At 35.3% G+C, this 72,089-nt stretch overlaps 1 protein-coding gene across 1 annotated transcript; it reads right to left on the minus strand.

The window, feature by feature from the left end:
- Positions 1 to 3,251: 3,251 nt before the first annotated feature.
- LOC120279084 (diacylglycerol kinase 4-like) lies at positions 3,252 to 46,940 on the minus strand. The gene is made up of 12 exons (XM_039285940.1): positions 46,516 to 46,940; positions 40,516 to 40,638; positions 40,080 to 40,217; positions 39,910 to 39,995; positions 39,315 to 39,402; positions 33,848 to 33,923; positions 8,603 to 8,685; positions 6,645 to 6,715; positions 5,631 to 5,708; positions 5,285 to 5,372; positions 4,022 to 4,138; positions 3,252 to 3,749 (listed from the first exon to the last, which is right to left on the minus strand). Exons 1-12 carry the CDS (start codon positions 46,801 to 46,803, stop codon positions 3,582 to 3,584), a joined length of 1,404 nt encoding a protein of 467 aa, XP_039141874.1. The 5' UTR covers positions 46,804 to 46,940; the 3' UTR covers positions 3,252 to 3,581.
- Positions 46,941 to 72,089: the final 25,149 nt, after the last annotated feature.

The following is a 72,089-nucleotide window of genomic DNA, read 5'->3' on the forward strand; positions in this document are numbered from 1 at the left end:
GAGGGTTGTTCTCTTTATCATTAGAGATTGTAACTCATTTTTTTCGCTATAATGAAATTTTTTTATTTATCTGTGATTTTTATCATAATTTATTTTAGGGGTTTTTCACATAAATTCTGTGTCCATCTTTATTGTTATTATTTTTAAGTACTTTTGCTGTGATTCTACTCTACCCAGTTCCATAATTTTACAACAGGTTAGAAGGGCTTTGTGAATCCCGGTACTAAGCAAATGGCCTTAATTAAGATTAGACGATAAATCATGACTTATAGCCGCCAATGACTTTAATTAAAACTAGATGACGAATCAACACATAAGCCAAGTGGAGCCCAAGTAAAGTACAATAATTCATCAGACTGAACCATTAGTTTATAGTGGCTAATCGAAGTCCAAAAACCCTCAATGCATTGGAAAGTAAGAGTTGGGTTTAGAATTATAAATGAATTATTTTTTTTATTTTTTGGTAGGTGCCCAAAATTTCATATTCATAGGGCCCCTCATGATAAGGAAGTGGACAACACCACTCCGGGTTTTGTTATTTCCACAAACCAGACACTTGGTGAGCTTGACAACTAATGTCACTTTAACAGACCAATTAAACTAAGGATGTTCTTGGATGGACATAGGGAGGGAAACAATAATATATATTTGGTTTGGGAGAGTGTGAGGTAGTGTTTGCACTATAGATCCTCACAAAGTCATATAAAATACTAAAATAGTGACCTTCTGTGAAGAGTCCTAGATGGGAGCTCAGCAACTTTCAAAAGCCAGCTAAAATCTTCGTTAAGGGCAAAGCTCAAGCTAATAATGGGAATTAGCTTTTTTAAGGCCATGGATTATACTAAATGTTGATCATCAGGGATGATGGAGCAGTAGAAATTTGTATTCCTGCTTAGAAAAATCTCAGCCATGTATAAAATAAAATTGTAACCAAGTTACGCTTTAAGATGTGAAATCTTTCGATAAATGATATCAAATTGATGGTTGAAGCACAAGGCCCACACCATGTTTCAGATGCAAATATAGAACAAATCCAAAAGTAATGATGACATGACGGGCATATATTAAAGTTCTTTGATAATAGAAAACAAAGGTGAAAAATGTTGTAATGTAGACCAAACCAGCTACTTTGACGGAGACATACAACTTATATTTGTAGGTAGGGATGTCAATTTGTACCCTACTAACCTAGTGGGTATATCTTCTATGACCGGATACGGATACAGATAAGAGTATTATCTGTTATTTTTTGAGAGGGTACAGGTCGGGTAAGGGTATACCCCTACTTTACCCGTACCCTTACCCGTTGAAGAGAGTACAGTTTTACCCGTACTCGTACGCTTACCCTCATATATATATATATATATATATATAATTTTTTATTAAGCTAAACATTTACTCACAATTTACTCAAAATACATTTCATTATGGTTAATTTGAAAATAATACTTTAAATTTTCTCATAATATATTATTTTAAATTTTATTTAATTTTAATATTTATATTTGATATAGCATAATATTTTTTGGATATAAATATTAAGAATTACAATTAAATTAAAAAATTAAACATTATAAAACAAATATAAAAAATAATATTATAATAATTTATTTTATAAATTATAAAAACATCTTGAAAAATAAGATACTATTAAAAATAATGTTTTTTATATTCAAAATCTCACTAGACATCTATAAAATTTGAAACTATATAAAATATAAATAACAGATTTATGAAAAAATGTAAAACAAAAAACTAAGATAGTTAAACATTAACAAAAATAGGTAGAGTTACCATCGAGTCCTAAATAGACACCAATGAAAATCAACAAACTTGTTATTTTGTATAAATTAATTTGTTACTAAAACAGAAAGCCATCATTAATGAAATAGTAGAATACTCACAGGGAATTGCTTATTATATTAGCTTAGCTAAGGGAAGGTTCTGAGTCCCTCACCATACTAATTTGCCATTCCGAGTCTTTCACTAACGATCAAGTGGTCTATTAGAAGCCGGATCCCCAATAGAACCCTTCACAAGTAGTGAAAGATCGAATCTTGGGTAAGGACACATTTCTGAGAGTGTGAGTAGTGGTTGTATAGCGGGTGTCTCAGCGCCCATGTGTGCACAAGCTCCGTTTCCACTTACTCCGCCGAGACTTATGCACGCCTCTGCTTTTTTTAGCAGCTAGGCCACTCATCTTGGCAAAAAATACTGAAGAATAATTTTCAAACACCAGAATGAAAAATAAAATGACATATTTGATTCAACTGGTGGTGTCTGAGACCGAAACAAAGAACTCGAATATAAGGAGAATGTTGCATCAGTCCTAACAATATAAAGAGCTCGCAGCATTCCAGGCAGATAATTTAAAAATGAAATGAAGAGAATGGCAAATAACGGATGAAATAGTATCTGAATTCACAAGCACTACGATCAATGATAAAGAATTCAACAATGTACAGTATTTTGCGCATTCTTTCAGCAAGGGCAACTTTTGCTATTAGCTTTGTGTCTCATAACTTCCAAGTTCGGCCTGCAAAAACAAAACTGATATGATACGTGTAACTACAAATGCAAGAGTAACATGGCCTGGACCCAATGCAAACAGATAAAAAAAAGTAATTAGAAGACAATGATTGGCTGGTCAACTGACAAGATCTTTATTGCATGTATTTTTGTAAATACCTTCCTATACTGCACAAATTCCACACAATGTCATGTGCCCCAAATCCCACATGTTTTCATCCACCTGAAGAAAATTGCTCATCCATTTTACAGTAGAATGGGTGATACGTGTTGCATACAAGCCCACAAATTTGAGAATGACAGTCATTAACAGCATGCCAAAGATTCGAAAAGAGAATTACAAGCATTTGATGAACATGAAAGTGAAATTAATACCTTTGAGTGAAGTAGACAACTGTTACAAAGGGTTCACTAATTCAAGATACTCATGGAGGTAATTTTTGACAGGAATCCAATAATATCCAGAGAACACGAAACTTGGAAAGTGTACCCTCACACATGCTAATAGAATCACCATAACAAGCTGAGAATAGAATGAACCAACCTACCTTAAATCCAAAAACTAGGTTTGACTGGCAAACAAACAACAATTGCTACAAAAACAAACTTCTAATTCGAAAATAACTTACAAAGCAAGTCATTGTGATGAAAGGGATGTAGCTTGTGTTTGTGAATCAAAGTTTCAGTTATTGTGATGAACTCAAAGCAAGTCACTGAAAGAGCATTAAATTATGAAAACAGTTCACTAGAACTTGCAAACAAAATTAGAATATTGGACCGTTTGCTATAATTCATGATTACAACTTTAGTAAAAAAAGAATATATATTGAACATATTATGATATACATGACAGCAAACTGTATACATATAGAACAGACATGACATAAACCTAGATCAGTTGTTAGCAAGAATTGTAATCAGTCTTCACCAATAGCTGTCCTCGAAAGCGATTTAGGATTAAGGCTTAAAAAAGGCCATCAAGTTGCAAGAAATCTTGAACTAGGTTCACAATCCAACTGGAAGTTCCCTTGAACTATGTTGATGTCAGTTAGTCAGAAGAGTCGACTTCCACCAATCAGTACCGACTGAAAGGGCACCCTTTGTATATCCACAAAGGTTAAACGTTCACAATCTATAGGTTGCTTCCATGGTTCTCCATCCATTTGCATATAAGCTTGTTTTGACTCACCACCTCTGATTTCCAACCTGATTGCTGCTGCCTAGAAGATACCAGCAGATTGGAATATATTTAGATGTCTTGAGGGATTAGATAGTGCAGTTGCTAAAATGAATAATTTACAGGGTATCACTATAAAATTTAGTTGCCTTACAAACAATAGAATTAACATTAAGGCAATTAAAAAAATTCTCATCCAAAGTGTGGAGACAATTTCATGTCAAGGAAATAAGCAGAATTTTAGAAAGCATTGTATTTGTACATATCTTCATTTAAAGATTACTCAATACTACCATGTGAAAAGAACCATCCAACCTGAGCAATGTGCTTGGCAGATATTAGTTCAACCATAACAAACGAGACATGCCATCCTTGCTTGAGGCCAAAGATTTCAAGCAGGCCATCATCCACATTAGCCTCAACAAAGCCTCTCTGAGAAATACAGAAGAAAATGACTTCAGTTTCACAAAAGCATATATAATAAATACCCTTGCTAAAAGTGAATCTCAACATTATCACCCAAACATCAGAAATCTCATATTGCAGAAAAATCAAATATAGAGAAGTTACATATACTGGTTGCATGCACGTGAGCACAAACACAATGATTTATTTACTGGCATGCACATGAATAAAAGAGACATTACTAAAAGAATGGAAAATCTACAAATGTTACAGTATAGGCAAGATATACATTCTTTTTCCTCATTTTAATATTGGAAAAGTTTATAGATGACTCAGTAGCAACATACTTTAGACAAATTTCAATTTAAATCTCTGGCAAAAGATTAAACTATTACCATTCGTAACACTTTATGATTTGAGAAAATAGGAAGAGGCATATAATATACTTGTTAAGCCCTTATCATTAGATCCCCCATTCAATTTGCACATGCAATAATGGTAAAAAGTGTCAAATCTTGTACCAGAAGATTGATATAAAGTGCAAGTTAAACAAAACATGGGTAAGCATGCCTGGTTGACAAAATTTAAACTAGAATGTCAGCACAAGAATGGCAAAAAAGAATACCAGTGGTTTGATTAATATTCATCTTTGTTGTAACTTGTAAAAATGCCAAGTAAAAAATATAACTTACAAGAAGAGAACACAATCCCATTGGCTTCTACTCAAAAACAAAGTTTCAACGGTACAGTGCTCTAAATGTCCTCTTCATGCTTAGGAACCAACAATTATCTACACCTAAAGGTATTTGCTCTGAATTATTGCAACATTTGAATGCACAGAGACACTAGTTGCTACACATATGAACAACCAAGTACCAAATTGTCTATATGTGAGTTATTTGTTAACAATACTGAAGCATATTGATGGAAAACCATTTTGATAAGTTAACGTTTCAGTTAAAAATCATGGATAATATTTAATCTCCAATTTAACTTTTGAAATGAACACTAAAGTCAAACAAGAAATGCAAGTTTTGTCAGTCAACCAAAAAAAGAAGAAGAAAAATTCTGAGAAGTAAATCTTCACTATGCAAAAATATTACATATAGGATTTATGCACAAAGTGAGCTCTTATTCCTTTCAAATGAGTCCATTTGCACTAATAAGACAAACCTTTTCCAAATATTCAGGTTTAGGATTACCCCATGGATTTCGTCCACTTCCATAATTGTGAAGATTCAAAGCAACTATAGCCCTGACACTGCAGCACAAAAGATCGAAATAATAGATATCTTCCCTTGAAACTGAAGAACAAGATGAAAGTAATAAGGTACTTCAATAGAAGAAAACATTTAACTCTGTTGGGGATCCTTAAAGCTTCATGAGAAAATTCAAATTTATTGATCACTACTCAAAAAATGAATCAGCAATCTTCAGTCATGAACTAACCTTCAAAAGATACTTCAACAATAAATGGCATGCTATTTATGAATTTATAGATAATATGACAAAAACTTGCCTTTTAGGAACATGAATCTGCTCCCAATCTGGACAATTGACCTTTTTAATATGTAGGCGCAAAATGTTTTTCAGGCCCCTGCAATTCAAATTCAGTTCAGCAGACTTGCTTATGAAGTCAAGTGGTTTTTGTTCTCATCTTACAATTTCTTTTCCATTGGCAACATGTAGATATTATTAAATAACTAATAGTTGCGCAGAGGTTAATTTAGTAAATATGGATATGAATATACAAGGGTAGGTATCTCATCCCATGGGATTAAGATTTTGGGTTGAATCGTGGCCTGTCAATGTGTTTGGTTTGCATCGAACAATGATATCAAAGCTTCGTTAATTGGTTTGTTTATAACATGGATAGCTCAAAATGACATATTAGAGTAATTAATTATCCCAAGTCAGTTAACTTTGTAAATATGGATGTGAATTCAAAAGTTTGGGTCTCTCATCCTATGGCTTAAGCTTTTAAGCTGAATTGGGCCTGGAAACATGTTTTGTTTGTATCTAATAAATATTACTGAACAGGGATAATAGGCAGGTGTGAGCAACAGAAAATCAAAGTAGGTGATTGCCTATTTAATGCACAGGAGTAAACTGTTTTAGGAAGTCCCACAACTCTACAATTAACTAATTACTCATAAAGAAATGATGAACTAGAAAAACATACGCTTTCCAAACTGTTCTTTTAATAGGTAGTTCCAATCCTTGTAATTATCATTGTGCAAGGGTTTGATCTACAGTCACTTTGCATCCTTAACATCAAGCTTTGGTTTTGGCATTCAGAAAGAAGTGCATGGTTAGAGGTTTCCATTAGACTTTAACCAAGAAGCATACATATAGAGTGAATACTGAAGGATAAGAAATTAAAATAATATACTTAATTATGTAATTTCAGCTTATCTAGCAGAGAATAAGTGTACTGAAAGATCTCTTGAAATATAAATCTTGATAATATAAAAATAGGATAGCTTCTACAGCAGAAAATAAGTAGTACTGCTCAGAAGAGAGCCATGCTAACCTCAAGCTTGGATCAGCCATGCAAGGTGTAACAAACCATCCTTGGGTGCACCCATATCCCGTGTAAATAAACTGCCACAAAAAGAAATTAAGTTGCGATCTGACAGATCAACAGAAACAAATAAACAAGAAACAAAATGTTTTTGACATTTTCATTAACAAAAGAAAGTTTTGAGATCTACTATGTTAATATAAAAATAAACAATGGAAACATAACTGATGCCCTCTATCGATCATTGCAGCATTCACAGGTTGCAGTATAAAACATCCACCACATCAATGGAATAGATGACTTTAAGAGGAGTCACCAAAGACAACAGATGAAAAATGTCTCTAATTAGCAATAACATAATAATGGCAATATAATACTAAAACAGGCTTGTCAACAACTTGTCAAGAACCTCGAAATTATTAGAGATAATAATGCAAATATTTCAACATTAACTGATTTACTAAATCTTGGTATGATTATATAAGCATGAATCTCTCTTGATATTAGTTTAAGCTTTTACATTGTATCAAGCACATCAGATATGCATTTGGTTTGCATCTAACATAATCAACAGAAACAATAAGCATGAAACAAGATGTTTCCAAGACTACTACTTAAATATAAAAATAAAGAAACACAAATACATAATGGCATATATAGATCATTGCACCATTCAGCTTGCACTATAAAACACCCATTGCAAAAATGTTATAGACAGTTTCAAGAGAAGTCCCCAAATCCAACAGTGAAAAATGTCTGTAATTGGCAATAAGATAATAATAGCACTATTACAGAAAAATCAGGTATATGAACAACTTGTCAAGAACTTCAAAATTATAAGAGATAATAGTACTATGGCTCAACATCAGTTCATTAGTATATCTTGATATGATTATGTAAGCATGAGTCTCTCAATTGTAGTTTAAAATTTCAAGTTGTATCGAGCTCATCTAGTATGTTTTTGGTTTGAACCTAACAATAACCAATTTAAAACTCAACTAGGTTAGTTTCTAACTGTGGATACCACGCTAGCAATTAAAACCATGCAGTTAAATGGGAAGGAATTACCTCAACAATCTAAAGGTATAACCTAAGACAGGTGTGTATTTAGCATTTAGGTGTATGATTTTGTATTAAATAGCATGGGGTGCTAGTTCACCAAAACACACTGCCGCTATATATAAATAGCTGAACAAATCCACCTCCAGATATAAGTGAATATCACTGGAATAATAATAGATGGGCAATTCAATGTTAATAGTTTTTTTTTACTTGATTGTGTTACAGGTGTTTGTCACAGTTAAATGCAACTAAAGCATATTATTGAGCTCAATTCTACCCAAAAGTTTAAGCTAATAGGATGGGAGACTAAGGGTTGTGCATTTGAATCCATAATTAACAAATTAATCAATGTGGGAGTATTAGATAAACTAATATTCTCATAATTTGTATAAGTCTATTTTAACTCACTGTATTACAAACAAACCAATTCACCAAACTCTAATAACATGTTAAACGCAAACCAAACATATTATTCAGGCCCATTTCAATCTAAACGGTAGCATATTTCGTCTGATTTGGCGAAGATAATATGCTAGCTTCTGGATTAAATAGGGCCATGATAATATGTTCGGTCTGCGTATAACATGGCACTAGATCTTGGTGAATTGGTTTGATTGTAATGCAGCTATTTAAAATAAAACTAGCATTTATTAAGGTGGCATATTAGAGTAGCTAATTGTCTCACATCAATTAAGTTAATAAATATGGATATGAATACATAAACCTTGATCTTTACTCAATTAGCTTAAACTTTTGAATTGAATTGAGCCCAAATAATATATTTGGCTTGCACCAACAAACAAAAACAACCACTTAGCTTTCCATCTACATTTTTTAAAGGCAATTTACTGAGGAAGACATATACAATTGCTATAACAATAAAATTAAAAGAAATCAATAACAACCTTGTTGGCTATTGGACCTTGTGCAATATATGGTTTTTCATCACGCAAGTGGTGGAAACCATAAGCAACTTGTGCATCCATTCCTGCATTTAAGAAAATTGAAAACATCATGATCTCCGGTCACTAAAATATCAAAATAAAATAGATGTCAGAGATCATGTAGAGCACTAAAATGGTCTATAAATGCTTCTAGCCAACTGGATCTATCTATTTTCTTCCCTTTTAAAGAAAATGGCTTACTTATCTGAAATCATATGTAGTCACTTTCTGAGTACTTATTAAACACAGATTGCTACCAGTTAGATTATTATTAAACATGCTCTAACTAATGGTCCTTGTGAAAATTTAGGATGCATTATACTGATGCAATCGAAGCAAGGAGAACATTACACAAAATAAAATATAATATTAAAAAAAGAAAAAAGGGTCATAGTTTCAAACAAATTATTATAAAGTTGTGATAAATACTTGCCAACAAATCCTCCAACCCATCATCAAGACGTAGAAGGTGTGACAAATAGAAAACCAAGTTATTTTACCGTTCTAGCCATCGCCACCCCTCAACAAGACATGAATGAGCTTTTTGGTCCCCAAAGTTGAAAGATGTGAAATTTGATTCTACAACTATGGATTATTCATTTTGATCCCTCCATTCTTGCCCATGCGGCATTAAAATGTTTTTTATTATAAAGTTGTTTTATTTATGCTTTATTAGATTAGGATTTTGAACATAACTAAAGAACTCATACTTTTCCACCCATAATCTCAGATTCTCAAAGACACCTTATAAAAGCTAGGTGCGCCATCCATACTCTATACCACCAAAGTGTTAAGGCAATGGCTCATCATCATCATCATCATCATCATCATCATTCCTTTCACTTCCATCTCTATCCTCTTGGCACGCACTCGACTTACGCACAAGATACAATTCCAAGAGAAGAGAATCATTAAAGGCACATGACATCTTTGATGCTGTGAGGTTAGCCTGCAGGGAACTTTTGATGGCGTATGAGACCTTTTATGCAGTGAGCAGGAGCGTAGGTATAATATATTGTACGGGTCTAGTTGGTGGTGTCAACAATGTTGGGCTACTTTTGCTCAATGTCATGCGAACATTGTGTGATGTTTGGACAAAAGAGACAATCATAGGTATATGACAAGCAATTTGATGATACAATAAATATACTTTTGTTTTGGCGAACCACCAAATTTTTGACTTTTCACAAAGAAGCTTGCCATAGGCAAGCCAAAATATTCCATATTTTCTAGGACCTGTTAGAGTATTAATATATATTTAAAATATAAGGGTATTAATGTCTATTGGGCTATGTTTAGAAAATCCTAATCCTACTCTTATTTAAAAAAAAAAATTGTGCCTCAATTGTATTTTGGGGTGAACAACTATTTTTTATTTTATGGAATATTACATGCTTACCTTCAATAGTTTGTTTATTTTATATTGCATGATCATGGCATCAAAAGTTAGGTTATGAAGAAAGAGAGAGATATTGGTAGTATGATATTGTAGCAGCGGCATTACAGTGGTGGCTGCTCATTTTGGTATTGTAGCATTCTCTAGGACTTTTTTTGCCGTGGAGTTTCATGATGAAATTAAAGCAATGAATGTTCGTTTAGATGGTTTAATTGCATAAATTGGCTTTATATGAAGACCACTATTCTTGAAGGAAAAGACATGTTTAGCCTTTGATCCACTTTCACTTTTCCAGGAAGAAAAAAGCCCATCTGCTAGCACTATTGGAGGCTGGAGGCTGAAGGCCAAAGTTTATTGAGCCCATCTTGCTGTCATCTGTTGCTATTTTGCCATCATTTGTTGTATGTTGTTGATTTACTTTATTTTGGTTTGGCTACATTGTCTGTTAGTGTCTTCTAGAAGGTTGAAGTGGTAAGGTTATTAGAATTCGTTATCAAAATTATCTGGTATATTTGGGGCATGAGTAGGGTGTGACGGGAGGCTTTTGTAATTAACTTTATGGTTTTGGGAGAGTTGGGCATCTTTAAATGTCCCATTTGTCACCTATCATCATATTTTTACCATTACCCAAAATACCTCCATTGCTATCTTCATCTTTTTCCTATTCTATCTACCACTTCCTTTCATCCAATTCTATTACTGTTGTATTGAGTTCTATCATTTTTGGTATCAACGCAAGTTGACCTGATATTTGGGGATATTGGCCACCAGAATAGTGTCAACAGTGGAAAGCATGAAGGACATGTTACCCGCCATATATAACCATTTGTCTAACCTAGACACAATAGTTTCTTCTTTAAACCAGAAGGTGGATAAGATATTAAACGCCTCCATAAAAGCTTTGTTTCAGTAAGAAAGAGTGTAGTGGAGTTGAGTAGAGCCAAGACCGCAACGCCAACAGTGAGTCTAGAGACGAAGGAAACTCACTTGATGGAAGGGATGGCTACCCATGTGTCTATGTGGCATCACCAATATGACAAGAAGTTGGAAATGCCAACGTATAATAGAAAAGAAAATCCAACTTCAAGTATATTTAAAGTTGAGAGGTACTTCATGGTGAACAAGTTGACCAAGGCTGAGAAGTTAGAGGAAGCTAGGGTATATCTCCAAGGTGCGGTATTGGCTTGGTTGCAGTGGAAGGAGAACTGCCGTTCCTATCCAACTTGGGAAGAGTTGAAGAACTAATTCCTGTGGTGTATCCTACTGAAACGAAAAGGGACCCAACAACAATGATTCTTTTCTTTACGGCAAACGTCTAACGGTTGTGCCGAATAAGCATCGGAAGTGGTTAACCAAGTTGTTGGGTTTTGATTTCGAGATTAAGTAGGAATAAGGCAACAAACACTTTATACTGTTTGCCAGTTCTTTTGACTATCATAGAGGCTCAGTGCTTTGATGTGTATGAACTGATGGGTGAAGTAGATTAGGATCCAGGGTTGGTAGCAGTTACAAGGTCGTAAAGAAAGACCTTGACTCGGTGTAAATCAGGATAGCTCTTATCCAAGATTAGCTACACTATAAAAACGACTTGGTAATATTCAAAACCTTCTCTTATTACCTAAAATATTAGTTGATTTTCATGGCAGCTTGGTGATACATGATCACGTCTCTTGCTGGAGTCCAACGGCGTAAGCACCTTGGCGGGGCCTTGCTAGGTTTCTTCAGTGGTAGCGACCCAAAAAGAAAAATGTTATTTAAAGCCTAAACTGATATGGAAATTTTTTGATACGTTTTACTCTTCTCTATATAAATATCCCTATAATTGTAAACCTTAAAAATGAGTGGAAGAATTGACACTAGTGCGACCATGGATACAGGTCTTTTTGACCGAACCACGTAAAATCCCTCGCCTTTTTGTGTGTGATTGTTTTTTCTTTTTTCTTATCATTGCTTAATTCACTCCTCATTGTTTGATCCTCAACAACTGGTATCAAAGAGAGGATCTTAGACAAGTGGGAATACTGGCCGACAAAGGGAAAATAAAAATTGACAAGTACGATGGTAGTGACTTCGGGTTTTGGAAGATGCAGATCGAAGATTAGAAATATCAAAAGAAGTTGCACAAACCTTTGTTAAGGCGGAACCTGATCAGGTGAGTCAAAAAAACTGGGAATTGTTGGATCGGCAGGCTCTAGGCGTGGTCCAATTGACACTGACTAAGAACGTTGCCTACAACAAAGTTAAGGAGACGACTACCTACAGTTTGATCAAGGCGTTGTCTAATATGTACGAAAGCCATCTGCTTCAAACAAGGTATTCTTGATTCGCCAACTAGTTAACACGAAGAAGAAGGAAAGGTGCTTGTCTGGGAAGCACGGACACGGCAAAACCACTGATGTACCAGTATCGTGCCAGTGTCCGACACGAATACGCCGTGGACACGGTTGGACACCGTATCTGACACCCTCTAATACGATTGGACACCTCTCGATAGGCCTGGTACACAGCCGACCTAGGTTTTTAGAGGCAAAGCTTCGTCTAATCTTGGGCAGCAGATGTTCGGGTCGAAATCTTCGTCAGCATGAGCCTCGTAGGAGGATGAAACGGAGGTGATAGAGATGGAGAAGTGGAGAAAAGAAGAGAGGTGTTGCGCATGATGAGGGAGGCAGCAGCTGCGAGGGTTCGAGGGAGGAGCTTTATGACGCTCGTAAAGAGCGTAGATAATGAAGGTTGGAGAGGTGGAGAGAAGAGAAGCGCTGCGCGCGGAGGTGATGAGGGTTGGAGAGGTGGAGAGAAAAAGAGAGGCACAGCGGCTGCGAAGGTTCCAGAGAGGCCTTTTAAGATATAGGGTTTCTCCCCAAAGATCAATCCTAGCCGTTGATTTATATTTTTTTAAAGGAATTTTGTTTAGACTCATTTGAACTTTACTCTTTATAAATATTTATTAGAAGAAATTATAAACTGAAATATCAAATTGAAAATAACAAATTTTATAATTTATTGTAATTATTAAATATTTTTATAATTTATTGTTAATACTAGTCCATTGTCAACTATAGTTGTACATTTTTAACCCCTGACCTTTAGGCTTTGTCGGATTAATATTCATACTAACAGGAAATATAATTATTTATATTTACAATGAGTATTTTACATTGAAAAATACATATATAATATTTTTTTACTGTTGTGTCCCGCCGTACCCATGTCCTTAATTTTGAGAAATTACTGTGTCGCAGTGTCCGTGTCCCCGCATCCATGTTCATGCTACATAGGTGCTTGTGTTACGGATCATGTAAACAAATTTAATTCGATATTATCAAGATTGGTATTGGTATATATTAAATTCGATGATGAAGTACAAGCTTTGTTGTTGTTGTCCTCATTGCCTGAGAGTTGATGGGAACAGTTACAGCCGTTAGTAGTTCATCTAGGATTGCTAAGCTAACCTTTGAAGGGTTCGGGATTTGATTCATGGGGAGGATATTCGGAGGAGAAATTCTGTAGAGCTATCAGGTTCTTTCCGAAGTACAGAGAGTATAGGCAAAAAAATTGAAAAAGGGCAGAATTACTGGCGCGATAGGTCAAAGTTGAAAAAGAGTGGTCAGTTCAAAAATCGCAAGGATATAACATGCTAGAATTGCTAGAAGATTGGCCATTTTAGAAATTAGTGCATGGCTCCCTCAGCTCCTAGAAAGAAGGAAGATAAGTCTATTAATGCAGCAATTGAAGATGTAGATGATGCGTTGGTTTATTGTGTTGAGTGTCCAATTAAATCCTTCCGGTGCTTCATTCCATGCTTCTCCTTGTAAGGATATGATGCTCAATTTTAGGAGTGGAAATTTCGGTAAAGTTAGTTTTGCTGATGATGAGAGTTTGGAGACTACAATCATGGGAGACATCAATTTGAAAACTTTCTTAGGTACTATTTGCACACTGAAGGACGTGAGATTTATTCCTGGTCTCAAGAAAATGCTGATCTGTCTGAAACAATTAGATGCTCATGGATATCGTGCCATCTTTGGAGACGATGAGTGGTAAATAATTAAGAAAAATTGGTAGTTGCTCGTGGTTGGGAGAAGGGGACTTTGTATATGGTTGAACTACCATCAAATGAAGCTAATGCAGTTATTAGTAGAGGTGATCCTTCAACTATGTGGCACCAAACACTCGGCCATATGAGTGAGAAGAGTATGAAGATGCTCGTCTCCAAGGGGAAAATTCCATAATTGAAGAATGTAGAAGTTGGTTTCTGTGAACCATGTGCGCTCGGGAAGCAGAAAGGGGTTACTTTTGCAAAATCTGGGAAGATACCCAAGGTTCAGAGGCTCGAGCTAGTTCATACAGATGTGTACGGGCCAACATCAATTGCTTCATTTGGGGGATTACGCTACTATGTCACCTTTATTGACTCTACTCGAAAAGATATGGATTTATTTCTTGAAGCATAAATCTGATGTGTTTACTATCTTTAAGAAGTGGAAAGCCGCCATTGAGAATGAAACAAGCTTGAAAATCAAGTGTTTGTGGTCTAATAACGGTGGTGAATACAATAGCTCCGAATTTATTGATTATTGTGCTAAGAATGGGATTAGAATGCTGGAAACTACTCCTGAGACACGTCAGCAGAATGGCGTTGCTGAAAGGATGAACAAAACTTTGAATGTAACGGTAAAGAATATGCGGCTTCATGCAAGATTGCCGAAAATGTTTTGGGCAGATTCAGTGAATGCAGTAGCTTACATCATTAATCGAGGACCCTCAATTCCTTTAGGGTTCAAGATTCCTGAGGAGGAGTGACAAGGCAAAGAAGCCATTTTTTCACTTGAAGGTATTTGGATGTGTTTCCTTTGTGTTTGTTAAAGAATCTAAACTGAGATAAGTTTGATCCAAAAGCAAGGAAGTGTGTCTTCATTGGCTATGTCTTAGATGATATAGGGGGTACCGTTTCTAGGATGAATCAAGCAGACAAGTCATCAGAAGCAGGAATGTCACATTCAATGAGCATGTAATGTACAAGGGTAGGTACGCAACTGATTCTGAGGCTGCAAGGAAACTGAATGAAAAGAAAATGTCCTCTCGGAAGATATTACAGAAAATGATCTTGTAGGGCATAGTAGCAGTTCAAGAAACAGAAATATAGACGAAGCAGTTCAAGTTATTCCAAAGATAGAATTGAGGAGATCTAGCAGAGTTTCACAACCTCCACAAAGGTGCTCTTTTTCAGCAAATTACTTACTTTTGACTGAAGATGGTGAGCCTCTATGTTATCTTGAGGCAATGCAGATGGTTGATTTAGCATAGTGGGAGTAAGCCATAAAAGAGGAGATGAGTTCTCTTGAGAAGAATGAGACTTGGTTACTGACTGAGTTACCAGTAGGGAAGAATGTTTTGTAGAAAAAGTGGGTGTATAGAATCAAGGAAGAGCATGATAGCAACAAAAGATACAATGCAAGGCTAGTGGTCAAGGGGTTTCAACCAAAAAGAGGCATTAACTACAATGAAAATTCTCTCTTGTGGTCAAGATGACTACTATCAGACTTGAACTGAGTATTGTAGCTGTAGATGACTAACATCTAGAACAGCTACATGTTAAGACTGCTTTCTTGCAGTGATCTCGAGGAAGACATCTACATGCACAATTAGAAGGTTTTCAAGTAGTTAGGAAAATAACTTGGTTTGCAAGTTGAGAAAAAGTTTATATTGTTTGCAGCAAGCACCAATACTATGGTACTTGAAGTTCGAGAGCTTTATGAGAAGAGATGGGTACAATAGATGTGCTTTGGATCATTGCTGCTATTTTAAGAAATATGATTCATTCGATATCATGCTACTGTTGTACGTTGATGACATGTTAATTACAGGGACGAACATGAATGAAATCAACTGATTGAAAAGGCAAATGTTAGAAGTGTTCAAGATGAAGAATTTGGGCGTTTTGAAGCAAATACTTGATGAGCATTAGCAGGGACAGATCTGAAGATACTCTAAAGTTATCTCAAAAAAAATATATTGTAAAAGTGTTGGAAAAGTTTAGTCTCCAAGATGCTAAGATCAAAAGTACGCCTTTGGGAAGTCACTTCAATCTAACAAAGAAACAGTCACCTTAAATGGATGAAGACAAGAACGGTATGGAAAAACCCCATATGCATCTGTAGTTGGTAGAATTACGTACGCAATGATATGCATGAGGCTAGACATTGTTCATGCAGTGGGAGTTGTTAGTAGATTTATGTTTAATCCAGGGAGAAAGCAAGTAGTTAAGTGGCTATTACGCAGCTTGAAAGGTACTTCCACAATTGCATTATGTTTCAGAAGAAGAGATGCTATCTTGGAAGGATTTTCTGATGCAAATTTGGGTGGTTGTTTGGATACAAGGAAAAGTGATAAACTCCTAAATGTATGTATTTTATACATATTTGTTGTGCATTATTTGTGTATTTTTTTGATGAATCGATGCCCTTTTATGGTTTAATTGGTTTCTTTCGTGTTACAGGTATAAAAGAAGCCTAGGTAAGCTCGACAACGCGATTCAAGAAGAAATCAACACCAAAAACAGCATTTAAGAGCCCCGGGAACATCGGCAAAATGATTGAGGACCTCACAGCCCGTTTGCTGACCGTAAGCCACCCCGAGATTAGTTTTTAAAGGAGTTTTAGGGCATCTTTTGAGAGGGGGAAGGTCTTGTTTTGGAGCTCATCACCACCATTCTTGATTCAAGATAGAAGAAGAGAAGAGAGGGCATCTCCGAGGTAGAAATCGACCGGGAGATCGTGATTTGGCAAGATCTACTCCTAAGGCATATTTTTCGAAAGTTGAAGACAACAAGGGAAGCCACTCCTTGAGTGGCATCAGTGGAAGCCTTTCTACGGGGGATCCCAAGCGTTATTCAGCCTCTTACCTTTGAGGGACTTCGATATTGCTTTTTTTAGTTGTTTTCATGAATTTTATCTTGTATATTGCTAGTATGAACAACTAAACCCCGAGGTCACTGGGTGTATGCGAACCTTGGGGGTGAACTTGTGTAGATTGGATGCTATGACTTGTTTTATTGTATTTGCTGTGTATGTGACCCATGCTTGGTGTACTATCATGCTTGGTGTACTTTAAGGAATTGGTATGCATGAGAACTCTGTATCGATTTCTAGGTTACACTAGGTTGCGTGACCATCGTCCTTGTATTGAATACGCCTAGCTTAGAAGGGATACATGTGCGAATACGCCGTGATCATCGGGTGTTTTGTACCCCTCCAATATTAGGGTTGTACTGAGTTTGTGTTTCGACCCTAATTTGAGAAATCCCTTACCCTTATTGCAATCGTAGCAGAATTTGGTCCGAAGACATTCCGTATCAATTCTCGTACCGGATTAGGGGTCAATTGCCGTGACTATCAGGTTGACCTATCTTAGGATTTTCTCGGTCTAAAGTACCATTTGCATGATAGTTATAGCATCCTTTCACACTTTAGTAGCCCCAAGGGGAATCTCATCCGTGACCACTTCTCCTTCTTGATTCCTACCCGTGATTTTCCTTCACTGTAGACATCGAAGTAGAGTTTTTCTTATTGCTTTGTAGTTTTAACACATCACTCAAATTTGTAGGTTAAACAACACGCTAAAAGGAAGTAAGAGTAGCTTCTCGGGCCCTGGGAATACGACCCCCTCGTGCTCACGCTAGGAGTATTACTTCACGATCCGTGCACTTGCAGGATCGAACAACCAAAAAGCAAGGAAAAGCACTACCGAAATATTTTCACTGTGGAAAACACAACAGTTAATTGGATATATCGGCGTTAAAAGAGTGTTGCTCTTTCGACGACAGAAGAAAAATATAGGCCATCTCGAAAGTTGGTAAGGAGATGATTTGGTTGAAGAATCTTCTTAAGGAGTTTAGAAAGAAACAAATAGACAATGTTCTTTATAATGACAGTCAGAGTGTTATTCATCTTGCTAAGAATCTTGTGTTTCATGCTACGAAAAAACACATACAACTAAGGTATCATTTTATTAGAGAATTAATCAGTGTTGGCATCTTGTCCTTGATGAAGATCCCGGGCTCAAATAATCTTGCAAATATATTGACCACGGTGGTTACTATAAAAAAGTTGAAGCTTTGTAAAGCTTCAACTGGCATTCATAGTTGATTGACGAGAAGGCGTCGCACTAGTTTAAGTTACTGTTGTAGATTTTGGTCTACATGTGTGTGAGTGCAGTTGATGTGATTAGCCTTTAAGTGGGAGATTGTTGAGTATGTGGAGTCTGATCTATACCCTGAAGATGCATGATAGTGTCTCTTACGGGAATCCAAGGGCACAAGCATCTCTGCAGGGCTTTGCTGGGTTTTTTTTCAGCGGCAGCGACCCTGAAAGGAAAATGTTATTCAAGGCCCACTATGATATGGAAATTTTTTGACTCGTTTTACTCTTCTCTCTATAAATATCCTTGTAATTGCAAACCCTAAGAATGAGTGGGAAAATTGACACTAGTTTGGCCGTGGCCGTAGGCCTTTTTAACCGAACCACGTAAAATCCCTCGTCCTTGTGTGTGATTGTTTTCATTTTTTCTTGTCAATGCTTAGATCCACTCCTCATTGTTCGATCCTCAACAGGATGGTAGAAATGCAAGGGCATTCAGGTTTCCTTGATATAAAAGGGTAATTGCTAACTCTTCCGGGAAGGCATGAAAAAAGATGTAAAGGAATTTGTTGAGAATTGTGATGTGTGCCAACAAAACAAGAGTTTGCCTTTATTTTATGTTGGCATGTTACAACCCACCTTTATATTGAAGTAGGTACCAGATGACGTGTCGATGAACTTCATTGAGGAGTCATTTAAATCAATTGGGATTAATGTTATTTTGGGTGTGGTGGGCAGGTTTAACAAGTATGCTAATTTTGTCGCATTAAAACACCCTTTTTCTTTAAACTATCGGGATTGTTGAAATTTTCATGCAAAATGTTATCAAGCTTTGTGGATTTTCTAGATCCATTATTTTAAATGGAGACCTGATTTTTATGAGTAATTTTTGGACTAAATTATTCTAGTTGTAGCAGACAAAATAGCGCAACAATAGTGTTTACCATCCTCGGACCTATGGCTAGATTGAAGTTGCTAATAGATTTCTTGAGAACTATCTACGTTGCATTGCGCATACCTAGCTAAAGACTTGTAATCATTGATTACCATGGTATGTATACTGGTATAAAACAACCTTCCGTACCTCTGCTAAGCTCATTGTCTTCAAGATGGTGTATGAGCGAGATGAACCTTATTGAAATATCCTAGTTCCGGAACCTTTAATTTAGCGATGGAGTAGCTAAAAGCTAGAAACATGATGGTTAGGAAAATAAAAAAGCAGTTAGGGTTTGGCTCAGATGCATATGAAAAAAATATATGGACCAAAGCACTACCATGATATGAGTTTTTAGGTAGGGAATTTGGCACATGCAAATGCATCCGTATTTAAGCTTGCCCTTGGCTAAGAAAGTGAATGGCAAACTATCTCCTCATTATTTTGGTTCCTATCTTATTGTTAAAAAGATCAGTTCCAAGGCATACAAACTTGAACTCCAAGGTTACACTCTTTTTTAACCTATACAGTGTAATTAAAAGCGCTAGGTGCTCTTAAGGCTCTAAGACTTTTTATTACCCGAGGTGAGAAGCGTAATGAAAACCGCTCGCCCAAGCGAAGTGAAGCGCTAATATTGGATGATGAATCCGACATTCCCATATACGATCTATAATCTCATATAATTCCTTGAGAATCCATCTGTAGATTGTAGATTGGAATGACAACTTCATCATCCATTACATGCAGCTGGTCACTTTTGAAATCCTGAAATTTTTAATTATAAACCATCTATAGAGTTTGATGAAGTTACCAATGGGTTGTAAAAGACCATTCAAAGATTAGTTCGAGACCTTACTTTGCAAGATAAGATTATGAATAAACTGTCAGTATACCAAACAACAAAGGGTCAATTCAGACATCCAATGGCCATTAAAACAAGGAGTTCATAATCTCCATTAAATAATTTATAAATCTTTTATGTTGTTGTGGATTCCATAAAGTTGAATAGGTTTAACAATAAATTTTTTTTTCAATTTTGTAGCTGAATGGTGGAGTTTATTTGGAAATTCAACCCCTAATTTGCAATAACTAGCCATCCAAATTTTAACTTAACTTGTAGCGCAGTAGGTTGTGAACACAACTCGAGCGTATTTGAACAAGTGAGTTCCTTATTTTTAAGAGTTTTACTTTTTACATCTATTTGTTAATTGTTAAGAGTTTTTACGTCAACTATGTAAGCTTACTTTATGCTTTTAACTTCTTTTTGACAGATTATTACCGAAAGGCAAAATAGACAAGAGCATAAAAAATTGCATGGTCTAGTCTATATCAGATACAATTAGAATCTTAAAGCTTGTTTTGAGATGTGAAATCTTATTGATCTCATCTTTATAAATGGCATTGATGATTGTAACGAATGGCTAGTTGGAGAAATGAGCGCTAATGTTGACAATTTGGCTTCACAAGATGCTGAAAATGAGTTGGTTTTTAAAGATGATGATTTGACATGAGGTGAAGTACCTAAAGTAGATAGGGTTAGAGGGAAATGGAAACTAGGTCACAAGCAACAAGAGTAAGCTCAAGTGCTAAAGCTTCAACTTTTAGACCAATGATTATAAATGAGGAATCTGAGAAGGAGCTTGAGAGTTATAAATATATTGATGGAGTTAAAGCTAACTTAAATGATGAGGATGATGATATTGTAAAATTAGATGACTTATGAAGGTAGAATTTGCACTTTAAAAGCTTGAGTAGTTCTAAGAAGTGTTTTACTTGACTTTGTGTTTTGCTTACCTCGACTTTAATTATTATATTTTATTATGTTTATATATTTTACTGATACAGTTTAGATCTATATATATTTAATTTATTTATTAGCTGGCGCTTCACTTCAATCGAGCAAGCGCCTTTCGTGGCACCTCTCACCTCGGCAATAAAAAAATCTTAATGCCTTAAGAGCGCCTAATGCTTTTAATTACACTGCAAGAGTGGTGCATAGCCAATGCAAAAATCATCACATAGATCAATAATGTTTATTGTTACCCACGATATTAGTTTTCAATTATCAAAATTTTCTACTACTAAAGCTACATAAGATTTTCTACCAAATTTATATATATATGATAATTATGCTAGGGAATATAAATTACAAAGACAAATACGAGCTGTTTGCCAAACTAACTCTTTTATTCAAGAGTTTTATACAAAATTATGTTGTGGGATCAATTATCACTTATTAAGTCTATTAAGTTGCAATCAAATTCAACTTTTCTCAAATATAGAGAAAAATAATGTTTGACATAATTGTTGGTGGTGTTGAGAGAAGATTTTGAGTTTGTTAAGGGTTCTCTCTTACGTCGCACACCCTTGCCTATTGTTGATATAGCTATAAGCACATTAATTGCAAAAGAGACTCATTTTAATTCTATATCTCTTATGTTTGCTATTAGTAAACCTAGAAATCTTACATTGTTGTCACTAACATAAGCTCTATTCAACTTATAACAAAATCTATGTCTAAACTCACTTTAGATGAGTGTAGCTATTGCCATGATAAAAGGTATTGGAAAAACTCTTGCCACAACTTGCAGGGTATGGTCTTACTCAGGGTCATGGTTGGTCCCAAGGGCGTGGATATGTTCCACATTTGTCTGACATTCTATTCTTTGTCAACCACAATGACGTAGGAGATGTGCACAAGGATTTTTTGCTAATGCCTTGCATAAAATTTCTGTTGATGGGTATGATCTCCTAGTTTAGTTAATTTTTCTACCACTTAGTTGATTGATTCGAATGTTACCAATCATATGACTCTTTTCGATCTACCTTGGTCCACTTACTCTTCTTTTATTGATAATGCTAGATCATTTTATATTGTTGATGGCTTTGTTATGCCACTTTAAGGGATTAGTAGTTGTAGTTTATCTCACCTCACTCTTGATCATATTCTGCATGTTCCCAAACTCATATTGATTACTACGTGTATTGTGCAAGATCCACAGATAGGTTTGGACATTAGGACACGTTGTAGAGTTTTTGGCTTGTATAAGTTAGATCACCTTCACATCACACATTTGGTTGCTCCTTCTAAAGCATCTTAACCTTTATATTCTTTTGAGTTAAACTCACAGTCCACATTGTTTTTATTTGAGCATTCTCAATTAGGATATGCTTTTAAGTCTAGATTGGAGAATTTGGTTTCCACAAAAAGTAAATAAATAAATAAAATTTAACTATAATTTAAATTATAGTGGATGCAAAATTATTCAAACTCTCTACTTTACCTTTTAAAAATAGTCAAACTATTTCCTCTTTTGCATTTGGTTTAGTTCATTTAGACATTGGGGACCTGTATCTATGCGACCAAAGGAAGTGTGCGCTATTATGAGTAATTTGTTGATGATTAGACATGTTACATGGGGACTTACTTAATGCAAAAGCAATCTAAATTTACAATATTTATATTTTTTTTGTCGCAATTGTACACACCCGCTTTGGAAATTGATTAAATATTGTCACTCTAGATTCTAGAGCATAGTCTTTGTAAAGGTGTATATATTTTCGTTCTAATGCCTATGTTCTACAATTTCGTTTTGTTCAGGGGATCTAAGGCCAAGAAGTTTGGTAAGTCATAAAATTACCAAAATGTAAGCATCATCATGTTATGGAAACTATTAGATCATTGTTATCTTCTATCAATGTTCCATCTATAATCTGGGGTAAAGCTCTTAATACTACAATGTATCTTATCAACAACAATATTCCTTCTACACTTCTAGTTTTTCTTCTCATTCATTGTATGGTTTCCCACCCAATTATTCTTTTCTGTGTTTTTGGGTGCACTTATTTTGTTTTGATATCTACTCATGAATGCACAAAGTTATTTGCTAAGTCATGTATGTATGTTTCTTGGTTATTTTGTTCATAAAAAAGGGTATCGGTGTTTTGATCCAACTACTAATTGATTATATGTTACTTAGCATGTAGTATTGATGAGAATAATTTGCACTCAATTATATAGACTTTCTTTAACTCTTGAACAATGAAATGTGAATTATTTTGAACCAATTTTTACTCATAATCTTATTGTTATTGCATTGTAGGAAAGAAAGAAAATGATTTGAAAGAAGTACAAATTAAAAGCACAAAATTGGAGAAAAGAGAAGCAAGTTTCATAAAAGGATGAACAAGCAAAAAAAAGAAAGTCTAGTGCCTAGCTAGCGCCTCTGTGCTACAACATTAAGAGGTGTAAAACAGAAAGTATAGCGCCTGGGAGTTAACACTCTTTGGCGCCTAGGCACCACCCCGATATTCAATTTATAAAAGAGACTAGGGTTTGAGACGAAATGAGGAAATTTTCAGAGATCTAAAGGCCGAGAACGAAGATTCGGCAAAGATTCATTGCCAAGCTTTAGTTTTTAGTTATTCATTGTTTATTTGATTATAAACTTTGTTAATATGTCGGGCTTTGCAATTATCATGTTTTAAATACCTTTTTCTAGAGCTACGATGTAGCTAGACAATGAAAACATAGATTTGTTTTTGTTTAATTTAATTGATGCTTGTTTCAAGATTATGTTAGATATTTTAATTTATGCTTAATGCTTGTGATTGCTTGATCAACAATTACATGATTGGTAATTTGATTTGAGACCGAGAGGTGATAATTGAATTAGTCTTGATTAAAATATCATACAATCATCATAGGATAGAGATATTTATGAGATTGTATGCACCATTATAAATTTCTAGAGTTTAATGAGTTCCATAGGTTGATGTTAACTTATCTAATGTAATATGCTATTGATGCTCAAGAAAGATCAATATGTAATTTAGGGAAATTTGATGGCAACATATGAAATAAACATTGATTGATTGAACTAGATGATCTAGGTGGAATTAGTCTAGATGAACTCGGAAACACTAGAATCTCCGGGCATTGATTTTTTCTCATCTATCTCTCTATATTCCTCGAATTAGATTTTTCTAAATTAAATCTTTTCAATTTCATTAATCAAGTAGAATTAGGGTTAGAGTTATTTTGGTAGTTTATAAACTCAATCCTCGCAGAACAATACTCTCTCATCATTATATTACTTGTTTACGATAATGTATATTTGTGTTATAAAAATCTCACAAGTATTTTTAGAAATTATTCCTTTCTACTCATCAATAATACTTTGTCCTCTTCTGAGTCTCATAGTTTGATTTTCATCAATCCATTCTCTAACAATAAAGCACCTATGACTCCTTCTAATTCATCAACTCCCACTAGGCGGGTTTATACTCATAGTCCTAAGACAACAATAACATGGGATGCTGAAAATGTTCCATTTTCATCCACTGAAAGTGATTATATAGTTGTATCATGTCCATTTCTATCAATTGATTTGCTTTACCTGTCTCTCACCTTATTCATGTTCAAACATCTCGTGCCCCATACCTCCTTAACAAGTATACATCATTAACCCATTTGTCTTCTATTATTCCTTAAACTATTATTCGTTTTATCATCCATATATTCCATAGCTAAACCTTCAACTTTTACCCAAACATCTTTCTCATCAAAATTAGCAAAAAATTAAGAAAAGTTAACTTAATGCTCTACATAAAACCTATACATGGGATCTTATGTAACTACCCCCAAGTAAAAATGTTATTTGTTGCAAGAGGAAATATAATAAGTGCTTGATTATACATATTTTAAAACATTATTTAAAGCACTTTGCTTGATCTTTCGATAAATTTGATTGTTTCTAGTACTTAATTTACTTCTATTCTGTACTCGAACTGCAAATTATGTGTTTAGGGCAAAAGGCACAAATTTGGAGCAATTTAGAGCTTGTTTGGAAGCAGCATTAGAGCTCGAGAAAGTTACATGACCATGTACACAACTTTTCTTAAGGAACGTGTAGACCCTGTTCCTGATTTTCACTATGCAAAACAAAGTTGAAGTGGGTAGCAAACTCGAGAGATACACGGGCCATTCTCTTCAACAAGTTCAGGAGGATAAGAAACACACCCATGTATTTTGTCAAGGGTTTTGCTTCAGATTTCTTGAGGATCAAGTACATCATCGCCTGGTACACGGCAATGTTGAGCCCGTGTTCTATCATGTTTTGCAACTATAAAAGGCAAAGTCGCATGGGTTTTGAGAGACATTTTCTTATTCTTTTTCTTAGAGATCTTTTGGGAGCTATCATTGAAGATTATTTTGACAGCATCGCTTAAGGAAAGATTGTAAGTGGTGATATTGGGAGATTATGCATTGATTGATGGTTAAGGACAGCATCTCCTTGGAGGAGATTTCAACTCGCCCTAAATGTTTTTTTAAACATGGCGTGCAGTTTGACTTAGATTTCTTCAATTCAATCATTGAAATCATCATTGTTTTGCAAACTAGATAATAGAAGAATTGTTCATACTTGTACTCATAGGTCTCGTGTGATCAACACTTTGCTCATTCTCAATGTTACTTGAGCGACTAGTGCACTTGCTAGTTCCTCACCACTAAGTAGGCGGAGCATGCATTAATATATCAGATTAAGACAGACAAATGGATGACTTGAACACTATAAAGCTTATCTTGTGGGTAAGGGCTTTTCTCAAAAGTATAACATTAACTATAAGGAGACATTTGCTCCAATGGCAAAAATGACTTCAATAAGTGTTTTGATAGCCCTTGCTTCTTCCAACCAATGTCCTCCGTTTCATATGGATGTAAAAAATACTTTCTTTAATGAAGATTTACATAAAGAGGTGTGTATGTGAGTTCCACCAGGTTTGACTCACACCAACGGACAAGTACGTCACTTTTGGAGAGCGCTTTATGGTCTTAAATAAGCACCTAATGCTTGGTTGGAGAAGTTTAGTTCAGCATTACTCTAACTTGGCTTCATTAATTCACCTTATGATTCAGCTTTATTCACTCATACATTTCTCCGTGGCAAAATTCTTTTGCTTTTGTATGTGGATGATATGATCATTATTGAAGATGACTAGGATGATGGTACCTTTATCAAGAATCACCTTGCAAAGTTATTTGAAATGAAAGATTTAGGTCCATGATATTATCTTGGCATTAAAGTTTGCCTTTACAGCTTATAGTTGTATCTTATCTCAGACTAAATACACACATGATATATTTAATAGAGCTAGTATTATTGATGAGATGGCAGTAGCTACTCCTTCTGAGTATAGTGCTAAACTCTCTCCAGATAATGGTAAACTTTCATATGATCCCACTCAACATCGAGAAGTTGTTGGCTCTTTACTGAATCTCGTAGTTACTCATTTGGATATACAGTTTTCTGTACTTATTATTAGTCCATTTAAATCTCGCCCTCATACAACTCATTAGACAGCTATTGTTCGGATTATTCAATACTTGTGAGACACATATCATTATGGATTATTATTTCCTTCATCTTCATCTTTGGTTTTACATGCCTTTTGTGATGCACATTAAGCTGGAGATATCGCAAATCATCTTTTCACTCCAGCTGCTGTGTTTTATAGGAGATTCTTTAGTCTCTTTGAAAAGTAAGAAACAAAAAGTTGTTGTTTTCCATCAAAGCAAAGTATCGATCTATAGTGTTTACCACAGTGGAGTTTATTTGCTTCGTTCGCTTTTAGATGCTTTGGGATTTTCACAATTAATCCCTATGCCTCTTCCTTGTGATAATAAAAGAACTGTCTCATTGCACACAATTCATTTTTTTCATAAATGGACAAAGCATATAGAAATTAATTGTCATTTTGTGCACCAACATTATCTATAAGGCACTATTACCCTTTTATACATTCATTATTTAAGTAGATTGCTGCTATGTTCACAGAGACTCACATATTGGTCCGTTTTCAGTTTCCTTTAGACAAATACTTGATGTTTACTTTTCCTATATCAACAATATAAGGAGCGATGTAAGAGTAATAATATATGTTTAATGTATAAGGGAATAAAATTTTGAAAACACTAATCTTACTCTTAGTTAAAAAAGACTTTGTCTCGATTGTGTTTTGGGGTGAAAGACTATTCTTTTGATTGGAAATATTACATTATTTCCTTCAATAGTTTGTTAGCTTGTTTTAAATCGCATCTACAAGCCCAAACAAAAAAGATTGCATATAACTAAGAAATAAATAACCATAAGCTAAAAAGAAATTTATTCATTAATTAATTCATCAAATTAGTTTATCTTCTTTATTATATAGGGATTACAAGGGATAACTCTTACTTAAACTCAATGTAACAAAAATCACCAACAATATGCTTCTTTCTCCTAGTTTGTAGGCAACTCAGATTCATCAAACCCCCAGCTATTTCCAACTCACTGACACTAAAAACACCCTACTAAGACTTTGAATCTCAACATTGATATAAACCAAGGTTCACATCTTTTAACTCATCTTAGACATTTCTAACCTAATTGGAGTTGTTAAGCCACGTTTTGCACAATGCATGTAATCAATGCATCAATTTGGCCCATTAAAACCTCATTTAACCTTAAATTGCTTCCAAACCATGAATATATGTGCTTAACATCATTTTGACTCATCTTATACGTTTCTAACTCACTTGTGGTGTCAACGCATGATTTCCCATGCTGAACACAATTGGACTCATGTTAGTCTCTTTAATCACATGGATCTTCATGGTCCATTCTTCCTTTATATTTAAATTCTTTTATGCTTTTTTTTCCTCTTAGTTTGCCTCTTTTGATCATGAAGTCCTCAAAAATGTAAAATACAATCATTATTGGCCCACATAACCTTCCTTGACTGAATCATTGGTGGTGCCAAAACCAACTTCATTTCCTTATATTTCTTGTGGCCTCACTTGCTTGACTCACTATTCTTCCATGCTCCCTTTAAGATTTCATACTTTCAATCATGTCTATTGTTAGGGTTATGTTATAATTTATATTTGGTTAATGAGCCATATTGGGCCCATACCACAAAACCCTAATATTTCTCTATATATACCCTTGTACTCTTTAATTAATGAATGATACAAACTATTTTTCCTATCTTCACATGGTATCAGAGCACTGGGTTACACCCTAGCCGCCACCCAAAACCCTAGCCGCCGCCACCTCTACCACCAACCGCCGCTTATCTCTTGCCGTTCTCGTTGGTCTATGGGCATCTAATGATGTTCCTCAGCCCTCACCAGTGATGCCCTTGTCTCGTTGCTGAAGGATTTGTCTCTTCCTCGTCATGTCTTCGTCTAATAATTCTTTAGTTAAGAATCTTCATTGTACCTCGCCAAAGTTAAATGGGAGGAAACTATATTTTGGGCACAGAGTTTTGAGCAGTTCCTTATAGCTCATAAGAAATCGTCGTACCTCACAGCAGATCCGCCAGACTCTAAGGATGCTAAGTATGTTGATTGGCTTGCTGAGGATGCTGCAGTTCGCTCATGGTTGACTAGTAGTATGGAGCCGGATATTGCCCGAAGTGTGGTGATGTTGACTACTGCAAAGGTAATCTGGGAGATGTGCAGATTGACATATAGAAATGAAAATAATATCTCTTGTGTTTTTGAGTTATATGAGCAAATGTTTATAGCCCGTCAAGGCGATCGTACTGCCCTTCAGTACTTCACTCACATCCGTAGCCTGTTGGATGAGCTAGATATTTACCAGCCAATAGTTCTTGATCTGGCCACCCTTCGTCGTTACCAGAATAAAGTTGTAGTCATCACATATCTTTCCAGGCTCCCTTTTAAGGTGCAAAACAAGGTGAAGGGCTCTATTCTGAGTCCTGAAAGAATGCTTGATCTTGCTGCTGTTTATGCTCGCATGCTTCGCCTGTCTTCTACATCCACATCTCCATCGCCCGTTATATCCTCTGATCAGTCCATTTTCCTAGCTTCTCGTAGGCGTGGTGGTAAGGGCTCCTCTCGTGGTGGTCAAGGAGCTGGTCGTGGTGATTCTCAGAGTAGATTTGTGTGTACCTTTTGTCAATAGACAGGCCACACACCGAGGATCATTGTTGGGATAAGCATGGTCGCCCGGCAGTGGCCAATGCTAGTACCGAGGTGGTTGATCCGTCAGCCACTTCCGGTGTTGAACAGTTTGTCACTATCTCTCAGGCTGACTTTGCACGGTTACAGCAGCTACAGGGCACAGCGCCTCACGCCATAGTCTCTTCTACTGTTTTCTCAGGTAATGCCTTTCTTTACTTCTAGGGACAGTTCCTAGATTATTGACTATGGGGCCTCCTCTCATATGACAGGTACAAAACCTTTTTTTTCAAAATCTTTAGCCATCTGTTTTTCGTTCTGTGGCAATTGCCGTTGGACAATCGTGCTGAAAGAAAATGGGGTTATTCATCAAACCACCTGTCCACACACTTCTTAACAAAATAGGGTTGCTGAAAGAAAGCATCGTCACATCTTGGATATTGTGCACACTCTTTTGGTAGAGCGTAATGTTCCTATGTATTTGTAGTCTGATGTTATCTTAATTGCAATCTATCTTATTAATCGTATGCCTTCTGCACCTCTAGGGAGAGAGGTTCCTCTATGTCGTCTTCTACCTGATACCGAGTTGTTTCACTTGTCCCCTCGTGTTTTTTGTTGTGTTGGTTTTGCTTAGGATTTAACTCCTGGTTTGGACAAGTTGCGCCCGTGTGCGCTTAAATGTGTCTTTGTTGGATATTCCCGCACCCAACGTGAATACCGGTTGTTTCACCCGACTCGTCGAAGTATTGTGTCTATGGATGTCACGTTTTTTGAATCTTAATCATTTTTTTCTGACTCAATTTCTCACCATATGTTGACTACGTCATCTGATATTGTTCTCCACATCCCTGTTTTGGTCACTACACCGTGCCTATACCTAGTGTGACGCCTCCTCCAATGGATACAGATGATGGCCGTTTTGGACAGGTTTATCATCGCCGCCAACGTGTACCACCGCCAGCTCCGCCTCCTCCGGTCCTCTCCCCGGACCATGCAGATCTATCTCTTGATCTTCCCATTGCCTTAAGCAAAGGTATTCGTTCTTGTACTAAACATCCCATCTCACTTTTTGCTTCTTATGATAATCTTCACCCGTCCTTTGCTCTTTCCTTGTCTGCTGAGTCAATTCCTAGGAACTACCAGGATGCGTGTTTGCTTCCACAATGGCAGACGGCAATGGATGAGGAAATGGAAGCCTTGAGATCTCGTGGTACATGGAAGCTTGTGCCTCGCCCTGCTGATGCCACCATTGTCACTTGTCTATGGGTCTTCTCTATCAAGCACAAAGCGGATTGTACAGTTGATCACTACAAAACCCAGTTGGTGGCCCGTGGTTTTACTCAGACTTATGGTGTCGATTATGCTAGGACTTTTTCACCGGTTGCTCGTCTGGATTCCCTTCGCATTCTACTGTCGGTAGCTATGAATCTTAATTGAGACAGTGTTTATGAAGCAACCTCTAGGGTATGTTGCTCAGGGGGAGAATCTTGTCTGCCAGCTCAAGAAAGCGATCTATGGTCTGAAACAAAGCCCTCGTGCATGGTTTGAAAATTTTAGTGTAATTGCAATTGCAGATGGTTTTCAAAGGTGTAATGTGGATCACTCTGTGTTCTATAAGAACACTTCATCTGGTTGTGTTGTACTTGCAGTATATGACGATGACATCTTGTTGACAGGTAGCGATCGTCAGGGTATTAAGAGAACTAAGGAGCATTTAATGAAGCATGATCTGGGACGACCCAGATACTACCTTGATATTGAGTTTGCATATGCCAATGGAAAGATGACACTCTCACAGCGGAAGCATGTGTTGGACTTACTTGAGGAGACTGGTTTATTGGGTTGTAAACCAGAGAGTACACCTATTGAGCCGTCACCACCCTTCTGAGAAACATCTTCCCCATTTCTCAAAGATCCTGGTCAATATAGACGTCTGATTGGCAAGCTCATTTATCTAACAGTTACTCATCCTGATATATGTTACGCAGTTGGACTCCTGAGTCAATTTATGCATAAGCCATGAGAAGTTCACCGGCAGGGTGCTCTGAGGGTTCTTGCATATGTTAAAGAAGCTCCCGGCAAAGGTCTTCTATACAAGAATTATGGTCACCTGGACATTGCAGCCTATTCTAACTCGGGTTATGCTGGCGATAGAGGAGACAGAAAGTCTACGTCGAGCTTCTGTACGTATGTCGGTGGAAAGTTGGTTACTTGACGAAGCTAGAAACAGAATATGGTTTCGAGATCGAGTGCAGAAGCAGAGTACAGATCAACGGCACAAACAGCTTGTGAGATGGTTTGGGTGCAATCTTTTTTACCTGAGTTGGGATTCCCTGTCACAATACCTATGCAGATGTTGTGTGATAACCAGGCCGCCATCTTCATTGCTAATAATCCAACATTTCATGAGCGTACCAAGCATGTGGAGGGTAATTGTCACTATGTTCGTGATATGGTACCGAAGGGAGTCATCTGTACGCCATATACCAAGTCGTCTGAGCAACTGGCGGATATCTTCACCAAGAGTTTAAATGTTAAAGTCTTTAGTAATCTATGTAATAAGCTGGGCATGCTCGATATATATGCTCCAACTTGAGGGGGAGTGTTAGAGTTATGTTATAGTTTATATTTGGTTAATGGGCCATATTGGGCCCATACCACAAAACCCTAATATTTCTCTATATATACCCTTGTACTCTTTTATTAATGAATGATACAAACTATTTTTCCTATCTTCACATCTATCATGGTCGAGATCAATGGTAATGATTCAAATAAACCAATGACCCAACATAAAGCTAGTAATTAAATTACTGTTAAAGAGTGTCCATTGGGCCTCAACCACCATCTTTGACCTTCCTTCTCATTCCTTGTTGCCTTTTCATAGATATATCCTTCTTGGCATGGTTGGTCCTCAACACAATGGTCCTTAACATTATAGTACTATGCACATTGAATGCTATAAGGTCCTTCATCCATAACACTAACATAAATGGCTTGTCCACATAGTAAAATATCTTTTGTGGAAAAACAATAATTGAATGCCACATAGGTGCACTTGCCATGGCTTGTAAGTAGGCAGATCACCCATTAATAGAATTCCTACAATGTGGCTTGAAACATTGGATAAAGGGACCAAACTAAAATAATCAATGATTAGTTGGAGAACCAAGTTGAACATCTATTAACTTGAGGTTCTAAAATGGACATGCATTTCTATTTAATGAATAAATGGTGGCTTTAACACTATCTTACATAATTAATGGGGTTTTTTGCACTTGCCTCCGAGAATTTACTGCATGTAAATCCCAAGTTCTTTGTATTTGCAATAATTGCAAAAAATCTTCATGGACATAAAGTACTTCCAAAGAGCTCAGGAATATTAAAAACAAATCTCGTAACTTGATTTTTAATTTTTCCCAGATGCCCTCTTCTGCCTCTTTCATCTTGTGTAAGGTGACTAAAGAAACACCCATGTAATTCCATTAAATTGTGGTCCAAACCAATCCACCATTACAAACATGCTTGAAGTCATGCTAATAAGAATAAATAGAGATTACCTACCTTATAAATTGGAAATTTATCAAGAAATCAAGAAAACTCATGGAAAAACACTTATACTAAATAAAATTAGAAAATCAAGCCGTTCTCTCACAAATAGTATCCAAGTGAGTTTTATCCCCCTTAGTTTCCATGCTTCATGCCCATGGTACTTGCAATGTGAGAAAAGGTTAAAGTGATCTTTCACATGTCATGTTAAAAGTTAACTCTAGTTTCATTATGATCCAAAAGGCATTTGGTGCATCTGATAAAAGTTTTGGGAGTCATATTTAATCATAAAAAAGACAGGAAGTAATGTGAAGCCGGTCAACTCGTGACAAACCCCGTAACAAAGCTAGCTCGAATTGTTTACTCGTGCTAGCTTGGGAAGGAATCCTCGACCCATTGCTTATGTCAAGCAAGAACCTCGATATGTGAAGACACTACGAATAGTTGAGAAAAACTGTTTGTTAAGTCGATGGTTGAGTGTCACGGAAACTCCGATAAGCTCTAATAGTTTGCACATAACCAAAAGAGAATTCAAAAAGAATCTCACAATTTTCTGGTAGAAAGGTGATATGATATTTCAGCCGAAAAAGTTTCTTAAATAAAGGAGTCAATCAATTTTGGCAACTAACAAAATCTCTAAATTAATGCCAAAATTCTTAAATTATTCAAACCAAGTATGGAAAATACTAATTTCTTGGCATGCAAGCATTAGAATCTCCAAATTAAGCCAAACTAAATAAAGAATAAAATAACAATTATTTTGTTAAAGTTGATTCTCTAGTTAAGCTAAAAATGGCTAGTAATCTTTAATTTTGATTTGTGCCTTTTATGTTGCATCCTTGAAGATTTCTTTCACAAAATTAAATTTGAATGATAGATTTCCCATCATGTGACGCACCTTCATCACCTTCAATGGGCCTCCACAGATTAGCTTAGGCCCAAACTTCTCCAATCAGCCCATTTAAAACCTCCTTGAATTGCTTACTTCATGAACAAGTGACCGGACCAATAGGAACTTGAATAGGAGTTTTGCTAGTCATGTCTTCATTAGTAAATAATATGCTAATATGGAAGATTCGAGGAGGTATATTGAAATTACCTTTAAACTAATTAGTGCTCAATGTAAAACAGATAAAATGACGCAAATAATAAGCTTTGCTACTACAACTAGCTAATAAAAGAGAACTAATAAATCAAAATAAAGCTGAATGGCCAAAACCCTAACCTATGCTAAAATAGTTGTAGAAGACTCCTTCAAAGCGAGAAAACCATTCAGGCAACTCTTCCTTAGCATCCCTGTCCTGCATTAATATTAGTGCAAGCGTGCATTATAATTGAGCATTGGAACACAAATTCTCCATTTAGATTAAAGGAAAAAAGAAAGATTCTACATATTTTAGAAGACAGTCAATGCAACCACTAAAATTTTACTTTTAATGTTGACAAGCACATATACATATAATCAAACCTGAAAAATAAAAAATACACAACGATTTGGATGTTCATTGTTGGAAGATCTTAACAAAGAGATTTAGTTAAAAAATTAGCTCCATGAAATTAGCTAAATCACAACCATGATTTACTAAATCAGATGAAATTAGCTCCTAGAAATTAGCTTAATCGCATCCGTGCTGTTAATGTACAGATCATGGTTTCTTAATTTAGACTCAATATTGTACTATATATTGATGTACATGCGTAGTGTAAAAGTTAATACAAACTACTTTTTATTATCTCCATTTTCTGGATGGTATCACAGAGATCCCGGACAGCCCAAAACCCTAGAAAACTTCTTCTAGCTCTCATGTCTACTATGTCGGAGATCTCATAAACCTCCAATTGCCTTACTCAAACTACTAAAATCACTAGTTCTGAATCCCACTCCATTCAAATCACATCTATACGTCTGAATGGAGACAACATTCTTCGCTGGTCCCAGTCAATAAGGATGTATATCAGAGGAAAGGGGAAAATAGGGTATTTAACTAGAGATAAGAAAAAGCCTGCACCTGATGATCCTATGTATGCAACCTGGGATGCAGAGAATTCCATGATAATGACATGGTTAGTTAACTCTATGGAGGAGGAGATAAGTACTAATTACATGTGTTATGAGTCATGACACTGCTAAAGACTTATGGAATAATGTAAGCCAAACATACTCTGATTTTGGAAATCAATCCCAAGTCTATGAAATCACCTCGAAACTGGGAGAGGTACATCAAGGTGAAAATAGTGTCACTAAGTACTTTAATACCTTTAAGAGTCTCTGGCAATATCTAGATATATTCAATTACTATGAATGGAAATGTCCTGAGGATTGTAATCTTTATAGAAAGACAGTTGAGAATAACATAATTTTTAAGTTCTTAGCTGGTCTGAATGTTGACTTTGATGAGGTCGGGGGAAGAATTATTGGCAGACAACCTCTTCCCTCTATTGCAAAGGTGTTTGCTGAGGTCCGTCCTGAAGAAAGCAAGCGTCAAGTAATTCTTGGTAAGAAATCTCAGCCTCCTACTATTGAAAATTCAGCACTGATTGTTGGTGTTGGAAGGCATGGAAAGAAACTTGAAGACAAAGAATAATGGAAGTGTGTGGTGTGATTATTGTAATAAAGCACGTCACACCCGGGAAACCTATTGGAAACTCCATGGCAAACCAGCAAATTGGAAGGGGTCACATTAAGGTAAATACTCAAGAATTCCTTCTGCTCATGAGGTTGATAACAATCCATTCAGCCAGGAGCAGATTAACTACATTCAAAAACTGTTGAAGCCTAAGTCAGCATCATCTAGTGCCTCTAATGCATCTGTTGCACAAGCAGGTAATGATCCTAGTGTTTTTTCTCGGTCTTTCCCTATTAAGTCCACTCCCTTGGATCATAGATTCAGGAGCTTTTGATCACATGACTAGTTTGTCTCATTTATTTTACTCATATATTCCTTGTTCTGGTGATGACAAAGTTCGTATAGCAGATGGATCTTTTTCTGCTATTGCTGGTAAAGGTTCTACACATCTCTCTCCTAAAGTTTGTCTTAAGTCTATCCTACATGTACTTAAACTTACGTGCAATCTTCTATCTGTAAGCAAGCTAGCTCTAGATTCTAACTACACAGTCATATTCTTTCTCACTGTGTATTTCAGGAACAAAACTCGGGGAAGATGATGGCAGTGCTAAACTTAGGGATGGGCTCTACTATTTTGTTGATGAGGAATCCGAGAATAAAATGGCTTATAGCTACAGTAGTGTCAATTCTACCTCAGTTAAAGATCAGGTCTTACTCTGGCATAATAGGTTAGGTCACCCTAGTTTCATTTATCTTAAAATGTTGTTACCTCAGTCGTTTAAAGATGTCGATTGTTCAAAGGTTATTTGTGAAAACTGCATTCTTTCTAAAAGCCATAAAAGCAATTACTCTTTGAAGTCCTATAAGCCTTCTAAACCTTTTATTTAATACACAGTGATGTTTGGGGACCCTCACAGATAAAAACTAAAAATGGAAAAAAATGGTTTGTAACCTTTATTGATGATCACACTAGCCCGTGTTGGGTGTTCCAAATGAATGAAAAATCAGAAGTTGCTCACATATTTCAAAACTTCTATAACATGATTAAAACACAATTTCAAACTAAAATCTACATTCTACACTCTGATAATGGAACTGAGTATATGAATGAGATCTTAGGCAGTTTTTTAAAAAAGAAAGGGATCACTCACCAAACAACATGTGTTAACACTCCACAACAAAATGGAATTGCGGAGAGAAAAAATAGACACTTAATGGAAGTCGCCAGAGCCTTAATGTTCTCTATGAATATGCCTAAATATTTATGGAGTGAGTCTGTTCTAACTCTTGCATATCTAATTAATAGAATGCCTAGCAGAGTGTTAAACTATAACTCCCCACTAAATGTGTTTCGTAAGAGTTTTCCTAATAATAGGTTGTTCTCTGATCTTCCTCTTAAAGTTTTTGGGTGTTCTGTCTATGTTCACTCAATAGGACAATCTAAACTTGATCCTAAAGCTATCAAATATGTGTTTATTGGCTATGCTTCTAATAAAAAAGGTTACAAGTGTTATAATCCAGTAGCTAGGAAAACGGTTGTTTCTAGGGATGTCACCTTCTTAGAAAACCAGAAATATTTCCTTCAGGGGGAGAGTAAAGATATCGAGGAAGGAAATTTCTGGGATGTTATACCTAATCCTTTACCTACAATAGTAGTAGAGAGTGAACACAACCTAGAAACACTCAAAATTCAGGTAATCCATCTGCTCTTTTCGCCTATTGTTGTCAATGAAACTAAATCTAGTATTCCTATAGATAACTCTGATGAATTACCAATTGATCATTATTTGCCTATAGCCCTTAGGAAAGGTAAGAGGTCTTGTACTGCTCATCCTTTGTCTAAACACTTATCTTATGGTAAACTATCCCAAAATCATAGCTCATATGTTACTAAGGTCACTAACTTGTTCATTCCAAAGAACATTCAAAAGCTCTAGATGATCCTGACTAGCAATTGGCTGTAATAGAAGAGTTGAATGCTTTAGAGAAGAATGGGACATGAGACCTAATTAATACGACTAAGGGCCGAAAACTAGTTGGATGCAAATGGTTGTTCACAGTTAAATTTAAAGCCAATGGCAGTATTGAAAGGAGAAAGATGAGATTGGTGGCTAAAGGGTTTACTCAGACCTATGGAGTAGACTATTAAAAAACCTTCACTCTAGTAGCAAAGATAAACACAATCAGAATTTTGTTGTCTCTAGCAGTGAATCTTGACTGGCAGCTACACCAACTAGATGTGAAGAATGCTTTTCTAAATGGAGACTTAGAAGAAAAAGTGTTCATGTGTCTACCACCTGGTTTTGAAGATACCTATGGACTGAATAAAGTCTGTAAACTGAAGAAATCTCTATATGGCCTAAAACAGTCTCCTAGAGCATGGTTTGAGAGATTTGAAAAGGCTGTAAAAAAAAAGCATGGGTATCTTCAGAGTCAAGAAGACCACACCATGTTTTATAGAATATTAGAATAAGGCAAATTGACAGTGTTAATTGTGTATGCTGATGATATTATCATTACTGGTGATGATGAAGTTGAGATACAAAGACTGAAGAAGAAACTAGCTCAAGATTTTGAATAAAAGATCTTGGAACTTTGAAATATTTCTTAGGAATGGAGTTTGCTAGATCAAAAAAGGGCATCTTTGTAAATCAAAGAAAGTATATCTTAGATTTACTTGATGAAACTGGGCTATTAGGTTGTAAAGCTGTTGATACACTAGTAGAACCAAATGTGAAGCTTAGCCCAACCAATCTTGAAGATGTAATTGACAGAGATAAGTTCCAGAGACTGATTGGCAGGCTGATATCTCTGTCACACATAAGGCCAGACATTGCATTTGCAGTAAGCATGATAAGTCAGTTCATGCACTCACCAAATCAAATTCATTTTGAGGCAGCTTATAGAATCCTAAAGTACCTAAAAGGGACTCCGAGGCAGGGACTATTGTTCCAAAAGAGGAATAATCTTCAAGTGGAAGTATTTACTGATGCAGATTGGGCTGGAGAAAAAACTGACAGAAGGTCAATCTCTAGATATTATACTTTCATTGGAGGGAACCTAGTAACCTGGAGGAGTAAGAAACAAAGTGTGGTGGCAAGAAGTAGTGCAGAGGCAAAATCCAAAGCTTTAGCTCATAGCATTTGTGAGGCTATATGGATAAAAAGAGTCCTTGAAGAATTGAAGGTTCCTGTTTCTATACCTCCTATAAGTCTACTGTGACAACAAGGTTGTAATGTCAATTGCAAGCAACCCTGTTCTTCATGATAGAACCAAACATATAGAAGTAGACAAGCATTTTATTAAGGAAAAGGTTGACAGTGGACTCCTATGTGTTCCCTATATTCCTATAGCTTAGCAGGTGGCTAATATTCTGACAAAGGGGCTTCCCAGCAAGCAATTCAATGTGCTAGTAGGCAAGCTGGCTATGGAAGATATTTTCAAACCAGCTTGAGGGGGAGTGTTGGAAGAGATTTAGTTAAGAAATTAGCTCCTTGAAATTAGCTAAATCACAACCATGATTTACTGAATCAGATTAAATTAGCTCCTAGAAATTAGCTTAATCACATCATTGTTGTTAATGTACAAATCATGGTTTCTTAATTTAGACTCAATATTGTACTATATATTGACAAGCATGCATAGTGTAAAAGTTAATACAAACTACTTTTTATTATCTCCATTTTCTGGATTCAAGTATTCTATTTTCTTTTCTAGCAAGACACCAATTTATGTAAATTTATCACAAATTCTAGAGTCGTACCTACAGCAAAATGTGACACCTAAAAATTCTTCTAAGCAGACTATATCAGTATAATCTCTAGACAATGGTCAAGCACATGCACAGACACTAACAGCAAAGGAAAACCTATAATTTGACGCTTACATGTGGGTGAGTAACAGTATACATCAGTATTAGGAAAAAAAAGTCTTCTAAATTAAGAATTACAATACATCTCATACTTGTTATCTTCGTGAACCTTAGCCATAGAACTAATATTATTGTTTCATCAATAAAGAGAATGAAACCATAAAAACAAGTTTAATGCAAAGCAGAGTGTCATTGAGGATATCAGACTATTTGGGCAATTTTAATAATAAAAAAATAACCATCAAATGCCAAACCTGAATAGAAGATTGGTCCTCCAAGTGCCTAAGACAATGTGGCAATTCTATTTTTTCTCCTTCTGGCATCGATACAATGACTTGCCAACTGCATTAGAAATTTTGTAAGATTCACATTAACAAGAACATGGTTGTGGATTTTGATATCAAAAATGAAAGCTAGTAGAAAAGACAGAAAATTTAGATCTAAAATGAATGAAAAACTTAAAGTTAAGATTGTAAAGGTCTTAAATGAATGACTCTAGGGAGGCATATAGCTGTTGGGTTGAACCATTGGCATTCATCAATATCAATAAAGCTTTTCCACAACAATATGGAGAAAATTGTAAGTAGAACACTAGAATGAACTTTTGCAACTAACCCAAGTTGCTAGAAAACCTACAAAGAGGATGATAGTTGGTGTCATATCCGTAGAAAGGAAAGAGAGTTATATGATATCACACTTACCACCAAAAACAAAAGTTACTTGCTACAACATGTTGATCAGCACTAATAATTATGTTTTGAAAGAAACTTGACCTTAGAAATTCAAATGTAGCAAAAAAATTATAACTTGCTATCACAAACATGAAGGCATATATATTAGATGTCCCACCTATCAAGATGGCAAATTGGACCTGTAATAGCCCTATAAAGAGAATTCCTCACTGCAGACCTCCACCCAAAAGGAAATGAACCACCCTAGAAAATTAACAAGTAGTCTCAAGGCATAAGGTCATGCAACTATACATAACAATACTGAAGATGGCAAAAATAGATCTGTACCCAACCAAAGCTCCTAGAGAGATCATTGCCGGTTCCTAGTGGAATTATGCCTATTGGAGGAACTGGCGCTCGGTTCTTCAAATGAAGTTCTGCAAGGCTTCCTAAAATCCACCCGACTGTACCATCACCTCCAGCAACCTGGCAAATGCATTCTTAAAACAAAACCATCAAAGGGAAAGTTGACATAGTACATAAACAAAAACATAGAAAACTTGGGTAATTTGGAGAATCTTAGAATAAGCATTAGTGGCATAATAACAAATCATGAAAATACCATTCAATTGGATATATTTATTTGCAAATGAACAAAAATAAGGAATTTCAACCATAACAGGATAAAATGAAAATAAATACCTGCTCATTAGCTCAAGACATAATTCTTCACACACACAAAATAAAATCAAAAATATGTATATATTAATGCAATCCATCATACCATGATTCTCAACTTCTCCCGAGTAGTTTGTGCACAATAATCACCACGACTGGACAACTCCTCCAGGCAAGCCAAACCATATTGAACAAAGTCAGAAGGCTTGACTATTGAAAGATCATATACCTGTCATTATATATGACTAAAGAGGTGTCAATGAAAGGATAGAACCAAGTGAACAAGCAGTCTTATGTCCACAAAATGAAAACAGAACCGTAAAATTTAAGAAAGACAAAAAACACTCATAAAAAAACTTAAATAGATGCTTATTTTATCACCTGTAACGTTTTCATAGAAAACCTGGCATGTTTACAGTGGACGTATTGTGCTAATCTATCAGTACTATAATGTAAGTTCTACAAAAAATAGGAGATCTTTTGTTGGTATTCCTTTGGTATTTGACAGAAAATAGAAAATACTATTGAAATCATATGAGACTTCTAGACACTGGAGTGCACACATCTTCTATATGATCTGCTCTCAGTTACTTCATTACATAATGATCTATCATGCACATACACAAGTGCTAATGTTTTGAATTGGCATATAACCATGTGGTAATTCTATATATAGACCCACATAGTCAGATTATTGCATATAGACCTCTAACATAATCCTAATTTGCACTATATCATCAAACAATTTAACCATGGTTAGAACTTTATAATATTTTACATACAAAAATATTATTCGCTCCTAAACTCCATTTTGGCTGCTGATCACAGCCAACTTGCCTTGCACAATGGTGCCTAGGTAGGGAAGGGTGTTTTTGGAATATTTTCTTTTCTTTAATAGTAAGTGACAAAATACTAAGCCATGCATATATGTGCAATAATCTTGGTTTTGTGGGACTTCATATGTAATTGTAATAGATGCAATGGTATATATGTGCAATTCAGAACATTAGTGGAGATAAAATGCAAGCATAATCAAATTATATCCACTTTGGGGAAGATGTGCTAAGTCATTGCTGAAAGAAAATTTTCTCAAATTAGGTAATTAAAAGTCTCATCTTACAGCACATTGCTCCAATTTCAAGTAAAATAATAGTAATGACCAAACCAGTTGTGTTCTCCCTTCTCTTTCCCCACTATTCTATTGAACAATGGTACAAGTAGTCAAACACGTGGATTACATATGTGCATAGTTGTTAAAAGCGCAAGGCACACAAGGTTCAAAGTCTTGCACCGTTATGCATGTCAGGAGGGCAATGTCAAGAAGGCGCGCCCCTAGGCGCTAGGCGCTATGCAAGGGCTTAGGCACGCCTCTATAACATCTACCAATTTTGTTACATTTTCTTAGTTTTACTTTGATTTTTAATCTTGTCTACACATCTTAATGGTTGAAAATAAAAGGAGCCTACTTAAAACTAAAACATGCAATCAAAATCCACTTAAAATTAAGGCAACCACAACCAAGTAGAACACAAAGCTCAACACTTCAATTTGAGATCATCAGAAGGAAAAGATACGGCATATGCTAGTTTGAGAACCAACTTAATTCTTAGAGATGGTGATGATGAGAAAAAAAATTTCAGAGACAATTATTTAGATGAAGAATGATAAATTTGAGGAAGAAATTGACGACGTTAATGGTGATGATAATGATGATGGACTTGATGATTTTGATAATAGTCACTAGATTTTGTTATTCGAGTTAGGACTTAGGATTTGATGCATGCTTTACATCATGTTATTGCATTTTGTATTGAACATTTGAAAATTATTTTGTATGTTATTATGTATTTTTTATGACTTCTATCATATTAATCTTTAGGGCATTCTAAAAATTTAAAACATATATTATGGGAACTATTTTTTAATTTTTTTTTTAATTAGTGCGCCTAGTGTCTCTTAGGCTCGCGCCTACGCCTCGCGCCTACCTCTGACAACTATGCATGTGTTGGAAACCCATGTTTAGCCACCTATTCTATCTTAGTTTAAGCATGGCCTAACTCATCTAGATTGATGGGGTCATGCTCATAAATGTGTCATTTATGAGCATGAAAGAATCAACTCTTACACTAATAAATCTTATTATTATTTTCGGTTTCTTCTACCAATTTATTTTCTGGCTTGTTTTTGCTCTATTTTCAGTGAAAAGAAGGTATTCTACAAAATTTCTGAGAAGAAACCAATATATATTGGTAACAGAATTGGTTGATATTTGAGGCCACAAAAATAAGTTTTTCAATCGATGTTCTCCATAGAAAAGGATTGAAGTTGAAATTTGCAGCACAAAGAAGACAAACTTCATCTAATTTTATTGGTGAAATTATGGCGACATCAAATGGCAATACTTTGAATGTACTAGTGAATACTACGAGCTTTTGGAAAATAAAACTTGGGAAATAGTTGATGGACCAAGGAAAAAAGAAGCTGTATTTTGCAAGTGGGTTTACACTCTCAAATAAAAAACAGATGGGTTACTGGAGAGGTATAGAGCAAGGTTGTTATAGGCATAAGGCGCATTTAGACGCAAGGGGGTCTTGCGGCCTAAACGCAAGGCACAAGTCATAGGCGCATGCTCGATCGACACTAAGCGCATCAGTCACCACAAAAAAAAATTGAAAAATCAAAAATACTTATGCTAAAGATTAATTTGTATTAAAGTTTTAAAATGTCCTAAAGATTAATATCATTGAAACACAATCAGACATTAGAAAAAAAAAAGTCCATAATAACATGCAAAATCTTCAAATGTTTAATACAAAATGCGATAATACAATATAATTCATGCATCGAGTCCAAATCCTAACTTGTATAAGAAAATCTAGATTTTAGTGACTACCATCAAAATCATCAAGTCCATCATCATTATCATCACTACCAACAATCTATTAGGAGGTGTCACGAGCCTGCAATGTGAGGGAAACAAGCGAACAATAATGGATCGGCCCGAAGAGATGAGGTGAAGTCTTGATTCTGCTTGGTTAGTTGAGTGTTGGTCGCCCTAATTTTAAATGGCTCTGATTGTATGTGGGCCTCTCTTATTTTTAATCATCAATATGTGTGGATAAGATTAAAAGTTAAACTAAATATTTAAAAAATAACCAAATTAATTTGTTGATGTTACAAAGGCGCGCCTAGGGCCCACGCCTTGAGCCTTGCGCCTAAGCTCAAAGGCGCGCACCTTTGTAACAATGCCCGCCCAACTCCTATAAAGGCGCAGACTGTTGAGCCTTGCGCCCAAGGAGCAACAACCTTGGTATAGAGATGGTTGGTTGCTCTATACACAGACAATGGGATTGATAATTAACTTTTGCACATGTAGCTAGATGAACACAGTTAGAATTCTATTATCCATTGCAGTTCACTTTAACTGGGATTTGCAAAGTCTTGATGTTAGATATGGCTTCGTACAAAGAGATTTAAAGGAAGAAGATTTCATGGAATTGCTACACAGGCAGGACAAAGTATGTAGGCTACAAAAGGCCCACGAAATCTGTGTTATTGTGATTTAGGCTTATTATTATGTATTTGAAGTTAAAGCAAGCGGAACCCAAGCAACTATATTGTGACAAGAAGTCTATAATTAGTATAGCCATAACCCAATTCAGCATGATCACAGTAAGCATATAGCAATTGATAGGCATTTTATAAAAAGAAAAAGTTAGAGAGTGGCTTGATAAGTGCACCTTATGCCTCTTCTTCCAATCCATTAGTAGATGCATTCACAAAGTTTTGAAGAATCACACACAAACTGGTAATGGAGAATATCTACTCACCAACTTAAAAGGGAGTGTTGAAGATTGTTGAAGATTCTCCATGATTTGTCTCACTTTTATTAAGAATATTTGTTTCCATATTAGGTCCCAGATTAGAGAAATATCATATCTTTTCTTAAGTTAAAGGGATCTTACCTACTCCTAATCTCTTTCAAATAAATTATGCATATCATGGTAGAGTGAATATAATTAAGCACAATTTACTACAAGGAAAGATTTTTGTTTCAGATGTAAGGTTAATAATCATACAACATATCAATGTCCTACAAATTCCAACTTACATCTTTGAAAAGAAGATGATGATGAACCAATGAACAAGAAGAGTTCAAAGAGGAAGATCAAAGAGAGGACTTTGTATACTATGCTAGTGATCCAGTTGAATCTGATTTTGAAACCCCCCTTGCCATGGTGGTTAGATGGGTGGTTGCTGCCCCACTGATTGAAAGGAAGATTGGAGAAGAACTAAGATTTTCTTAACTTTGGTCACACATAGTAAGGAGCTACTTAAACTAGTAATGGATGAAGGAAGTTCTATGAATGTGATTTCAGCCTCTACAATATATGAAGTTAAATCTACCTGCTGAACAACATCCACAGAAAAATTGTGTTGCTTGGATTGTCAATTCAACTATTCTAGTAAGTAAACAATACCTAGTTTCCTATTCTTTTGGTTCATACAAAAAATTTATACGGTGTGATGTTGTTCCCATGAACGTGAATCATATACTACTAGGATGACCTTGGCTTTATGACCATGATGTCCATTGTGTTAAGGAAAATACCTATCACTTGATGTGTACAGACGAAAACATTACCTTGATCTCAAGAAAGCTGAAGAACACAAGCAATCAAAAGAATCAAGAGCAAGACAACAAACACAATAGCCTTGAAGACTAAAAGAGCACCAAACAACAGTGTGTTCATTAAAAAAGATCATTACAACTTACCACCAAGAAGTTCATTCATTGAAGCAAAGAGAAGGGCATTATATGCTATCGTTAATAATTCAAATGATAATTAAATAGAATAATTTTCATAATAAATAATAATTAAAGTGAAATATTTAATTCAATGGAAATAACAGTACTCAGAATATTTTATAATTAAATAATAGTTATTATTTAACCTAACATTCTTTTTCTTATTTGCTTGCATTAAGGTTATAAAAGTCATTTTTACCACATTTTCTTCTTTTACTTTTACCATTCCCAATAAATGACCATCTCATACCTTACCAACCAAACACATTCTTTATTCTCATTCCTTCTTCACTCCCCCTCATTTCTATTCATATTCAACTCCCAATTCCCAATCCGAGAACCAAACGCCCCCTTAATGACATGTGATTGTTTACATTTTCTAAGTGTAATTGCCTAGAAACCTAGGTTGATTTCCAAGCCTAAAATTTTCTAGCATCACAAATATAAGTGGCTTAAAATTGTGTTGTTGCATTGCATGTGCTTATGGTAATTATGAAATTCGACAAAAGTTGGATAAGAAAAATGTCAAATGAATATTCATCAAGTACAATGATGGAACAAAAAAAGACATTGTTCTAATGACTGCAGCTGATTATAGTTGGATAGTATATCAGTTTGATGTGAAATCTGCACTATTGAATGGAAAATTGCTTGAAGATGTGTTTATTGAACAGCTACAACAGATTTTGATTGCAAGAAAGAAAAGAAAAGAAAAGTTAATAAGCTCAAGAAAGATCTCCATGAGTTGAAAAGGCTCCTGGATAATGGTAAGCAAAATCCAGTCTTTTTTCCTTGCAAATGGCTTCAAAGGAGTTTAAATAAACCTACAATATATGTCAATCAAATGCTCATTGTATACTTATATCTTGATGACATCATATAAAAAGGTTTTTCAGTATCTCTTATCAAAGATTTCAGAGAGAAAGTATGCGTGTACTTGAGTTATCAGGTTTGGGACTCTCTCTTGTTTTCTTGGCTTAGAGATCATGGGAAAAAAAAAAGCATTTCATTCACAAGAAAAGTATGCAATTATTTTTCTAAAAAGGTTTAAAATGTCAAGTTGCAAGAACGCCTATGAATGCATATGACAAATAAATTTTTGAATATGGATGGTTTGATAGATCCAAAGCTATTCAAAAGGTTTGTTGATGGATAACGTGCTTGACACACACTTATATTATAAAAGAAACAAAATTAGATGGCCATGATAAAAGAAACAACAAACAAAACAAAGAACTCCAAATCTCAATCTTTCAAGATTCCAAACCCTAAGAGAAATGCTCAAATTAAGCTGACCTGATCCTCACCGATGAGATGCTGAAGCCGATCCTTAAGCATAGGCCCATGCCGACCACCGCTCTTCGCATTAACAAACACAACAACCGGCGCCTCCGGCAATTCTTCAACCTCCATTTCTGCCGCTGCCGCCGCAATAGCAGCACCAACCGTATCCTTTATCGCCGCCGCCTCCTTCATCGCCATTGTGATCCGCCCCGGGATAGCCACCATCCTCCTCAAGTCCTCCTTCGTTACTCTCGCTCCCGAGCTTCGAATCCAACACGGCTCCGGCGCCACGTCCTCCATCGCCTCACACCCCGCCGACCGCCAAACCCAATCCCAAAACCGGAAACAAAATCTCTGTGGTTTTCTCCGGTGTGCCGGCGGTGGCCTTCACGGGAGGCGAGGGCTGGCATTCGCGGAAACCGGGACAAAAATTTGCGGCCCTCGAATAACCACTAATTTAATCTAAAACCTTTCCATTATGCGAGTGCGATCTCGTCCGTTGGCTTATTGAATTGCGGATCTTAAGGAAGAATTTCTACAGTGTATAATTACAAGAAGCTCTACGCTTTGGAGGAATGGCCGGAAACTCGGCAATTGGAGGCCTCAAGATATTTTGAACAGTAGGACTGACCGCATGATAGATTTGCGTTATAGTCCGTTAGATGACTGATGTTGCCAATCATGACGATTAGGTGATCATGTTGGGTGGAAATTATTACGGTACCATAGTGAAATCGGCGTTAGTTTGGCGCTGTATGGTGGATCGGAATGTTCGGTGTTAAAATTGATGTCCAGCCTGGGCCCAGAATATATGCAAATATATAAATATAAATTTGAGGCTTATATGAGGCTTCCCTAAAAATACATAGGAATATTATTTGCCACTCTCTTAGGATAACCCAAAAATAAATTATCTAAAAATATGTGTAAAATATGGCGTATTTTAAAATTTTCACATAATTATGACATAATGGTTGTCGACAATAGCTTTTTTTATTTTTTTGTATTGATGCGAGAGGTTTGAGCTCGAGCCAAACGCAAGTAGAAAAGCCAATAGGCTATGCCTTGGTTTCTACATAATGGTTGTTTGAATATTTATTTTACACTAAAAAATTATGTTATAATGGGGTGTTATGGCATAAAAAAAAATTCCACTAGAAGTGAAATATTTTTCCATTATAAAAAGTCTCTCTCTTTCTCGATCCAACCACTGGTCCACTGGCAGTCCCATCGGCCTCCGGCCACCTGTCCACCGTCCGACTGGCCTCTAACGACTTATCGGCGGTTCGGCTACTGGCTGTCCACCCACCGGCCAACTGGTCTTAGTAATTTTTTTTATTTTCTTAACCAAACACTCATTCTGTAAGAATAAAATATGCCAAAATTTATGTAATAATCATTTGCACTTCCTACATAATAAAATTATGTCATATTTTTTTATTTTTGTAAATAAACATGCATTTAATTATTTAAATATTACTATCCATTTTTCAAAAAATTAGTTTATATATATTTAAAATATTTTTTAATATTTTACCCTGACTTAATATATATTTTTATCCTTATATTTATATCGAATTTCTTTTATAATACATATAATTTAATATTGGATATAAGATATTAAATGTGTTCTATTTTTAATTGGTAAATACTTACGATTGTTCATTGAAATCAATTATCTATCCTTTTATTTTTAATAAAAATGGATGAATTATTTATTAAAAATCCATTGTGTATGTAATATTTAAGAATATGCATTATAAAATATAATGAAAGGGTTCATAATTGTTGCATGTCGTTGTTAGGATTAACAGGTGAAAATCATAAATTACTATTTACCCCTCAAGAATTTCAAAACTTCCCAAACAGCCCCTGTGAGTTTTGAATACCTTAGACAGCCCTTCCTTTAGTGCTTGAGTAGACATATTTTTATATATGTTTTACATGCATTGAGCATCATTTTTACCATGGTTTATGTCTCATATTGTGTATTTGGTATTGTTTTAGTTTGTGAATGCCTTGAAGAGTAAAAAGGAAGTAAAGATAGGCTATAAAGACACAATGTTGGGAGTTCTTCTTCAATTCAAGGACCAAGACACGAGAGGAGTTCATAAACATAGAGATGTGTGCCAACTTCCAAGAAGATTCAAGTCAATTCACTAGTTGGAAGGGCACAAAGGCAGCCACATCTTCATGTTCCTTCTCTTTGTGAAGATTGCAAGACCTCTCAAAGATATGTCGATGAAGAAAAGTTTTATAGCCTACCACCTGGACGTGTGTCCGGACATGTGGCCTCAAGAGAAGAGTGTTTGGATCCCGTTTTGTGAAAAGTATTGTAGCAATTTCACTATAAATAGTACTGTAGCAAAATTACTGTTCATGTGCCCGCGTGGAAATTCCTGCGACCCATGCGTGGCGTGGAAAAATACACTGCAGGCGCGTGAGGGCACGTGACGGTAGCGGTTTTGGGCTTTAAATAGGGCCATTTGCCCTATTTTTGGAGGGACTTTTAGCGAGGGTTTTCGCGAGCACTTTGAAAGCAAGTGGCTAGGGTTTTGGATGAGGTCTTTGGCTATATTGGGGGGCGTCCATCACCAACTTTGATCGATCTTCTCTCCGTCATAGCATAGAGGGAGCCTTGGCGACCCTAGCTCGGAGAAGGATTCTTCGAGACGTTGGGCGACCCATCAAGGCCATCATCACGAATTTAAGGGGGTTTTACTTCATGGTTTTCATTGCTTTTCATTGTAATAATCATTGTTTTGTAATTTGCTCCATGGAGGGCAAAACCTTAGTAGGTTTTTGGGCATGTGAACCTTAGGATCTATGTTTTTGTAATGATTTGTTTTATGTTTCTATTCAATCCGAGTTGATTTGAGTTTTAATATTGTATTCCCATTGCTTGCTTGTTTAATTAATCCTTGTGGTTGATTGGATTCGCATGATTTGTTACTTTGATGTGAGAGAGGTCTCCATTAGAGTTAGAACTTCAAGGTTAAAGAGGGTTGAGAGGATGAGTCATGAGATAGTGGAGTGTCCCCTTTCCCTTCCGATTGAGTGTTTTCTATCTCCGTATTCCCTAAACTCTATGCAACCATATTTGGTGTGAGGCGTGAGATTGAGAGATTTCTCCGCGGGGACCTTGTAGGGGGTTAGAGATCCTTCACCTGGAATTAGGGTTGGATCTATCTTTAGGAATCGGTTTCACTCTTAGGTGTCCCTAGAGCGTATTGCGGTCATATGGGGTGTGAGGTGTTGAGATTGAGTGATTTCTCCGCCGGGACCTTGTAGGAGACTAGTACCATTGGCTTGGAGGCAAGGACCGGTTGTTCTTGGATTACCTCAACTCATTAGACTCGGTTTAGAAGCATTTAGTGAATTATGAGCTTCATGTTAGATCTTAGGGGGAGCATTGTCCGGGTACCTCATCTTTATTGATTGAGATATCCTTTACTTGTTTTTCTTGCTCGTTTGCTTGCTTATTAATTCTCTTGCAATTAGTTCATTTCATCACATCCATTGATTTTGACTAGATAACTAAGAATTGGTTAATACTAATACTTCCGTTCCCTGTGGATTCGACTACCCACTCACCGGGGTAATTATTACTTCGACACCCGTGCACTTGTGGTTTACACGCATATTCGGACGTGTCAGTTTCACTTTCTTTTTTCCCCCTGCAAGTCACTAGGACTGGCTCCATGTTATGAAATTCCATCGTTGCCCTTAAAAATGGTGGGAAAACACATCATATTAAACCTTTTTGCATACATTTTTTCATTCTTTTTGCATGTATTCATTTCTTAAACAGAGAACTTATTTTACCTCATTTTCTTAAACAAAAAACTCATTTTTTAAACAGAAACGTTGATATTTAAACAGAAAAACCAATATTTACGTGACAAACTAATCTTGAGTATAAAAACTAATTAATCTTGGCCTCTCGTACATATTTAAATATAAATAATGATATTTAAGTACTTTTTTAAATGTAAACACAATATATTAAACTAGACACATCGATAGTTAAACAAAAACAAGCAAGCATAAAGACGGTTGTTCTTTATTATATGGAGATAAGGATAGTTACATTAAAAATTTAATAAGTTTGTGAAAAAATATTTAGGTTATCATGATTATATTATAACTACAAACAAACTTATAACTACAAACAAAAGAATTTAGGTTAGCATGAAGGGTAATTCATGTACTCATTTCTTAAATAGAAGACTCATTTCTTTAAATAGAAACCTCATTTTTTTAAACAGAAACTTTATTTCTTAAACAAAAAAAAACTTATTTTTTAAACTGAAACCTCATTTTTTAAACAGAAAACTCATTTTTTTAAACAAAAACTTTGATATTTAATCAGAATAACCAATATTTACGTAACAAATTAATCCTGGGTATAAAAACCAATTAATCTTAGCCACTCGTACATATTTAAATAGAAAAATGATATTTAAGCACTTTTTTAAACGTAAACGCAATATATTAAACAGAAACATCAATAGTTAAACAAAGACAACCAAGCATAAAGACAGTCGTTCTTTATTATATGGAGATAACGATATTTACATTAAAAATTTAATAAGTTTGTGGAAAAGAATTTAGATCAGCATGATTACATTATAACTACAAACAAAAGAATTTAGGTTAGCATGAAGAGTAATGCATATACTCATTTCTTAAACAGAAAACTCATTTCTTAAACAGGAACCTCATTTCTTAAACAGAAAACTCATTTTTTCAACTGAAACCTAATTTTTTAAACAGAAAACTCATTTCTTAAACAGAAATCTCATTTTTTTTTAAACAGAAACCTCATTTTTTAAACAAAAAACTCATTTCTTAAACAGAAACATTGATATTTAAACAGAAAAACCAATATTTACATGACAAATTATTCCTGGGTATAAAAATCAATTAATCTTGGCCACTCGTACATATTTAAATAGAAAAAAAAAATGATATTTAAGCATTTTTTTAAACGTAAACGCAATATATTAAACAGAAATATGGATAGTTAAACAAAGACAACCAAGCATAAAGACGGTCGTTCTTTATTATATAGAGATAACGATATTTACATTAAAAATTTAATAAGTTTGTAGAAAAGAATTTAGATTAGCATGATTACATTATAACTACAAACAAACTTATAACTACAAATAAAAGAAGTTAGGTTAGTATAAAGAGTAATGCATGTACTCATTTTTTAAACAAAAAACTCATTTTTTTAAACGGAACCTCATATTTTAAATAGAAACTCATTGCACCCAAGGGAATTTTATAGCAATTTCCACATCAATATTTTAGTTATTTTATTGTAGAAGAGGGGATTCTTTTAAATGATGTGTATGCCCTTATAAAACAATACTATTGAAAGTGATCAATAATAAATAATTTTTTATTTATAAAATATTTTGAATGTTATTGTTCATTTTAATTACTATAATTAAATATTAAACTAACTATTTCAAGTTATGCATTATTCAATTTAATTATTATAAGTAATTATTAATATTCAATAAATTTATTTATGTATAAAAATTCCCAATATCATTATTCATTTTAATTACAATAATTAAAAATTTTAATACAAACACCACACTTTAATCATAACTAATTTAATTATTAGGATTAACTATTCAAAATAAATTTATTTATTTATTTATAAGATATTATTATTTATTTTAATGACTATAATTAAAGATTTAAATCAATAACTTTTTATTGAAAATATAGAAAAAAAATCCCAATGTGACTTCACTTTAATAATGATTTACTAACTAATTCACTTTCAAGTATGATTTACTTCATTTATTATTTAATCGCTCAAATTTGGACACATCCCGTAAATAAATTATACTATCAAGGAGTAACATGATTAGATATTTATTTATTTACTGTTATTATATATATTCTTCATTTTGCGCTATCAAATATAAAAAATCAATATAACTGTTGTACACGACTCTTTCCACATATCTTAACTTGAGTTTAGGACTCAATAACCCACCAAAACCCTTTTTCTAGTCTCGTTGGTCATGCCAAGATGGTTAGAAGGACTATTAGAGCTCTGCACAATGCCCGCATGGGTTGTTGTGGGCCCCACACATTTTTTTATTATTTTATTAATTGTGCATGCATGGCCGTTACGGAATTTTTTTTTTATCTTTTATTTAGGTTTCAAAACCCTAGCCGCCACCTCTTTGTTCTCGTTATAGATCTTTGTTTGGATTAAGAAGAGGGAGAGATCTAGTTTCTTTTCCCCCTTTTCTCCTCCTTTTTTTTTGATTTGGTGTGTGGTGCCGGCGGCAAGGACATGGATAGCTCTCTCCGTCAACGGTTTTGTCTCTTACGTTGTGAGGTTCCATCGAAGAAATATCGTAGGATTTTGGGGGTTTTTGAGCGATCGACAAGTAAGTAAACCACATATAAATACCCATATATATATATACACATTTTGACTCTTGATAAATTTTTATTCCATTGAGTTATTTTTATTTAATTTTTTATAGTTTGTATTTTTATTGGTTATTTAATTATTTAGTTTTTGATTTATGGTATATTTAATAGTTTTGTTATTGGTTATTTATATGGTTTATTCAATAATTACTAAAGTTTAATTATGTATAGTTCAGAATCATGTGATCATTTTAAACTTTTCATTTCAATTAAATTTTTAGCAAGTTTCACGATGTCATATTTTTCATCCATTATTTAAAAAGGTTTTTATATAGGAAATTACGGATTCATGATGTATTGATTTTTGAATTATTTCATTTGTTTAATTCATGAATATTTGCATTTACTTGAAGTGCTTGATTTTTTTGTGATTATACTATTCCGGATTTTTAGTAAATTGTTAAGTTGTGTGGAATATTCCGTTAATTGATATAATTGGATTAATTTTTTGTAAGAAAAAAAGCGGGATCACTGAATTTCGAGTATTTTTTTGTGGACAATAATTTTTGGACATACCGAGCATATTTTTGTTATAGAAACTCGTAGTCCCTCAATTAACAATGCAATAACCACGTCACTCGGGGTTAAACGATGACCGGTGTCGACACGTACTTTCGACATAGAAACTATAGTTTCGCATCGCTTCGTCGGTGAAGAATAACGGCTTCGATATTACGGCTCGGGTCACCGAGGGTAAAACCTATGAGTTCTCAAAATCCGACTCGGGTCACCGAGTTTAAATAAATGAGTTATGATATTTTTGTTTTTGACATTAGTTGTTGGGGGACATATATGCTTATTATTTCAAACAAACTAAATCATATGATTTATTTCCGATTTCGGATTTCACTTTGATATTTATTCCGTTTTGTTACATTTTTATATGTTTTTTTAGAAATTATTGAATTTTTTTGATCCCGATATTTTTTTAGTGGTTGCTTCTTTGGGCTCCCCAAGCTCATTAAGTTGTTTTCTTTCCCTTTCAGATCAGGAGTAAGGTTGAGTGGTGGAAAACTTAGCAAGGATCGTTGGGTATTTTGCCGTATAATTAGCTTGTAATAAGTACCATTTTTTTTTGTGTGGGCCTGAGTTTTGATTGAATTAGTTGTGTTTGTTTTTGCAAACATTCAGTCTAATTTTTTATTCTGTTTGGATCAGGTTTTGAGGCCTTGTATGTCTACTTGGTTTCGGCCTTGTAGGTGTGCGGCCGTTTGTTAGTGCACTGGGCCTGGCGAGCCGGGTTCGGGGCGTGACAGTTGTCCTAGCAGCAATGCCCCCACCCGAAGGCCGCACAACCGTCGTGTCCATCTTTTCTTGGGTTTCTAGGACAAAATGACTTGAGTTTTTTCGGTAATTTTGCACCTCCAACTACATATCCCTTTTTACTCCCTTTCTACGTCTCATTTTCACCTTTCTTTTGAACAAGGACAGTTCTTGATCTTCAACACCGGAACCTTGGTTGAAGGTTTTCTTCATTCCATCTCATCTCTGGGGTTCACAAGGTATGAGATTCTTCCCTCCTTTTATCCTCTCATTTAGCCTTTATTCTTTGATGGGAGATCTAGGGGTTGTGCTCGATTTAAATTTATGAGTACCAAATCCTTGTTGGAAAAATAATGAGAAACAGTTGGCATGAAACTCTTTGTAACCCTCCCTTGTTCTCAACATTTCTGAATCCCACTGTTTATATGTGGTTTTTTCTTATCCGGGATAAGCCTGTCCTCCTATAAAAATAATAATAATAATTTTACTCGGAAAAAATTGAATGAAATTCAAGATTAAAAAGAAAAAGAAAAAGAAAAAGAATAATGATCTCGATATTCAAATAAAAAAGAAAGAATAAAAGGGATAATTTAAAAAAAAAATAAGCAAAGGGAAAATCCTAAAAAAAAAATCTCCCAAGGATTCAAATAAAGGATCGGATTTTTTTATATTTAAATATATATATATATAATACAAAAAAAAGGAGATAAACAGGTGATCTCCCAATATCCGATTTTTAAACTCGAATAAAAAAAAAATCTGATTTTAAAAAATAAAATAAAATAATAAATTCCCAGATTAAATATAAATCCAAAAAAATAAAAAAATAATAATAAATAAATCATGAAAATTTGTGAAGTTCAAAACAAAATATATGATAATGGTATATAAAAAAAACCAAAAAGATTGATAACGAGTGGATAACGACAATTTAAAAAAAGGAAAAAAAATCCAGAATTTCAAGGAAAAAAAATGAGTGAAGCAAGAAATGCTAATAAACAAAAAAAAAAATAAAAAAAAAATCGAGGAAGAGACGAAATAAAAAGACCATAAGAAAAATATAGGGGACAAAAGAAAATTAAAAAAAGGGAGAGACCGGAGAAAGAAAGAGAAGAGGGTGAAGAAAAAAAGAAGATTGACGGAGGAGAAGGAAAGAAAAGATAAAGAAAAGAAAAAACAATGACAAGCCTCAGGTGAACTAGATTTGGAGATAGAGTGAGGAAGATAAAGGTATGGATTGATCATTGCCTCAGAAAAGTCATGGATTCATTTATAAAGTCTTATATTTTGTTATACATATAATCCATAGCATGAACCGCATCTTATGCGCATGCCGAATCATGAAGTTCCTTCCTTTATTCGCATGCAAACATATCTTGGTTTCTCACGTATAGATTAAAGATTGATCTAACTATTATTATTTTCTCTGCCAAGCTTGCATTATTATTATTACAAGATTATTATACAATGATTGTGTTTGAGATCCGTATGTAGCTTGAATTGAATATTTTCTAGAGTTGTTAGTATTCATGATCCAGAGAAAAAAAACAGTGTCTTATTTAATCCTTGTTAGAAACCTAGGTTAATTCACATAAAAAAAGGAAGGAGATTAAAGACGTTTGTCATGGATGGTGGAAAAATATTACATAACATGAATGAATTAATATTGTTTCACATGGACCGAGGAAGTCATTCAACTTTTCAGCATGAAATAATCCGTTGATAGAATAGAATAAAGGATTTTTAATAAAAAAAATTGGGAAGGCATGGGTTTATTTGTAATAAAATTGAGTGAAGCATAAAATGCTAAATTTTGAGTGTTTATTAGCAAAATCCTTAGGGAAATGTGAAAGCGGAAAAGTGGGTGTCGATTTGTGAAATTTGGCAAAAAAAAAAAGAAAAAAGTTGAAATTATGGGTTTATTTGCATATTATGGTGAAATGCCAAAAAGTGAAAAGTTAGAGGGCCTAGTTGCGTAAATCCTTAGATTCGTAGGAATTCAAAGGGGTAATGTGCAAAAATGACATGAGAGGGGTTAAAATGCAAAAAAAGGAAAAAAAAAATAGATTTTAGTGAAAGTCAAAGGTATTATTGTAAATTTGCAAGCCCACTTCCATAAACTCATGCTGAGTCCAATGTAGTGATAGAGAGCTCTCTTTGAGAGTTTCCTCATTACTACTTGAGACTCTCTCTTGAGTGAGTGGAAAATGTTATGAAGACCAGAAGTCTCATGCTGATGGTAGAGAGCTCTCATTGTAGAGTTTCTTTATTTACCTCTTGAGACTCTCTCTTGAGTCGAGTAGAAAAATGCTATGAAGACCACAAGTCTCATGCTGAGCCCAATATAGTGGTAGAGAGCTCTCATCGTAGAGTTCTTCATTACCTCTTGAGACCTTTTTGAGTGAGTGAAAAATATTTTGAAGACCACAATCTCATGTTAAAATCCAATGTAGTGGTAGAGAGCTCTCCTCGAGAGTTTTCTCATTACCTCTTGAGACTCTCTTGAGTGAATAGAAAATGTTATGAAGACCACAAGTCTCATGCTGAGTCCAACGTAGTGGTAGAGAGCTCTCATTATAAAATTTCCTCATTACCTCTTGAGACTCTCTTGAGTCAAGTAGAAAGATGCTATGAAGACCACAAGTCTCATGTTGAGTAAAATGTAGTGATAGAGTGCTCTCATTGTAGAATTTCCTCATTACCTCTTGAGACTCTCTTGAGTCGAGTAGAATAATGCTATGAAGACCACAAGTCTCATGCTGAGTCCAATATAGTGGTAGAGCTAGAGCTCTCATCGTAGAGTTTCCTCATTACCTCTTGAGACTCTCTTGAGTGAGTGGAAAATATTTTGAAGACCACAAACTCTTGTTGAGTTCAATGTCGTGGTAGAGAGCTCTCATCGTAGAGTTTCCTCATTACCTCTTGAGACTCTCTTGAGTGAGTGGAAAATATATTGAAGACCACCAACTCATGTTGAGATCCAATGTAATGGTAGAGAACCCTCATAGTGCTCCTCATTACCTCTTGAGACCCTCTTGATGTAGTAAAAAAATATATATTTGAGTGAGTAAAAAAAAAACCTTCTTAAGTAAAAATCTCTTAAGATCCACGTGGGACAATAGTGGTTTTTCTCAAACAAGATTAAATTATTGAATGATGCTCACATCTCACATGTAAAAAAAAAAAGAAGGGAAAAGAGCTTTCTCAAATTGACTAGAAAAAGCTCAACTAGTTTAAAAAAAAAAAAAGAAGTTCTCTAAGTGACGATTAAAAAAAGTTCTTGAAGTTAAAAAAAACAAAAAAACAAAAAAAAGTTTCAAGTGAATTGACAAAAAAAAAAGAGAAAGAAAGTTTCTTTGATAATGATAAAGGAAGAGGCTTCACAAAGTGTGAGACACCGAGCCTTCAAACTCCAAAACTAAAAAAAAAAAAAGTTTATGATTCACAAACAAATGGGGACCACCATCCAAAATTCAAAAAATATTCTTTAATGGAGAAACAAACAAGTTAAAGCAATCAAGTTAGTGACTGAATCATATGAATGGTCCATGACTCAGAGATGCACAAGCTACGGCTCAAAAGCATAGGAGAGTCCATGCTTAAAAAGTTCAAATGATGAGACAACTGAGTTCAAAATCCTTGAGACATCAAAAAGTCAAAGAGTAAAGAGCTTCATGAGTGCAAGACTGAAAGCTTCATAAGCGCGAAATGCTGGGGCTTCCAAAAAAAAAAATCTAAATCAAATGAAATCATGTTTGTGATTTACAAACATAGAGCAGCCACAACTTGAAATCCAGTTGATATCCAAGATACAAGAAGAAAAATAAGACCAAGGTCAACAATGTCAAAGGAGACATCCTCAGCATGATCTTCGGTGAAAATTTAGGATAAAATAAAGTTAAAATAGACTCAAAATATGTAAAGCTTGACAAAGATTAGGGAAGTAGAATTATGAGAGTTAGAGTTTTCTAATCTTTGCATTCTCAATCAAATTTATGTAATTGATCAAATCAATCTCTCTCATATTTGTTACTTCTCATTCACACTTTGCTCTTAATCGGAGGTTCCCATGCATTAGTCTGGGGTAATTAACATTAGAGGCTTGCTTCTTATGGAAGTTATGAACTCACAATCCTTTGAAGTCTAAAAAAATTAAAATTTGATTTGTGATCTATAGTTTTAACTGGTTAACCCTAATTAAAGGCCGGGTAAGAACAAAAGGAACCCACACCCACCATTGCTTGAAATTGAGTTACCTTAGCGCAGAGATATTCATATCTTTCCCTTTGATAATCTAGTTTTGATTAGATCTAATTCCCTTGAAAACTCTTTGGAAATAGTTGAGTACAAGATTGAGCCATACCCAAGCCTTTTGAAATAATTTGCATTAGCATATAGAGTTATGGTTCACCTTTTTCTTTTGTCTTCTCATGCATCTTTGTTTTCGGTTGAGTTTTTCCTATGTTGTGTGGTTTGTTTGTAAGTGGTGTAGCTTTGGATAGAGGCAAGGAGTTGGAGGAGGAGAAGCGTCATCTTGACCCCTCGACCTCCTAAGTTTGTGAGTGTGTTGCATCACATAGCTACATTTGTTTCTGAATAATTTTAATTATTTGAATTGCCATATTCATGCTTTCATATTACTCCCATATATTTTAAATTGAAACTTGAAAATACTTTACCAACATCATTATTTGATCGATACATGTATGTGTGAGTGTACTTATGTAATCGGATGTATGTGGTTTGAAAATCCTTCATAGATGAACATTTTCTTGAATTAATCACTTATATTATGTGAATGTCTTTTGCTATATAAACCATGAGTTTTCCTAAATTGTGAAGTGAAATGTGAAGCATGGAAGTTTTGTTGTTATTGTGACACTTGATGATAACATTGTATTATTATGATACGAGCTATGGCTTTCTGGTTATGCTTTGATGGTGATGGGGCTCTAGCTCATCTACTATAGTAGGGATCTCCATGGTCAAATCTTTAGAGACAATGTGGTGGACCCGGCTTATGTTCCCTTTTTAGAGATACGGAGAATTTTCAGAATGGGTGGTAATGTACTGAGATGTGGAATCACCGCACAAGTTTTGGTGGGCCCAACATCAAGGTGATGAGTGCCTTGATGGCTCTGGACCCGTTCATGGCTACTACTAGGGTTGAAGAGGTTTTTAGGTTATTGTAAATCGATGTTGAAAATTTTCTCCTTTTTCAATGTTCTAAAGAGACACAGCTTCTAAATATGGTTGAATTTTAGAACTGTTTGAAAAGCATACGCATTTCCTTTCAAGCATTCATAAATATACTATACTATATAATTTCAGAATTATTATTATTATTGTTGTTGTTGTTGTTGTTGTTTTTCTTATTTGCAAACTTACATGAGGACTATTTTGGTGTTATGTCCTTCCCACTCACAGAGTGATCATAGTTACTCACTCATTCACTATCTTCCCAGGCTTTAGCAAGTAAAGACATGATTGGATGAATGTTTGGCAATCATCTTCTTATCATTCTAGCTTTTTATGTATATTTTGTTATCTTGATCATGGCGCTTATATGACTATGGATCCACTAGTGAGATGTATAACTTTTGTAGATTTGACCTATATTCTACATCTTTGCATCTCTCTTTGTTGAACTATGTCAATTGGTAATATGTTATATACTTTATTATTGTTATCTTTTGTTTCATGTCATATGGTTGCATACTTCTTTTTTATATTGTTGTTAGCAAGGAGTTGTAAACTTGCGATAGACTAAGCTGGGGTGGTGTCTATCCCACCTTGGGTTGTGAACCCACCCTGTGAGATTGAGTCGGGCCATGACAACAACCCCCTAAGAATAAGTATCCCCGTCTGCAAACCTTGATCCCCAATTGAATACAAAGAACTAGAAAATAATAAAGAAAATCCCATAAACTCTACTTATGCAAACTATTACATTATTGTTTTAAGAATTTCTTGCACACACTATTGTTTCATTTTGAATGCACCAAAAAACATGAGGTTTTCATCACAATAGTTAAAAAAAAAATAAAACTAAAAAAAAATTGCCAAACACAGACAAACAAGATAACTATTTGTTTTGCATTATTGGTTCCACACAAAACACTATTGGTTCTAGTGCCTTAAATCCTTCCATTTGTAACTATTTTGTGTTGTAGCCATTAATGTAGCTTAATTTGGTCCATTATTGTGATACTATAAACGGTACTTGTAGCTGATGTAGACTCTAGAGTAGCTAGCAAGTGCACTAATCACTCAAGAAATAAAATAGATGAGTATGGTTGCCTATCCCATGAGGAACGAAACTATTAGTATTAACTGGTTTCTTATTATTTAGCCAGTGAAAACAATGTGAGGTCATAAAAATGACCAATTAGAACTAAAATGACCAATCACCAAGGAAATGATGAGACGTTGAGGGGAAATCAATTTATAAAAGAGGCATCTAAATAAAAAGAATCTCCTAAGGACTTCTGTTGGAGCTCACGATATGGAAGAGGAGAAGAAAAAGGAAACTTTGGTGAGTTTTAATCTGTGAGTGGGTTAAATTTTCACTTTTATTGCTTTAAATATCATTGGTTTTATAGCTTCTTTGAGTTTCTTGAATGATTTTTTTTTGTTATTCTAGCTTGTGAGATCATGTTTTGTGAAATCATAATTTTATTTTTTACTTTTTTCCCCTTAATTGGTTATATTTGTGAATATTTTTCATTGTGCTTAGATATGAGGACGCAAAAGTGTAGGTATTTGCATAGGTATCTTAGTGCTAATGATGATTAGGAGGACGTTAGGTGGATGTGATGGTCACTTGTTGCAAGTGCAAGGGTCGTCAAGTAATACCTTGTGGAAAAGCACAAGGGTTGTATTCGATATGCCCAATGAAATATTATTGCTCACTCTTTACCTATTATAAGTGTTTTGACTCTAAATTAACAAAGAAAGGTAAAACTGGAGATTTGACACTAAACTTGTGGTTTTAATGGGTGAAATCAATGGGAGATGATGGCCCTCAAATGTACATCACCTTAGGACTACTAGTGTGATCTAGAAAGTTGGTTTGGTATTGCAAAGTTGAGTTTGGACCATGAGTTTTCTAAGATGAACTAACCCAAAACACCTTTGTGATTAGATCCAATCCAATACAAGAGCCAGCTTAAATGAATTCATAATTGACTCTCCTACAATTACATTATGTTCTAAGAGTATTTGTCATAGGGAATTCCCTAAAATAGAAGGTTTGCCGACCGACACATGAGTTCTCTGTTATGCCAACACCTAAAAACCTATCAATCTATGTATGATCTTGACCAAGGGGAACACTTTCCTCAAATACACAATTCAAACATGAATTATAGAGTTCTGCATAATGTAATTTAAGATATACAAGTATCATAGACTGAATCACAAACATAATCAATGCATTAAACCAAAACAAATATTCACAAATAACATGTTCATCCCAAGGCTCACCAATATCTAGTGACTTGGGGTGTTCAAGTTCTCATGATAAGGAAATAGAAAGCAAGATTAAAGGAGCAATAAACAAACAAATCATAAAAACTCCCTCTATCTTCGAAATCCTCTTGAGTTGTTGAAGCCCTCCTCCTTTTCTCCTATCAAGCTCAATGAGATGAGTGATGTTGCATTGGATCTCTCAAGGTGGTCTAACTTGATGCTTAGATGTTGGAATGATCTCTTCCAAATTCTCCTAAAAATCCCCTCAAATCACCTCCAAAGTATCACCCAAAGGCCGACCAAAAGGTGGAAGAAAGGCTTCCTCTTAAACCCTAGACTAGGGGTTTTATAGCCTAGAAAATAGGCATTTGTGTGGCCTCTTGTGTGGGTGTATATATAAACTACCCGCACATTTCCCAAAATACTTCATGCCCCCTTGCAGGTGCATAAGTGCCCACACGCCTTTTAGCACGTTCTATGTGGCCTCCCATGTAGGCCCATAAATGCCGCATGCCTTTAGACTAGGGGTTTTATAGAGTACAGAACAGGCATTTGTGTGGCCTCTTGTGTGGGTGTATATATACACTACCTGCACATTTCCCAAAATACTCCATGTGCCCTTGCAGGTTCTTAAGTGCCCACACGAATTTTAGCACGTTCCTGTGGGTGGTACAACAGTACTACTACAGTAAATATGATGCAATGAATAGCTATAATACTTTTGTTTTAAAAAAAACTCGTCCATTTCACCACAAAAACACTCCACAATGAGGTCTTAAGCCTCAATTACCTTTTCCATATCTTGTAGATAAAAATATACCAAATTGAGCCTAAAAATAGGCAATGATCCATAAAAATGCATGTGAAGTGTATAAAATAATATGATGAAAGTATGCACATTTAGACAATCATCAAAGATGTTAGTGCTTAATATGATGTGCAAAAGTACAGGCATTTACATATGTGGGAAGGCTTTACATGTACTCACGAGATGGGGTTATATGGACATGCAATTAATTATGAGAATGTACAATTTTGCACTTGTCAGGTTGTGAATACTTTTTGACCAAGCTTGTGACTATGTAAGTGGGATATGAACAATGAAGAGAGGAATAGTGCTTATGGCTTAAAGGTATGGCCTTGATAATAAGTAGATGTGTTTGTGAAATGTAAATGCATGTAGTTTCATTGTTAAAGCATTAGAATGAGTAAAGAAATACCAAATTATACTTGGATTATTTATTTGCAAGTGAATAGCCTGTATTTATTGAAATTTTAACATGACTTATTGTGAGTTATTATTATTGAGGAGAAAGGCCATGGTGTTATGATATGTAATGGGTTAATTTGGTTCAAATGCAGAAATATGAAAGCCTCAGTTAAGGATGTTTTGAGGCTTGCAATCTATAATTTATCCCTATTATTAAGGGTTAAACCCCCTTTGATGATGTGTAAAACTTCCAAGGAATTAAGGCAGTGTATCTTGGGCAACTCTCTTCACAAATTCCTTACCCACGCAACCTCCTCCAAAGATGAAAGTCTTTCCTTTATCACTCAAGAGGCTTTCTCCATCCAAAGGTCTAAAGTACCAAAGGGAATCCCAAACCCTAATGAGTCTCTTTTATAATGCTTAAAGGAAAGTTTTAGATACCATCTTGTTCCTTACGGTCATAAAGTAGGCTATTCCACGATGCTTACAGGCATAAGCTAGCCCATAAGATAGACCATAAACTCCTTTATGAGCACTTTCACTGCCTTAAGTCTTAATCTTCTGAACAATCTTACTGTTTAGGTTGTGGCCGTAAGCTTGGTCATAAGCACCTTTGAAAAATCTGTATTATCGAGCTTTTTGGTTTAAATTAACTTGAATTCACTTCTATAGCTCCATATGCGCTTATTTGTCAATGAAAGTAAAATAGAAGTGAATTAAGTACCACATTCACCCATAAATCCAAGAAATAGATGCAAAGTGTGTTAAAAAAACAATGCAAAAATATGTTTATTCAAGCACTTATTAAACTTCCCCGCATTTAAGCTTTTCCTTATCCTCAATCAAGAAAATTGATAAAAATAAAGGAAGAAAGAGTATTTGACCTTATACATCAATAATGCAGAGTTCCCGATACTACCACTTGGATTTGGAACCTACATGGCAACGCGAGTAAATTTTTTGAGTGGGTAGCGAACTTTGGTCTTATTTCAGTTTGAGCACTAACTTTCAATTTGTATCTAAATGAGCACTAAATTTTAATTTCATGTTACTGGCAAGGTAATTTAGAGATATCCGGTAAATTTTTGGTGATGTGTATGCCGGATAGCTTGCTGGATACCCTAGGTCCATGTCATCGAGGTGCCTTAAATACAATGGCAAAGTTTTTGCCACGTTGGATGCACACATCAGCATAACCACTCGTCACCTTTTCCTATCATCCTCCTTCCCTGATATTGCAGCTCTAATAACTCACTAGAGTGTCAGACAAACCATCGATGTTAGGTGGAGTTGAATAACACTAGCATTTGATGCTCAGCTACGAGGAGTTATGTTTGCCGCTTCTATGGAGGAAAGATGAAGCCGTTTGATGCGTAGCTGTGAAGAGGTTTAAATTTAGTTAATTCATTATTTCTATATGTATGCACACACACACACACACAAAAAAAGAGAGAGAGAGAGAGAGAGAGAGAGAGAGAGAGAGAGAGAGAGCAATATTGATGAAGCATCTCACTAGAACTTATTGAAGGGGGTTGAATTAATTTTTCATCGTCTTCCTTTGTTTCTTTATGCGTAGATCTGTTGGTTTGCGAAAGAATGAAAAGAGAAGATAGAAGATAGACCAAATTCATTGACTCTTCATTTTGATCCTTCTCTTCATATATATATATATATATATATATTAATGAAACGTCACACTAGAGCTCCATTTCATTTGAAAATAGTTTAATTTTCATCTTCCTTTATTTCTTTATTTTCTTTATTTTGTGACAATATTACTTCAAGCTGATTGATTTCTTCAATTTTTTATATAGAGGAATTGATTAATTAACAATCTGTTAATTCATGGGAAGGAATGTATTTGGTCTACATCTTCCTCTATTTCTTGTTTCTTTTTTTTTATGCCTTATTGAATAGATATGCTCGTTAATTAATTTTATGAAAGGAAGAGTATGGGGAGAGGGAAGGTTGTAATCTATCGGATCAATAATTCGACAAGTAGGCAAGTGACTTTCTCTAAAAGGAGGAATGGGTTGCTCAAAAAGGTGAAATAGCTTGCCATTCTTTGCGATGCTGATATCGGTCTCATTGTCTTCACTAGCACTAGCAGGCTCTATGATTACTCTAGCACTGGTAGGTGTCATAATCATAATTAAATAGAAATAATGAATTGACTAAATTTAAAACTCTTCACAGCTGCCATCAAACGGCTCCATCTTTTCTTCCTAGAACTGGAAACATAACTCCTCACATCTGAGCATCAAACACTGGCGTTATTTGACTACTTCAGATGCCGATGGCTTGTCTAATACTGCGGTGAGCTATTAGGGCATAGTATTAGGGAAAGGAGGATGATAACAGAAGGTGATGAGAGGTTATGGTGACGTGTGCATTCAACGTGGCAAAAACTTCACCACTGTGTTTAAGTTGCTAAGGTGGCGCCTTGATGATGTTGACCCAGGGTATCCACGCAAGGTTTCTGGTGTTCACATCGCCAAAAAAGTTCACCGAAAATCCCTAATTACCCCGTGGTGAAATGAAATTAAAACTTTGCGCTCATTTTGATACAAATTGAAAGTTAGTGCTTAAACTAAAAATAACCCCAAAGTTCAGTACCCACTCAAAAAATTTACTCCGACAAAGTTCGTGATTTTGATAGTCATACCATACTCATTTCGGTCAACTCTCCATTATCTTTCTTTGGCTGAGTGGCATGTATTTCCATGGTGCCCGTTTTTCCAATTATGAAACCCTACTCATATTGCACCTAGTGCATAGCTGGGTAAGAGTTTCAATAGACTAAATATAATTTAAAGGTATTAATTGAAGTAAACATGGAACCTCAAAGAAAGTAGGTCTACTTTATTCAAGGCTCTCACTTGTGTTGTGTGTGTGTGTCTCCCTACTTCAACTTTCCTAATCTATATTTGTTCATATAATTATAGCCTCAAATTTATTTATTTTAACACTTGGAAAAAGCTTCATAGAGGTGTTAGCTCTTTTTACCGTCTTAATAAGTACACATTTTTTGAGGTAGCCCTCTCTCTTTGTAAGGCATTCAATAGTATTATGACCTTTGAGAGTAGCTTTCACACTTCAAAGGAAAGACTATGCACTAATGTCAATAATATGCAATTTTTTTTTAAAAGGCCAAGATGGTTAGGGTTTAGGGATCCATTAACTTTTGACTTTTGGATGAAGATAGCATCTTCGATGAGAGAGACTTACGTCATCAAAAGAGGTTACGTGATAAGTGCTTGAGTAGATATATTTTTATATATGTTTTACATGCATTGAGCATCATTTTTACTGTGGTTTATGTCTCATATTGTGTATTTGGTGTTCTTTTATGCATATAGGTTGTAAATGCCTTGAAGAGTAAAAAAGAAGCAAAGATAGGCTATAAAGACACAATGTTGGGAGTTCTTGTTCAATTCAAGGACCAAGACACGAGAGCAGTTCATAAACATGGAGATGTGTGCCAACTTCCAAGAAGATTCAAGTCAATTCACTATTTGGAAGGGCACAAAGGCAGCCACATCTTCATATTTCTTCTCTTTGTGAAGATTGCAAGACCTCTCAAAGATACGTCGATGAAGAAAAGTTTTATAGCCTACCACATGGACGTGTGCCCGAACATGTGGCCTTAAGAGAAGAGTGTTCGGATCGCGTTTTGTGAAAAGTAATGCAGCAATTTCACTGTAGCAAAATGCTCATTCACGCCGCATGGAAATTCCAGCGCCGCGTAGAAATTCTTGCATCACGCGGGCGTGTGGAAAAATCCACAGGCGGCGTGAGGGCACGTGACGAGACGCGATCTAAGGCCTATAAATAGCCCGTTTTGCCCTATTATTTCTCATCTTTTGTGCAGCTCTTGAGGGGTGAGACGGCTAGGGTTTGGAGAGGAGGTCTTTACAGCTTTGGAGGCGCTTCGTCACCAACTTTGATCGATTCCTCCTCCGTCATAGCATCAAGGAAGCCACCGGTGAACCTAGCTTCGGAGTGGGTCTTTTCAAGGCGTCGAAGCTCTCCATCAAGGCCATCGGTTCATATATAAGGGGTTTATTTCTATGGTTTTAATGTACTTTCATTTCATTGATGGTGTGTTTTTGTATGTTGCTCCATGGAGAGCTAAAACTCTAGAGGGTATTTGGGCTTGTGAACCCTAGGATTCTCATCTTTTTGTGGATTTGCTTAGTGTTTCTATTTAATCCGAGTTTGATTAAGTTTTAATCTTGTATTCTCATTACTTGCTTGTTTAATTAATCTTTGTGGTTGATTGGATTTGCATGATTTGTTACTTTGATGTGAGAGAGGTCTCCATTAGAGTTAGAACTTCAAGGTTAAAGAGGGTTGAGAGGGTGAGTCATGAGATAGTGGAGTGTCCCCTCTCCCTTCCGATTGAGTGTATTCTATCTCCGTTCCTTAAGCTCTATGCAACCATATTTGGTGTGAGGCGTGAGATTGAGAGATTTCTCCGCCGGGACCTTGTAAGGGGTTAGGATCCTTCGCCGGGAATTAGGGTTGGATCAATCTTTAGGAATCGGATACAACTCTTGGAATCCCTAGAGTGCTTTGCAGTCATATGTGGTGTGAGGTGTTGAGATTGAGCGATTTCTCCACGGGACCTCGTAGGGGACTAGTATCGGTGATCGGGAGGCGGATCCGATTATATTTGGATTTCCATGACTTAACTTACTCATCATAGAAACACTTTTGCTTATTCGGTACCTAATACCGAATCCTAGGGGAGCATTGCCCGAATACCCCACTTTTCTTGATTGAGATCTCCATCCATTTTACCCTTGCATATTTGTCTCCGGTATTCATTTGTTCGCACATTAGATCACCACACCTTTCCATTTATCATTAGGTTAGAAAGCAGAGAAGAAGTTAGTACTAGTAGCCCTGTTCCCTGTGGATTCGACTACCCACTCACCGGGGTAATTATTACTTCGACACCCGTGCACTTGCGGTTTACACGCATATTCAGACGAGTGTCATTACGCCAGCAAGGAATTTGTGAAGAAAGTCATTTGATAAGATTCAAGGAGGTGCATGTCATCTCAAGCTAAGGAGTAATTGAGTGTTCAGGATAAAGGGTGTGCAGTTCACATTTTCTTTGTATTTTGTGATGTATTCCTCAATAATAAAGAATTAAATATCCTAGGATACATAGAAATTGATAGACCCTAATATTTAATATTTTATAGACATTTAATTTTGGATTTTATTTTGATATGGGTTTGATTCAATTATGTATGCCTATAATGCCATCATTTCTACTATACTAAAAGCTTGGTTTCATGTTTGATTACATGTGTGATATCGAGATGACATCCATATATAGATATAGCACAATTGAAGGGGTTTAAGAGTAGATTTAGGGGTGAGTACCACAACTTCTCCAGTAGGTTTATTGCTTTCTAGTTACATTGATTTTTAATGCAATCGTAGAGAGTTAGATTAAAGAGACACTACAAGAGTGAAGACATTTAGTGACAATTTTTTTTTGTGACTCTATCAATTCTTCACAAAGATGAGGAGGTCTTTTGTGATAAAAAAAAAAATTATTGACACTATTAATTGAATTAATTGTAATGTCATTTGTTTTTGTTACCAATACAATTATACATGTGACAATTTAGTATTTGTCATAATTAAGTTATTACTACTAATATATAAATAGTGTCACAAATTCTTTTATTGCTAAAGTTTGTCACTTAAAGTATATAGAATTTGACACGAAAGTAATTTTAGCAGGGAATGAATGTAATTGTGATAGAACATTTTTTTTGTCAAGAATATTTTTATTTGTTGTGACAAAAATGTTATTTGTCACACAATAGTTTACTTTTTTTACAATAATTTTTGTCAATAAATGTTCTTTTCTTTGCCAATCATCACATTAAGAAAGGGATTAGTGTAATTTAGGTAATCATAAATTGTAATGCAATCATAGGGTTAGTAAATTAAGAAAAGATTCTAATCGAGTTCTATATGGGAAAAGTGGTTAGTCACCATGAGAAAAGGATCTAGCATATCTTAGAAACACCCACAATCTTATCCAATCAATATCAATCCATTATCCTTATGTAGAGGTTCACTAGAAACCCTAAGGAGGTTTCCTTATATGAGTAACTCACTTTCGATGATTGATTATCTTTCTGATTGTTTAGAGAGTTCTCCATTAGAAGTCTAATTAGGGTTTTTTTTAGTTAGACTCCTCATTCCAATTGTTAAGTTAGATTGTAGGTAAGTAGATAGTATTGATACTTCTAATCCCTATGGGTTTGACATCTTGCAAATTCATGCATACTTTATTACTTGAGATGACATGTGCACTTGCATATAGTGTGGACATATTTACGTATTTGATATGTGTCCCACCAATTTTTTGACACCGTTGCTAGGTTGGAATATTAGGAACTCTAGGAATTTACTACTCTAGCTATTTCTTTTCTTTACTTAACTTTGGTCTCTGTGTGTTGGCCAGTGTTGCATGACCAGAAAGATTTCTTTTGAATTGTATAAGGAAGATTAAGAAATCAACAGTAACCTTAGAAGAAGATTAAGAGAGGTCTTATTAAAGCAAAGATGGGGACATAGTGAACAGAAATTGAGTCGGTAGACATGGCAGAACAACAACAATAGAGAATACTTTTTGAGTATGCGAGACCTTCCTTGATGGGGACAGTGTCTAGTATTGCTAGCCCAATAGTTGTAGTGAATAATTTTGAGCTCAAGCCGCACAAGATCACTATTCTTTAGTAGATTGTGCATTTTGATGGATTGCCATATGAAGATTGATGAGTGCATTTTATATAGATATTTTATATACCCTATTGTGTATTTTACTTGCTCTTTTAGTATGTTTTTATGATAAACTGAAGCTACTTGAGGTATGATTTCTAAATATTTCTAATAATTGGGGTTCAGACCAAAAGGAACGAAAAGAGATGAATTCTATGCAAAATAGTTTTGGAATACAAGTTTCAGGGCAAGCGGGGTCCAAAGCATACCCATGGTCAGAAGCACGGGACATGCTAAGCACCATGCAATTTACTGGAGTTTGCACAGAACTAAGAAGCATGGTTTCAATGTCCCTAGCACCATCGTGTTGAAGAAGCATGGTTGGTAAACAAATCCAAAACCAGGTGAACGCTAACTTAAGCTTATTCTTAATATATTAAAATGGTGGGTCTCACACTCACGTGCAAGAGGAGGGTGAGGATAGCAAGAGAGAGAAGCATTTGGAGTTATGCCACATGTGGGCCTCACACTCACTTGCAAGAGGAGGGTGAGGATAGCAAGAGAGAAGCATTTGGAGCTACACCACATGTGGGCCTCACACTCACATGCACGTCCAAGAAGGAAATTTTGCCTATGACAAATCAACCTAAAATATATCTTTCCTAAACCAACCCAATTTCTAGAAGAAAACAAAATCAAATCCCAATCAACCAGGAAATCAAGTATTCCAAGATTAGAAGTAGAGAGATTCCCCTGCCATCTTCATCTGCTACAGTACTCACTGGATACTATTCCTATATTTAGATTGATTTTCTAGCCAATTTTAATTTCCTATTTTTAGATTGTTTTTCTAGCAAATTTTAATTTTCTATCTTTAGATTAATTCCCTAGCCAAATTTTAATTAGTTTTCTTGTATCCGAAGTTTAAGTTGGCTATAAATAACCTTGTATCTTCTCTTTTGAAAGATAGAACTTTGATTATTATTTACAAAATAAGAGTTGTCTTACTACCATTGTTCTTGTGAGTTCTCCCGGATTCGCTAGAGGAAACTTTCGGCTTTTTCCTAATTCCTGCTCTATGCTTCCGGGCGTTTTGTGTGGATTAGTTTATATTTTATGGTTCTGCGAATGTTCGGAAGCTTCGGATTTCTGATTTTGTGTGGATTAGTTTCTGATTAGTTTCTTGTGAGTTCTTGAAGCTTCAGATCATCACTCCCAAATGTACGGGTCGCATCCATCCCCAACTGTTGGCAGCTAGTTATCCCTCAACATAGATTTTACGCCGTGAAGAACGGGCCATCATCTAGACCTCCTTCTTCTTCACCAAGTTGGAGCTTATCATTTGGTACCAGAGCCTTCGTTGACACGGTAGGATACGTTATTCCTACATCAATCTTTTGATTCAATCTCAATTATTTCATAATTTTTTTCAGTCCCATAGTCCACAAACCTAAAAATAACCAAAAATTACCCAACCTTTGCATTAGTATTGTTATTTGAGTATTGTATTTCAGATTTATAATATATTCATATTCCTCTAGTTGCTGGTCACAAAAACAAACAAACAAAGCAAAACAAAACAAAACAAAAATAAAGAGATAAAGTTCAAGAAAGGCCATTAAAAAAAAGAAAAGAAAAGAAAAGAAAAATCGGATTGGAGTTTCCAGCAATTTCGATACTATATCTCATCAAATTATTACTTGTTTTGCACTTAATAGATTTTAGTACAAAATACCCTACTTGTTTTAGCCAACCAAACTCCACTAAAAACCGACGCTAGTTCTTTTGCACCTTTTGTTCAATCGCTTAATCACATACAGAAAACTACCACTTGGTACAACCTTGATCCGACGAGAAGGCATAAGAGCTTTGGCAAGTAAGAGGTGAGATTTGTGTGAATCCACATATATATATTTTTTTTCTTCAAACCCGACTAACATGGTAGGTTCAGAAGCTAGTTGTCATGATGATGACCTTTTTGGTTCATACCACAAGATGGATGAACCGGTTACATGGACAGAGTATGATGCATTTGTCAGTCAATTCTAGCGTGAGCTGCGAGTATCAATTATGTTAGTACAGGAGGAGATGCAGAAGGTCATACAAAATGCCCTGTGTGAGACTATTGACCGGGCCCTCACCGAGCATGTTCCAACCTAAGTAGTCAGAACCGGACCAGACTTTTGAACCAGAGAAGGTCAAGGTTCAAGGTTCAAGGGTCAAGAGGTCCAACCGCGGTTGAATCGGGTCTAACCGGATTTAATAAATAAATAATTAAAAATATAATATAAAAATACATTAAACATTGAATTAATTTTTAAATCAAATACACAATATATCAACCAAAACTATTCTGGATTCCATATAATTAAAACACAACACAAACAACATTTAAACAAAATTTATATGAAAGACTAAA

This window comes from Dioscorea cayenensis, chromosome 16, assembly GCF_009730915.1.
Source record: "Dioscorea cayenensis subsp. rotundata cultivar TDr96_F1 chromosome 16, TDr96_F1_v2_PseudoChromosome.rev07_lg8_w22 25.fasta, whole genome shotgun sequence".
NCBI lineage: Eukaryota > Viridiplantae > Streptophyta > Magnoliopsida > Dioscoreales > Dioscoreaceae > Dioscorea > Dioscorea cayenensis.

What these genes read in the sequence shown, in the direction of transcription:
- LOC120279084 (XM_039285940.1), bottom strand. Translation starts at nt 46,803, where the DNA reads ATGGAGGACGTGGCGCCGGAGCCGTGTTGGATTCGAAGCTCGGGAGCG. An exon ending in CTACAACTATTTTAGCATAG is followed by an intron (nt 8,686 to 33,847) that starts GTTAGGGTTTTG and finishes TCTTAAATGCAG; the next exon opens with GAATGGATGCACAAGTTGCT. An exon ending in CAGATTCATGTTCCTAAAAG is followed by an intron (nt 5,373 to 5,630) that starts GCAAGTTTTTGT and finishes TTTGTGCTGCAG; the next exon opens with TGTCAGGGCTATAGTTGCTT.